This window comes from Lytechinus variegatus, chromosome 9, assembly GCF_018143015.1.
Source record: "Lytechinus variegatus isolate NC3 chromosome 9, Lvar_3.0, whole genome shotgun sequence".
NCBI classification, from domain to species: domain Eukaryota; kingdom Metazoa; phylum Echinodermata; class Echinoidea; order Temnopleuroida; family Toxopneustidae; genus Lytechinus; species Lytechinus variegatus.
In genome coordinates, this window is record NC_054748.1 from 9,538,897 (window position 1) to 9,597,077 (window position 58,181).

The 58,181-nt window shown below is 35.4% G+C and overlaps 1 protein-coding gene across 4 annotated transcripts; it reads left to right on the plus strand.

Annotated features, from left to right (window-relative positions):
* Positions 1–28,489: 28,489 nt before the first annotated feature.
* Positions 28,490–54,458, plus strand: LOC121421490 (serine/threonine-protein kinase BRSK2-like). Of its 4 annotated transcripts, none has more exons than XM_041616218.1 (14): positions 28,490–28,615; positions 29,923–30,063; positions 36,437–36,587; positions 38,541–38,609; positions 39,993–40,139; positions 42,361–42,395; positions 43,384–43,441; positions 44,911–45,023; positions 45,427–45,527; positions 46,016–46,139; positions 48,214–48,507; positions 49,596–49,725; positions 51,979–52,159; positions 53,324–54,458. In XM_041616218.1, exons 1-14 carry the CDS (start codon positions 28,524–28,526, stop codon positions 53,611–53,613), a joined length of 1,926 nt encoding a protein of 641 aa, XP_041472152.1. In that variant the 5' UTR covers positions 28,490–28,523; the 3' UTR covers positions 53,614–54,458. The 4 variants fall into 4 exon arrangements, with proteins under 4 accessions (XP_041472152.1, XP_041472154.1, XP_041472151.1 ...); XM_041616220.1 differs by having other exon boundaries at positions 48,217–48,507; XM_041616217.1 differs by having other exon boundaries at positions 28,496–28,615; positions 43,381–43,441.
* The last annotated feature ends 3,723 nt before the right edge of the window (positions 54,459–58,181 follow it).

The window sequence follows — 58,181 nt, forward strand, 5'->3', positions numbered from 1 at the left end:
CACATTTAGCAATCAGGTGCATATCCAGCATCAGATCCTACAAAGCATTTCATAGGCTAAATTGTCTGGGGATAATAGTGACTCTATTATACACGTACCTGTGCATGGGCCCATGCATTTCTTGGTCATAGATGATGCTGGATATGCTATTGGTAAAGATTGCACTGTTTTTACTCAAGTTGAATAGGAAATCAAACTGCTTTCGTCATTGCCTTGCAAGCATGCTCAAAACATTTGACAAACCACTCTCCCACAAAAAAAGTACCTCAAGAGAAAGCCCTTTGGAATTAAGTTAGAGGTTGAACATTCTGTTCCAAACATACCTGAAAAACACACACTTCTGCACATCTACAGTACATGTAGCGCAGCAATGGAGTTTTGCAATGTCTTCTACATCACTCGGCAGCATTCTGTTGATTACACCTAATTAAATCAGTCGAGAGGCCTGTATCAGGTGATAGACTTGGGGAGCATTTCAAGAAGCATTTTATGTGTGATTTTCACTTGGCAACTGTGATAAGCTACTGAAATCCTTCCATCTGATTGGCTGAGGTGAATTTGTCTTGGAAAGCCATATGAAAGAAAAGCTTCTTTTCATGAAATGCACACCCACCCATCTCAGAGAGGATTGTGGGTCGAGGCAAGGCAACAAGGTTGTTGTTTTTGCCTTAAAGCTTTTAAAGGTCTTACAGGTTGGGATCTATTAACCTACCATACATTTTGGCAATTTTATGAAGTTTTCTGCATGTCCACAGTACGAGGATGCTTTAAAAAAAGATGCAATTTTCAGATGAATATGCAAAGTTGCTTGTATTTGTCGATAATGAAAAGTGTGACAAGGTTTAGTGTTGGCACATTTTTTTTTTCAACTTCAAATGTTTTGTTTTTTCAAAATTAATATTTCTTTGAATTTTAAACCTTTTCAAATTGAAGGACCCACTGTACATTTACACTTTAAAATGAGCAATTTCATGTTCAGCATCAGGCGGTCTTTTGCTCCTCACCTAATTATATTGAGTGAGTTTGGAAAGTGCAATTTTTTTCACTTGTTGAGCACTCATGATTTAAAACATGTTGCTGATTTTCAAATAAAATAAAACCCCTTTGGACATACTGTACTATACAGGGATGCCACTTTTCTGTATTTATACGGAATTCCGGCTTTTTTCCTGCTATCCGTCTTATTTCCGTATTTCCGACTTTTCCTGTTTTTGTGTACATATTAAAAAAAAATCGGAAAGTCCTCCTTTTTTCCCCCTATCTCTCTCGATTGTGATGCATGTCGATCGACCGAGTGAGAGATATTTCCCTGAGATATTGCTTTTTATGCAGTACATAATTTATAAATGCGTGCACTGCCCACTACATTCATTGACTTATGCTTTTATCAAGGCTTTTTTATTTGAATTCTCGATATCCTTCCAAACCATAGACAAGCGCAAAGCAGCGGCACGAATCCCGATATAATAGCGACTGGTAAATACGTCTGTAAAGATGATGACGTCACCCAAGATGGCAACTTACTATTACTAACGGAAAAAATCGAGGATGACTAAGTTTGATCATTATTTGAAAGGAATTACGGTAACTGCGGTCTAAGGTACGATGTTTCTGAATTTTATATATTTTCTCGTAAGTTTGGATGTAATTATTTTTTGATAATGTAACATTTTATGTACCAAAAAACGATCTGAAAATCGGGTTTCCGCTGAATGTTAGATCTAGTAAACGTTACTGCCGCATGCTGATACGGAACCCAGCAGGGAGCTCCGGCCCGGGAAGCGGGCTGGAGCTCCTTGGGTTACGTACCCGTATCAGCTAGCCATGGCCCAGGGAGCTCCATCCCGCTTTGCGAGCCGGAGGTTCGCTGATAACGTTGTCTTTACTTATGGGCCAACAACTCTTCAGTCCATGTTTATTGGTTCGTGAGAAAACGCAGTTCAGCTGAACAACCAAAATACAGAGACTGATCAGTTTTGGTCTAGCGTTCTATGAGAAACACACAAGAACTAACTACCGTCAGTTTTTCAAATCTCGACTTGAAGGTCATCAATCACAAACAGGTAAAAAGTCATTTGGTCCTACCCCCCCAAAAAAAATATATATATTTTACCTATGTCCATCCCAAAATTTAAGTTGGACCCCCCTTAATTTTGTTTTCTTGACCACTGTCCCGGCCCACGATAAGTTTCAGTATTTTTGGAGGACACCTAGTGGCATCCCTGCTATACATGCAAGTTTTAACATGTCGAGAACAAATTTTCATTTTGATATATTACACATGTTTATAAAAGTGTTGAAATGAAAAGTTTCTTGAAAGTATTCATTTTACTCTATTATTTATTAGGTTAGTCTTGGCTTATTTATATGTACACATATTTTATTGTAAATTCTTGATTGTATTATTTGTCAAGTTAATAGAAATTAAATTCAAATTAAATCTATAATGTAGAAATTATTAATTTCTGAGCAAGACAAGTTTAAAAAGCCCATTCAAAACACAGACCATTCAATTATAGCCCTCATGATCCCAATAATTGGACACAAAAGATAGACCTGGGCCCCGTATTACAAAGAATTAAGATTAATCCGATCAATCGTAACAATGGAAATCCGTCAATGTCATAATTTTTTCGATAAAAAAATTCCACAATGTCCTTTGTATGCAAAGAGAAGTACATGTACAGTGAATTTCAAGAAAACAATGAATGTATGAATATGCATCATAGCTAGAAAATATTTTGAAGAAACATAAATTGTAGATGTTGACGTTGCTTGATGTCCATAGTTACAATTGATCGGATCAATCGTAACTCTCTGTAAGACGGGGCCCTACAATTTTCAAAGAGCTTTAAAATGTATCTTTCCCTTCCCAAGTTCTGACTATCGACAAGATCTTATGGTTATTTTAAACTGTATTCTGCTTCAAGAGCCATCAGGATGCTGATGGATGCTGACATCCTCTCTTTTTTTTTGCAAGAGGAACGCTCTGACAAAATGTTACCCCAACATTTCCGCTTCTTCCTCCCTGATTTCTCCTTGAATTTGCCTGAAAGGTTAGATTGTGCGAGTCGGTCAGAGTACTTTAGAGTGCGGTGCATGATGCCCATAAAGTATGTTCATAGATTGTGTGTACCCCTCAAGGCGAGTTCAATTGTACGTGGTAATCTCACTTGATTCTTCAAAAAGTGAGACAATAGATTGGAAGGAATTTCTCTTTTTCTTCCAATACAGAGCTTTTATAGTGAATTTAGAACAGTTATTCCTTTTGACCATGTCCTGTAGATCATGGCTTTGATGTGGTTAATAATTGAATGAGCTGCTTTGAGAGTCTTGAGATCCTTTAGTATTGAACAAAATAAGGAGATGGACTGGAACGGGAACTAGTGAGTTGGGGAAATTTTACGATTTACAAAGCAAACTTACTTCAATTCAGCTTTCAAGAGAAGGAAATGGAGGAGTATTTTCCCCTTTTAATAACCCAATGCAATTGACTATGATAAAAACCCTACATTGTACATGCCCTACATGAGCATTAGTGCTTTGGTATTAAAAAAAAGAAAGTCGAGCGGTAGATTTTCATCTAAATGTCATTTTGATTTCCATTCTAACTCGCCACAAAAGAGGTCATACCTGGGAGAAATTTCTCCTTTAATTTGCTTTTGAGCTCGCAGCGCCACTTAAAGCTGTTTGCATCTCACGCTGTAATTGAGGCAAAAATGCCTTTTAGCAGCCATCCTGTTTATGAAAATGTCCCCATGCATCAAGGAAGCGATCTGTCTTCTTGCCGCACATGCTACTGATTGTCAAGAAGTTCTTTTAAAATATTCAGAATGATGTTAGCAGATGGGCCCGATACTTCGGCCTGAAAGGCTTAAATTGATAATTTATTGGCGGAGATTCATTTTTAATTCGCATCTTAATAATAAGTGGAGGACCCGAGACTGTCATGGTTTCATGGAGCATTTACGTTCGTGTTCCATTAGACTTGAGGTGTGTTCAATGTTTAAAGGTCAAGTCCACCTCAGAAAATTGTTGATTTGAATCAATAGAAAAAATCAGACAAGCACAATCTGAAAATTTCCTCAAAAACGGATGTAAAATAAGAAAGTTATGACATTTCAAAGCTTATTTTTAACAAAATAGTTATATGAACGAGCCAGTTACATCCAAATGAGAGAGTCAATGTCACTCACTATTTCTTTTGTTTTTTATTGTTTGAATAATACATTATTTCAATTTTTACGAATTTGACGCTTACATGTAGGTCCTCCTTGCCTGAAGCACAATACGTTAAAATAATGGAATACCACGTGTTCAAGGAAGGAATGAAACTTCATTTCACATGACAATGACAAGAAAATAAAAATATTTCACATTTCATATAATAAAATGCAAAAGAAATAGTGAGTGAGTGATGTCATCAGTTCCTCATTTGCATTCCGACCGAGATGTGCATATAACTGTTTTGTGAAATGAAGCAAAACTTTAAAATGCCACAACTCTCTTATTTTACATCCGATTTTGATGAAATTTTCAGTGTTATGCTTGTTGAATTTTTCTCTTTTTATTCAAATAAAGTTTTTGTTGGGGTGGACTTGTCCTTTAAACAGCAACATGATTCATAATTTTAATATGGAAATATTTGAATATTTGTCCACTTTCATTTGAATATAGAAATCAGTGAAACGAAATAAAATACTTTGCCAGTAAATACAATTGAATACCAAGTTAGAAAAAATACGAAGTAAAATACTTAAAATTCTGGCTGAAGTATCAAATTGAATACCAGCCCTGGACTCGCTCTAAATCTAACCAGCAATTCATATCCAAGTAGGCACTTTTACAGTTCATGCATCATTTTGCTACATGTACATTGCAAGTACAAACAAGGTCATTGACACTTGCAAATGGCTGGATCATTAAAAAAAAAATATATTTTGCAGTTTTCACAAAATCTTGATAAGTTGACTCACGCAAGTCATCTTAAAATTATCCGTGCAATTCATTAGGAATTATCATATTTTGAGCGAGATCATTTACCCCATCAAAAATTACATGTAGGATAATTTTCTTTTATATACATGTATGTGTTTACTCAAGCTGGTCATCAGCTTCCCGCCAGAAGGAACTCAGGGATAATATTTTACAATTACGACCTTTTAATTTTGCTGCTATTTTCTGTTTCAATTTGACTTTACTTGAAACTTTAATTATTTTGGCATCAATTGGTTAGCCTGCAATGTACTCTTTCAAATAATCATTAAAATGACCCCCTGGTCCCTTCTTGCGGGGAGCAGACATAGTCAACTTGATGAATCCCGCAAAATATCACACTAATCATGACTTTAATTGGGTCTAATCCGTAGATTACTTTGTTGAGGATAATTTGTTGCCTCAGAAATATCAGGATGATTTGACAACACTGGCTGATGGGAATGAGCTTTTGAGTGAGAGATAATTCATGTGCAGTGAAGACCTGTGTGTGTCAGTGTGTGTCTTACACTGTAGGGACACACTGGGTGGGTGAGTGTTGGTACTGGGTGTGTGTGAGTGTGTTCCATTTGTGTGTGTCTTGGGATATGTACTCTGTTCTGTATCTCCACTGCCTGTCAATGCGCATCATGGCTTGCCCCCAAACACTTGGTGATCATGTCATCCATTCATTCAAGATGGGAAGATAGTAGAAATAGATAGTGTGTTGATGTGTGATACACTGCACTGTAGGAATCTACACTAAGTGAGTGGTGGAGTAATATGTGTGTTATGGGAGTAGTGCGATGTGGGTGGGTTATAATAGTGAAAGCTAGTGTGTGATGTGCATTGCTCTTGCTTCATACTTGCACATGGACATGACAACAAGTGGGTTAATATTAGAATACATGTTATAATTGATTCATCTAAAGACAAAAGGTTTGAGGAAAGCCTTTTAAGATATTTTCAGTGAATACATGAACTGTATATTAAAGGAATACATGAATTAAAGATAGATTTTAAAATATTGTTCCCATTTTTCTTTTGTCTGCGTGATGCTACATTGCCAAAAGTAGTGGTGTTGAAATGACACTGGTTGGAGTTTGGAGAGGACCACATCAAGAATATTACACCAAGATTAATGTCAGTCCAACACAGATTGGTATTTTCTGTATATCATCATTTAACATCATTTGATGTTGGGTAAAACTCTATGGTGTATACTAACACATCTCAGAGCACTATGTGGTGTCGTTCTTGACACTAATTCTACAGAGGATGTACTGTTATGAAGCTCTACAAAATGTATGTAAAATTATTATTGAATCATCTTGTTCACAATTTTTATCAAATACTTATTCATGATCATCAGAAATAAAATTCAGATTTTTAAGGGACTACATCGTAATCATTTCATGAAATCCACTATGTACATTAGAATGATCATTACATTTTTAAACTTTCATCATTCATATTAATTTGACACAAACAAGATTTACAAAATATGATAGATATTCAGGCTTCCATTCCATTGTGTGTCCTCTTTACACATATGTAGTATACATGTACATGTAGTTCAGTGGTTACCAAGGGCCGTTCATACGAGGCAAACAATGCTATGAAAGCCAAAAGACTACATGTATTTTCTGTTTTTATTCATGGCACTGGGGTGACAAGCTCGGTAATTTGCTTCTTGTCCTTTCAAAGATGATATTTTATTCCACAGTAATCTTTATTGATGAGATTGGGGCCCCCAATTGCTGTGAACAGGTATGAAGTATGTTAAATGAGATACTGACAAAAATAGAGGGATTTTTGATACATGTATTTCTTTCTTGTCATTGACATATTGTATGATGTACATGTTTAAGCTTAAACATGATTAGCAACATGGTACAAAACTTCAGATTCTTAAATTATCAAAGGCCAATATCGCAAATTTTCAACCTTCAAAAAGGTTCTCTGATGATCTGTATTAACATTTATTTCTCCACTATCAAACTTCAAAGGATGAGCCTGGAAATTTAACAAAAATAATTTAGCCAATTTTAAAAGAACGGATACTGATAATGCTACAAAAAGTAAAGATAATTTTGTTCTTATCATGATGACGATATATTTCAGGGTTGGCGATTTTTTTGATTTTAAAAAAAAAATCAGATTTTTTTTCTTTAAATCAGATTTTTTTTATTTAAATCAGATTTTTTATATTTTTTTAAAGTTTCTTCGAAAAAAAGGGTAATTATCCCCCCCTTACTCTTACAATGACATCAATATTGATGTTATACATTTCACCCCTAATATTGTTCTTAACCACATATTTTGTAATTAAAATCCAGTAAAAATGGACAATTAAAAATAAATTTGAGGAATCATGTATCTGAACTTAATTCTATCATACATACATGTAGGCCTATGAAGGAATATTCCATAGGGAATTCCCAGTGAGTAGAGAAAATTCCCCTCTGGGATTTTTCATTCAAATATTTAAAAAATCCAAGAGAAAACATCCCTTATCAAAACTGCCAACAAACCCTTTTCCAACTACTAGTATTCATAGATATTGTAAGAGAAATAATTCAAATCAATGATTTTTTTTTTCAATTAGTCACAGCTTTACAATAGCTAAAGAGAGACTACAACTGTATATGTTTAGGATCTTTTTTGTTTGTAAAAAGCTCTTGCTACAGATATAGATGCAAAACTCTCAGTTTTGGAGAACAATATAAGAGATAGCTTAGTCAAAGGGTGACTATATTACATTATGTTACTGTGATTTTTTACATTAATCTACAATTTTTATTCCCATATTCTCTACAAAAAAATCTGTTTGATCCATGAAGTATGAAAAAAAATCTACTTACTTTTAACTTAAAGGATAAAAACTGCAAAACTGCTTAAATTACAACATATGTATTACAAAAAGAAGTATTTTATTTTAAATGAGACACAGCTTACAACTGCCAATGATTGTAACTGAAGTACCTGCATCTTAACATTTAAATGCAGTGTTAAATGTTTATTCTGAGTTTTGCAAATCGTTGTTATAGAGCTCTTTCCATTATTACATGCAGATACAAAACTTCCATTATTTGAGGCACTGAACATAAAATGGGCTGCAGTGACTTAAAAGGTTTATAAGAGAAAGCTTTTCTCAACAGTCAAATTATGACTGTACTACATTATGTTAATGTGATTTTTATAATTATGTTATTTAAAACATCAAATGTATGATAAATGTAACAATATGAAATAAGAGGCATGTTAAATATGTTGATTACATGCAGGTATCATTTTTTATTTTACATGACAGAAGTAGTTATGTGTAGGCGAAGGATCAAAATTGGAAAACTGCCAACAAACCTTTTCTCATTGACTTTTAAATATTATATATTTTTTTTACAAACTGCTCTCTGAAAAGTCTTTGGATTATGTGAAAACTTTATGTTAAGAAAGAAATTGACTAATAATAACTGACAAAGAATGTAAAATTTCAGAAGAAAAACTCGACATAATTTACAAAAAATGAGTAGGGGAAGGCGGGGTAAGTTGAGCATAGGGGCAAGTTGAGCCACCAGCCCCAGGCCAATAATGAATGAGTCAGACATTGTGGTGGTGTCATGTATTGATGACCCATAGCATAACCCCTAAACCCACCACATTGTTTTCAACTTTGAAACAAAAAGTAGTTTTTTAGAGGGAAAATATGAATTTCAGCCAAAAAAGTAAAAAAGAGTGTGAAATAGATAAGTGCTTTATAAACACACATGTCTTTGAATATAATAAAGACATGATAACAATATTATTAGTCCAGGTATGGATCTTCATTCTTGTCATAGTCTTTTATATGATGGATGCATAATAAATGTGTGGATACAAAATTATCGCACTAAGTTCGGACTGGGGTAAGTTGAGCCAAACAGCATGGGGCAAGTTGAGCCATGGTAATTCCTATGGTAATGTATCTTAAAAAACAAACAAACCATAAAAATAGATTGAAATGCAGGCTGAAAGGAGCAAATTTACATGACTGCTCTTTTCCTTTTACAGGATGTTAGTATTTATAGAGAATTAGCAAGTGAAAAGACTTTAAACAAAAAATTGACATGCTGGTTCTCCCCCATACATTTTGTAGGGGAAGGCGGGGTAAGTTGAGCATAGGGGCAAGTTGAGCCACCAGCCCCAGGCCAATAATGAATGAGTCAGACATTGTGGTGGTGTCATGTATTGATGACCCATAGCATAACCCCTAACCCCACCACATTGTTTTCAACTTTGAAACAAAAAGTAGTTTTTTAGAGGGAAAAATATGAATTTCAGCCAAAAAAGTAAAAAAGAGTGTGAAACACATAAGTGCTTTATAAACACACACATCTTTGAATATAATAAAGACATGATAACAACATTATTAGTCCAGGTATGGATCTTCATTCTTGTCATAGTCTTTTATATAATGGATGCATAATAAATGTGTGGATACAAAATTATCGCACTAAATTCGGACTGGGGTAAGTTGAGCCAAACAGCATGGGGCAAGTTGAGCCATGGTAATTCCTATGGTAGTGTATCTTAAAAAACAAACAAACCATAAAAATCGATTGAAATGCTGGCTGAAAGGAGCAAATTTACATGACATGCTCTTTTCCTTTTAAAGGATGTTAGTATTTATAGAGAATTAGCAAGTGAAAAGACTTTAAACAAAAAATTGACATGCTGGTTCTCCCCTCATACATTTTGTACATAGTTTTTGTGGCTCAACTTACCCCAGAAGGTGGCTCAAACTTACCCCATATATGGGGCAAGTTGAGCCATTTGACATCGTTTTTTTCAAAGGTCACGATGACTTTCAGTGTGGGGATAGAAAGTTATATATATAGGGGGAAAATATTTCAGAAGAATTAAATTTCAAGGCAAGGTACTTATTTCGACAAGATTATTGATCATATCAATTCTAACATGCAAAAAGCAAAAACTGTCACAACTTACCCCGCCTTCCCCTACATAGTTTTTGTGGCTCAACTTACCCCAGAAGGTGGCTCAAACTTACCCCATATATGGGGCAAGTTGAGCCATTTGACATCGGTTTATTCAAAGGTCACGAAGGTAGAAAGTTATATATAGGTGGAAAATATTTCAGAAGAATGAAATTTCAAGGCAAGGTACTTATTTCGACAAGATTATTAATCATATCAATTCTAACATGCAAAAAGCAAAAACTGTCACAACTTACCCCGCCTTCCCCTACCTATTGACAACATACATCTGTAGTTTTTAAGGAATTACCTGATTTTATTAATTTGATTTTAATTTGTTTTAAGTAGATATGAAGACTTTGTTGATCTTTTGTTGATATTTAATTCAAAGTTTTTCAGTTGACTTGAAGAATTAAAACTGCTTTGAACAAATACTTTATCCATGATTTGTACATTTTTCAATGGAAGTGATTTAAATCAATGATTTAAAAAAAAAATCATGGTGATTTAAATCGCGATTTAAATCACGATTTAAATCAACGTGATTTAAATCCGCCAACCCTGGATTACTGACGTAATATCGAGTAACTTCATATCTTCAGAAGATATGTACATGTATGTATCCGGAGCAAACTGACCATTACTGTATAATTCATGTCATCTCTCTAGTGTTAAAATGCATCTTTTGAGATCATTAGTAAAACACTACAAAATTAGTTACTATTATTATTTTTAAAGACACAAGAGAAATTTGAGGGAACATTCTTATTTTTGTATGTTACATTCTATTACATTATGGATGTATTGACTGAATTTTAGTTTTGTTTTCTCTTCATAGAATATTCCCGCTTGGTCCCAATATGAATAATGTCTTTAATACAAGTACTTGATACAAACTCAAAGTTCAGGTACCGCACATGTATCAAATTGGATCATGATTCAACTTTGCCAAACCGCATAGTAAAGGTCAAGGCAATATTACACACCACTATCATGATCAACATGTGGGGGTGGGGGTGTTATCACATTGCACTTGTCATGCTGGTTGACCTAACTTAATCACAATCCAAGATTGCTCCATACAGACTTGCCTCATCATTGAGGGGCGTTACATACTTGTTTATATGGTACAGTGTATGTGTTTGTAGTAAACCTTACACATACAAATTTCAATTCAAGTTTTATGTCAAACATATGTTGTCTATTAAAGGTTTTATATACCTGTCATTCTGTGTCGGGATATCCATGAAAGAAAATTTATTTTGGAAAAGCGTGCAGCCATACCATTAAAAAGTATATAGCAATAATTGCATTAAATTCAATAAACTTGTGCTAAACTACAAAGGATTCTGTTCATAAACATATATGTACACATACACTAGCTGTAATTACATAATATTGTTTCCTCATAATTAACAAAATTTAAGTTCATGTATTTACAATGTAAAGCAATAATAGAAACAGCACTGACCTTAATGCATCTTAATATCATCTTCCATTTGTTTCTATTCCTGTTAATTCTGTAGAGTAAAATTATTAGAACCCTACTATGACATGACAGCTTTTTAAGGGAAAACGCCTCAAAATAATATCCCCCATTTCTATAATTACAGCCATTTTAACAATCCATACATAAAAGTGATTATAATCCAAGAGCAATCATGAATGTACCCCGATTGCCTCTCGCACTCCGTAATTATGGAGAGATAATAGACTACTTTGTGAAATGAGGAAAATGCTGTATTAGGGAAGGGCACTCATGGACTAATGCAACCAAATCTCCTGTAATACGCTAAGGAGCTTGTACCATCCTCTAAACAGGCAGACACTTGGCTGAAGTTAGCTTCTTAATTTTGGATGGATCAATTTGAGGATTCTGTAGGGATTTGCGGTAATAATCTACTGGTAAATTAGGAATTTGTGCTTTCGTATGTAACACAAAGCTGAGCTTTTTAGAAAGAGTGCAAGAGATTACCTCATGTTTCCTCACAGCCAAGGATTACATGTAATTTGAGAAAATTTATTTTAAACTTAAAGTGAATATTACCACCATGCCACAATGCTACAGATTTTTTGGAAGCTGAAATAGAAAAGTTATGGGGAAAAATGACTATACTGGAACTTAATTGTTGTTTGCTGTTCTAGAAAGAATATCATTTTGTATTGTATGCTAAGAAAAAGTGTACAGGGGCTATTTCGTTTAACCATTTTGTGATGAAATCGCCTTCATTTTTTTGTTCATGTTAATTTTCTTTATGATGTCGGATTTAAGTTTAGCAGTGTTGTTCAAAATTGATTTTCCGACGTCAACTTAATACTAGTGTATTCTAAATTTGCATAACTTTTATCTTTGATGTGTCATTTCCTTGTTGCTGTTTTATACAGTACATGTGTGCAGGTCTTATAGAGGCGTATTCATTTTTTGGAGTCTCTGTTTTTCATGTAATGTATACAGCGCATCTCAGACAAAAAAGCGAACTGTTTTCCTGATTGATACAAAATCATCAATTATGTTTTGGTATCAAATTACATATGGTAAAAATGAAATCTCTTCTTTTATTTCAAATGAATCCTTTTTATTGCATTGTTCATGTATGGGAAAATGCAGATCTCTTTGCAACTTTAATTTTGATATTAGAATATGAAACTCTTCTTGTTCATCTATGCATAAACTATTCATTTCACTAGATATTTAGAAAAAGAAGAAAATATGAATAGCATGATGATGCAAGGGAATTAACAGAAAAAAATCATGTTAATTGGAAAGAACTGAGAGTCCCTGTTTGGATGCTCAGCATACAAGTAGCTTGAATATTTACTACATGTTCTGTCAATTATTGAATTGTGACTCTTCAACATATTTGTTTGAACAGTGATAGAAACAGGCGGTGTCTTGTTTCTTGTGTTTTTTTTATTTATTGGGATTTGTAAACTCAGCATTCCAATGGGCTAATTATTGAACAATTGCAACATGCAATACAATACAATTCAATTCAATTTATCAATTCAAATTGGATCTACAAGAAAAAAGTACTAAGAACTGTTTGAAACTCACACATCCACTCACTTTCACACACACACAACTCATGTTTCAAATAAGAGCATGTACTCAATACCAAATGCTTTAATAATAAATCTTCCAATTGCTCTGAATTTGGAGTAAAGAATCTAAAAAGTATTGACCACCCTGAGCTCCTGATTTGATATGCTTATCCTATTTTTCTGTACAATTTCCTACACATCAATATGGAAAATGTCAACCCTTTCCTAAATTTGGGCAAAGTCATGCCCCTTTTCATCAGTGTGAAAAATTGGGAGAACTCCAACGAAATTGGTAATTGACAACTATAAAGTATAGTATTCAAAACAAATCAAACACAAACAGTGGTACAAAGCATAATAGAACTCAGAATGATAGGTTTGGGGACCCCAGTGAAGCACAGCTTATTGACTGGGCCCGCTATAGTCAAATGAATTTGAATTGAATAAAATGTATGATCATTTAAAGATAAATTCCAGTTTTGGTAACGATCTCAAAATGACTTTTTACAGAATCTAATATAATGACCACCCAAGTGTCTGTTTGTATGAATAAAAAATATGTGCCAAAGGATTCTGCGAGAAATTGTGTAATTGCTGAGAAATAAGTAAAATAAGCGCGGATTCGGTCACTTCCGTCGGGTCTTTATTCCAGCAATAATAATACACTGTCCCATGTGTGCCTATCTGTGTTGGGGATCTTCAGTGTGAACGTTTTCAGCGTAGATTTCAAGATTTCACAAAGTTCAGTTTATGTAACTGTACCAGATCTAGATCCTCGATGATATTCTGACAATTAAGCCTGGTTTTACAGACTTTCTCATGAAATCAGTGTTTCCTGCAACTACTGGCAATTCTCTTTAAGGAATGACATTTCAAGCTTAACACACTACTTTAAAAAATGAAAAAAATAAAAAGCTTTGATGAAAACTTGTTTCATGATCAAATTCAAATATCATTGATGAGACATACATGTGTCCATAGTAGAGAGCGTATGAAGGGACTTGTTTCTGGAAAAATATCAGCACCATTCTCTGAAAACGCAAATTTTATGCAATCTGTAAAGCAGGTCAAGGCTGTTTGTTCCATCACCATGCAGCTGAGCCCATCTTGAGATGGATTCGTTTTCATGATGTGGACAGACGAATATCTAGGCCTACTGTCAACGTTCGGGTAGAAAGGAAACGTGGTGGTACGTTCGCGGTGATAAGGCTGGGGTGCAGAATTTCATTTTTTTCTATAGTAGTAAAGAGAGTAGGTTTGAGTATACCAAACATGCGCTGGAAATATATGCCACACTAAAAATGCAAAGGCGATAAAACGTGATAGAAAAGGATTGAAAGGGCCTAGGAGTGACAGTGTTTTTCACCATAAAGATGTCATTCCTTAGCTCTTTCATAATTACCCACTTTCGACTCTTATATTTTACAAGTGATGGAAGAGAGAGAGAGGGGGAGGAGGGAAAGAGGGAGGAAGAGGGAAGGGGGAGGGAGGGAAAGAGAGGGGGAGGGAGGGAAAGAGAGGGGGAGGGAGGGGAAGAGGGAGGAGGAGGGAAGGGGGAGGGAGGGAAAGAGAGGGGAGGGAGGGAAAGAGAGGGGGAGGGAGGGAAAGAGAGGGGAGGAAGGAAAACACCGTAAACCATGGTTAATAATTGAAGCGTCCAGTATGAAATTGGTTACTAAACCAAATACCAGATCCTAATTTATCGTTGGTTTTCGCAGGGATGAACTAGGGTTTGTTTCATGAAAAATTTTGTCCGTGATGAATCTGATATTTAATAGCCAATCAGATTCAGTTATGAGTGGTAGCTTGTTCCCTTTGTCAGTGAAAATAACTTGACAAAACTTCTCAAGAAAGGCTCATAAGATTTCTCTTATTGAATTAGAGATCATAAAAATAAAGAGTGAGAGAATGAGAATGACAGGGGGTGGACACAGACTAGGGTAGGGGGTAACTATAATTTAGTTAAGGAAGGGATGGAAACATTTCTTGAAAATTACAATTATGGATAGAATGATTTAAGAAAAAATATGTGTGGGTGTGTGTGTGAATTAGGGAGAGAGAAATCAGGAGAAATAAAGAGAATGATCATATACATGTATATCAGAATTATGTTATATTGGAATAGAAAGAAAATAAGTGATATTGGGAAATATTGCTATAAATAGTGTGAGACAAAGAGAGGTGGGAAGCGAGAAAGCATAATGAAAGCTAAGAGGATAGGGACATCTTATTGATCAACCATGCAGGCACAGACAGTATGCTACAGAAATTAATGAGATCTCAAGGGGAAACTAAAATGAATTAATGTGCATATATGCATTTTAAAACTTGATAGTTTTATTCTAAATGTGTCTTAAATTGATGCATTGAGAGTCATATTAATAATATCAAGACCAGATTTGCTTGTTGGCATTTCGAGATTTCTTTTATTAGAGATTACAACTATAAATGTCTTTTGACATTTGCTTCTGACGTAAAGAAGTAATTTTACAGGATAGGTATGCAATTCTCCTGTAATGAGATTAAGATTCCTGTTGGTTTGAGTATCACTCAATTTCTGATGAATTTTCTATTAAAGCATCATTGCCAATAAATGGTTTTCCGTACAAACTGCAATATGTGAAAAAACAGCAAATCTGTTCATTGGTGTGACATCTTCAAAAGACCTATAATTGTCCCTTACTGCACTCCTCACTTCATGGAACAGCTCTTTTAGAGTGAGATTTCTATGATTATTGTGAATTTTAGCTCCTTTAGAGTGAAAATACACGGTCACTTCACAAGGAGGAAACACTTCTCTCTATAAAGGTATAGCATTCACTCAAAATAGACTGGTTTCTAATATCAGTTCTCACTCTGGGAAGAGTAGGCTAAGGGACCATTTATATTGTACATGTAACTCTTATGCATTTAGAGAATAAACTAAAGAAATACATGTTGGAACTATGTTGTGTATCTTAAGTAGATATCAAATCATTGAAAATAGACAATGAATAGTGGAGTTTGCATGTGCATTTACTCAGTTGCATGCAGAGAATGAACCTTTGAAAAGTTTGTTAGAGAAATGAGAGAGAGCGACACAAACAGGCACACACCACAATCACCCACACACAAGTTGTGTGTGTGTTTGGTGTGTTTTAGGCAAGGGAAATGTGGGGATTTTGGGGCGTGTTGGAAAAATTGTGTGAAGGGTGTGTTTGTCGGCTGTTATAGAGAAAGAGAGTGTGTGGTGGGTGTGTTTGAAAAAAAGGTAAATGAGGGTGTGGTTTAGAAATAGAATGTGGGTGTGTAAGGTTTTGTTTCAGAAAGAGAATGTGCGTTTGTACATGTACATGTGTGCTTGCATTTGAGAAAAAAAAATTAGTTTGTGTGCTTGTTTTTTAGGAGAATGTGGGTTCTGTGTGATTGCATTTGAGAAAGATTGTGTGGAGGGTGTGGGTATGTTTGTGTGTGATTTGTGGTTTGTGTTTGAGGATAATTTCGGTTCTGTATGATTGTATTGGAGATAGATTGTGTGTGAGGGTGTGGGTGTGATTTGTGTTTGAGGAAAAAATGGGTTCTGTGTGATTGCATTGGAGAAAGATTGTGTGAGGGTGTGTATGTTGGTGTGGGTGTGATTTGTGTTTGAGGAGAATTTGGTTCTGTGTGATTGCATTGGAGAAGATTGTGTGTGGGTGTGTATGTGAGTGTATTTGATTTGTGTTTGAGAAGAATGTGGGTTCTGTGTGATTGCATTGGAGAAGATTGTGTGTGAGGGTGTGTATGTGGGTGTGTGTGTGATTTGTGTTTGAGAAGAATGTGGGTTCTTTGTGATTGCATTGGAGAAGATTGTGTGTGGGTGTGTGTGTGATTTGTGATTTGTGTTTGAGGAGAAAGTGGGTTCTATGTGATTGCATAGGAGAAAGATTATGTGTGTGTGTGTTATTTCCGTTTGAGAATAGAAGTGTGAGTGTGTGAGCATGCAAGAAAAATGTCAGTGGGTGTGTGCTTGCATTGAATTTAGAAAGAAAAATGTTGATGTGTGTGCTTGTGTCTGGTATAAAAATATGTGGATAATTATGGGTGTTTGTGTATAGTGTGTTTAGAAGGGAGATGGAGAGGGGGAAAGAGAGAAGGAACAAGGGGGAGGAGAGAGAGTTTGTGTGAGAGTGAGAGAGAAAGAAGGGATAATCAAGAGAATAATATAGGAAGATGAAATGGAGATTGTATGGAGAGAAATAGAAAGATATATGAGAAAATAAGGAAGAGAGAGAGAGAGGGGGGGGGGGATAGAGAGAAAGAAGAGTGGATACATGGAGTTGATGAAATAAAGATGTGAAAAAACAATAAAAAAAAAAAAAGTTCTTTATCAAAGGTGTACATTTGTATGCATGCATCAAATATAGGGAGAAGAGGAGCCAGAATATAGAAAGAAAAATGAGCGGCAGGTCTTGGGCTCGATATTGACAGTGCTCTGTGTAGCGTCTGTTGAATCTGTACTGAAACCCAATACCTCTCAGCCAAATATGAATTCAAATGCACAGTGTGTAGTAATTCATCACAAGCCCTGTTGTCCCATGCATGCATTTCTGTGTATGTCTTTGTGTATGCCTACGCCAGACCCTAAGCGTGTGTACACAAGGAGTATGCGTCGGCCACTGGACAAAGGATGCCTTTGTAGAATAGCAATCTTCCGTGAAAGCTCACCCCCCCTCAACTCTCGGATTCTTATGCATCTAACAAGTTGTAAATTTATGCTGCCTGGGAACAAAAAGTGTCATGTTACAAGCGAGGATATATATTCCATTCTCGAATAAATGTATACATGTTCATGTACATGTTGAATTCCAACAGTATGATCCCTTTAAGCCTTACAATATATGCTGTCATTGATTGAATCGAATTCGCCTAGAATTGGAAATGTATATATTTTTTTTACATTCTTGTTTTATAATTGTGCTTTATAATGGTTTAGATGGTACTTGCATTATTATGATCATCATCGTCACCAGCTTCTCTTTAGAACTGTAACCAAACAAAAATCTTGAATTTATTGAATACAGTCGAGATAAACTTATCAAGGACCACATGATCATGCAGGTCTTTTTATCCTCTAGATTTGTATCAATTTCCTCTTTATTGCACCATTTTGATATTATTGTAATGTTCTGTTTTCTATAATGAATAATGTACTTGAATAGTAATAAAATTGTGCAGGGCTCTCTTATAAATCAGTCTGTACCTGGGAAAATAAAACAAATTAAAGATAAATACTTCAAATCCGATCTTAACAATAAGCCCATACATTACTGGTACTTCTGCAAAAGCAGTATGTGTGCTGAACTTCCTACCCTGACTAAATGAAATAAAACAGATTAATATACTTTGCATCAAAGCTAATTCTAAACCAATGAGCACATTATTTGAAACTGCACCGTTTTGGAATAACCCTTGTGCAACAGTACCGAGGGAGATTGTTGAATTCTGTTGCCAATTTGGAACCCTGCATTGATGATCGGTAGAGCGTGTATGACCACTAACCAACCGTGCACAGCCAAAGCATGTACACAGAGCAGAGTATTGGAAATGAGCTTTCAGAATTTAATGGTCCCATGATTATGCTCATGTGACCACAGAATGGCTTCGGATACAAATGGGAAGTTTGGAAGCGAATATTAAACGCAATATCAAAGATTACTTTATGCCTATATGCGGTCTGGTATATTCATGACTATCTTGCCGATTGTGCCTGTTGATAACATTAGTGGATTCATAAATATTAGATTCGATATAAAAAAAATGGTTAGATGTGGTCAAGTGAATTATTATGTCTGCAGTGCCTGCATTCTTATGACAAAGAACCGTGGCTGTATATGCAAATGGGTTTGAAGATAATCATTTATCAGAAACGATATAATTGAAAACAAAAATGATGTCGAGATATATAGCCTGCTATAACATGATGCTGCAGAGTTTGCCTGCAATTTGAAATCACAGTAGCTTTTTATTTTGCTTTTTTTTCTCATGTATTCCATTATTTTGTACCATGTATTTCCATTGTTACTATTTCATTGTTGTCGCCATTTTTGTTATTAATACAGGTACATGTAGGAAAAGGAATTACAGTAGTCTTTTGTAGTGATGATATAGATGTAAAGGCTTGATTTATACTGGAACTATACAATTGCAATATAAATATACCCCAAAGCAGACATGCATATGAAAAATATGTATGTATGTATGTAGTTATTTTCTTTGAATAGTTTCCAAATGATGTTGTTGGAAGTTTCTCTCATTTCTGTATTTTCAATTCTGTGCCATCATTATTCATCATTACCACCACCATCATCATCAGCATCATTGATCACCATTACCATAAACATCATCATCATTACCATTATCTCCATTGTTATCATGGATTATATTTGATTAAACCATCATCCTCATTACCACCACCACCACCACTATCATCACCATCATCATAATCTTAATCGTAAAAAATTGTCATCATCCCCATCATCGCCAGCATCATTATCTTCATCACCATTCTTATCATCATCCTCATCATCATCCTCATCCTTATCATCACCATTGTCATCATCATTATCATCATGAGCTGTAGCTTGTTGCAGGCATGTCGAGCTCTTAATTTTTCACATGTCATTCATCATTCAGTCATGGCATCCCCCCACCCCCTCTGTTTGACATTAAAACAGAATGGAAAGCTAAAGTAGAAAAGATTGGCGCAAGTTCCCTCCCCTCTGCGCCTTTGTGAACGCCACAGTTAGCCAATTAGCCACCACAGGTGCCCAAATACATTCAATTACACTATGGCCTGTTGTGGCGGTGCAGCCCCTTCCATTACTCATGCTGCGCACATTTCAGCCTATCCAATCAATGCTTAGTCTTGACCATTCAGGCCACTTTTCACCAAAAATTAAATTTGACCAGCTTCACTGGGCTATTAAAACCTCGTTTCTCAAATTGTAAAAATGTTGTGGAATGCTCAACGTTCAGAAAAAAGCTCAATTTTATTACCATGGCTTGAGAATCAACCTACTTTATCCTCGAGAGAGAGAGTTCTTACAAATTGCCACTGTTGCCATAATTCTGTGCAGCATTTTCTGAGCTGCCCTATAAAAAAAATAATTCAAATATTTTGATTTGCAAAATTTTAACATCCCATCCATGATGATAAGATTTATATCCCTCATTTAAATAGATTCTTTGATCAAAGTCATTTAAATTTGAATACCTGAATACATTGTGACCTTAAACCACAAGTCATGTGTATTGTTATCATGTTTGTATTATATCAACATGCAGTCCATTTAACATCTATCTGCCTCTATTAAAATGCCTCAAGGGCCATAGATGCAAACATATTGATTGTAATTTATAGAATGCACAGTGCATCAATACTTTTATTTTTTTGGTATAATTACAGAGAATCTGCTTTCTCTGTAGGTTATGTTCATAGCAAAGAATTTTCCTTAAAATGATAATCTTATGAAAATATTGATAAATGAGAATTCATTCAAATGTATTTCTCAGTTTCCCCTTTACCCCCCCCCCCTCACACACATAAAGGCCCTCTAAATATATGTATGTCTGATGTGGGAGACTAGTATTACTAGCCTTAAGCATCAATTCATGTAGATGTAGTGAAGCTCAAAGCTATACTACATCATGCATGCACGCATTATGGTCTCAAAGGGATATATCACATTGAACAAGCACATCAAGAAATATCAGATATTTACAATCAATGACTCTAGTTTGTCATAGACTTACATCTACAATTGATTGCATCTCTGTGCAACAAAGCCCCTCGATCACAAGATGTACGTGTATGTAGTTAATATGCCTGGTTTGATTAAAATCACTTTGCAATACAGTGTGCAGTATTTTATACCAGTAATACCCCTAACCAGTGTTTCTTCCAATAGTGGGCCAGTTTGTATATATGTATCTTTATATCAGTGTTAAAGGGGAACATCACGCAATTTGGAGTTGAAAATAGACATTCTTAGAAAATTGTGCTCATACATGTATGTACTCTGTGACATTTCAGAATGTGTAATATCTTGGGTAGATGTGGAGTAAGTGCTCCAAATGCTCATGGGACTCCAAGCAAACATTGCTCATAGAGTAAAAACATCAAATAAAATATACATGTATATGGTCATTAGATTATCATCATTCAAAGCTTCAAAGCATCTTGTATCCTGTTGAAAAGGCATTAAAATATTGTGATATAGGCCACTACTCTCCTTTCATCGTTGTACTGTTTGGCAAAATAATAGTTTGCAGTTTGCAGTATTCACATGAATGAACAGTAAACTTTCTGCAAGACTCTAATCACATTGTTTTAGGTATACATTTTTTGTAGTTTCTAGCATTTGTAAAGGTCAAACTTTACACATACAATGTAGAGAGTTAAAGGCGTAATTTCATGTCAGTATTAAACACTTCTGCAACTGTGCTTTCTATGAATTCTGTCTGCAACAGTGGCAATGCACCAACCTTTATCTGTTGCACTCATTCTTGAAGGGCCCTTGATCAAGAATGTATTCATTATACAGGTTAATTGGATTGAGTACAGATAAAGGAAGGAGCATTTGGATTGAGTGAGAGATTCTGAACAGATACTGCTAGAATGAGGAGGAGGAGGCGGGGGAGTCGAATGTGGAAAGCAATAAAGGAGATAGCTGGGCACTGTGGCATTTGCTTGGAAGGAACCTTGGCAAAGCCAGAGCTGTGTGTTTTCCCAGGATTTCCGTCTGCAGCCTTTCACTTGCAATCCTCACATTTCACCAAGGACAAAACATGAGGGATACAAGAAAGCTGATTTGAAAATATGCATAGTGCCTTTATAGCACGACTCTGGCAAAAACATGCGACCACAGACTCTTGACAAGGGGGATGATACCAATCTACATACTTGTGTGGGAAGTGACATTTGCTCTGGCAACAATTGCTGCGATGGAAAATCAGCATGTTAAGCCAGACATGAAACCTAGCTTCCAATACTAAAATAAATCCATTCTTTATTATTCTGAAACTAAAAACTCTATTGCATTCCAAACTCTAACCCTATGCCCATTGAGATATTAAGACTGTCAGAGCAAATGTCACAATAGCATACATTATGTACATGTATGTTGGGTGACCACTACTTTAATAATAGAGAGGTTAGACCCTTGGTCACATCGTATGGATGGTGATATACATGTAAAAAACATAAAAAAAGGTTTGCCCCAGGTTTGAAGGATCATATCTGGTTGTTGCAAGTCAGTAAAAACTTAATTACAGACACACACACGCATACGCAACTACAAGAACGAACATGATCAAATTGCAAAATGTTCATGTTACATCTCATGCCCCATGTAGATGTAGATGATGTAACAATATGCTGAAGGGTATAACTTCATGAATGTAGCCAATTATCATGGCATGGGTCAATTAATCTATTCCATTGATTATATGCTTGACATTTAAAAGGAAACATGTTGTTAGTCATGGGGTAAGGTAAATTACATACTGACCTGGGTCCAGAACCGTGTAGGCCTATTGATTGGCTCTTATTAGGCCAATTTTGCTATATCAGGAAACACCGTACTGCAGACAGTCTAAATGGAGGATATAGATGTGTCAAATAAACAGTAAATGATAGAATGGCAGAAATTATATCCCTTACTTTAATAAGATTGTTGTATTGAGAGTGTATACACAAGGAGAAAAAGAATAGTTTTACTACGAAAAACGTTTGCCGTGAAATAGTTCATTTTCCTTGCTGATGTCACGCAAAGTCCATTTTTTCCCGAGGGAAAAAGTGAAATACATGTATACGTTTTTTGACCCCCCCCCACCTCGCGAATCGCGAGCTGTGCGGCGCCATGCGAGCAGAGCGCTGCTCAACCAAACAGTCCTCTCTACTGCGTGCCACGGGAAACTTTCGGCGAGCTGCACTAACCAGGTGGGCTCGCTGAACAGACAATCCATAGGGCAAGACTTTTTTTCTCAACTTCTCAACGATTGTTCTATATCGTCTTATTAAAAATCGTTTCGCTGTAAAATGGTATGAGTGGAAGGGATATAAAACAAATATACAATAACCCATTCCCGGAATACTATTCGCACTCAGGAACATCACATAGTGTTTCTTCGATGCGAATAGTTTTAGCCAGATCCTCAAGTGTCATTGTATATTTGTATACTAGAACCCTGAGTCTTCATCTACTGAAGGACTAAATATTGACTACTACTCACTGGCAAAATATAAATTTTATTACTCTTTATTAGTTTTCGAGTCCTGGACCTGATATGATAAAACTTGATTCTAAAAATTGATTCTTTGGCTGAACGATTGATTTTGATTTATTTATTTCCACATTCCAATAACAAAAGTATGTACAAGTGTTATATTTTTTTTCTTAGCATTACAATAAGCAAATGACATAATTAAACATATGCATAAAATACATTCTAACAATTTAATTAATATTTTTTTTCCAGATAATTCTTTTGTAATTATTAAAACAAATAGCAGGAAAAAAAATATACATGATATTGACCTAATACATTTCGAAATGTGGGAAACCTCCATGTTAAGCTTAGAGCTTGAAATTGATAAAGGCCTCAAAAGGAAAGGGGAAGGAAAACCAGACAAACAGTTCAATAAGAGAGACTTATCTTTTATTGCACAAAATAATAGGAATATTACCAAAAAAAAAGATAGGGAAATAGTTATGACATATGCTGCAGTATATTCAATGCAATCTCTCTCTAATTTTTTTTGTTACAGGGCTGAATTCTCGTTTGATTTCTTTCTATAGAAAACATTTAAATGCAAAGGGAAAATGTTACTCCACTGCAGAATTAAAGTGGGACAACTAAACTGTCACAAACACAATAATATGACAGCATGCAGACAGCTGGATTAAAGTAGAAATATATTGAAAATCGTAAAATGGAGAATCATATATCACAATAAAGGAGAAAATAAGGAGAACACGATGGTGTACATCATTTATCATGGAGACCGATGAAACTCAATTAATTGATAGTTTAAAGTTCTCTCTCTGAATGCTTCAAACACGCAGAATTACGTCCGCGAAATTGGGGATTTTTTATGACGTCACTGTCTGTACGAGAGGCGTGATTGGCTCTCCCACGTGAAGCTCCACTTGCATGCAAAACCTGTTGCAAGGGTACATTTTCTCCACATTGTCACTGAATACTTCGATCCCGAAATGAAAGAAAACCCAGAATTTTATCTAGATTTGGATTTTCAAATTGATGATTTTGAGATGAAGAGAATGATGATGAAGTGAACAACACAGTGACGTAGTTGGAGGTAAATTGGGGGAATTACGCCGATGATGATGATGAAAATTCAACTTGCAACACGATCACAAGTCATGTACATGCCGATTCGCTACCAATTCATGCTGTGCTGCTGGAAGTGCTAGCTACTCCGCGCGGGTCAAATTGAATTCATGCTGAACATGAATAACCACATCACGACAGAGTCTATCATAAGAAGGAAAATAATGATATAACTGTACTTACAAACAAGTGAATAATCCGAACCTGAAGGCAAATCAACTCAGCGAATAGTAGCAGATGATATGGCATATGCACTGACGATAAACTTCATGTGGCTGGGATAGATTGTCACTCGTTCTGTTAGATGTAACTTTTATCTCATTAATTTGACAAAATTACGAAACTCGGGGAATTATTTATCTGTATAAAAATATAGTAACATCTATTATTATTTTTTGAATTACGATAAAACCTGTTTTGAAGGAAAACGTTGAGGTAAATTAAAATTAGATGTAAAAGATCATCGCGGCCATCATGCGTAGCATTATGTGATCGTAAACAAACCATTGTTTGCTCGCCTTGGCTGAGAGAGAGAGAGAATATATCTATGCACGTGTTGCACAGCTCTCAATCAGCAAGGCGAGCAAGGAAGGAATACATGCATATTTGCAATAATGACATACAAGCACTGAGATAGGGGAGAGATCAGTGCATACAAGCTACGCATGTCGGGGGATGATCTTTTAAATGTAATTTTAGTTTACCTCAACGTTTCCCTTCAAAACAGGTTTTATCGTAATACAAAAAATAATAAGAGATGTTACTATATTTTTATATATATAAATGATTCCCCGAGTTTCGTAATTTTGTCAAATTAATGAGTTACAAATTACATCTAACAGAACAAGTGACAATCTATCCCAGCCACATGAAGTTTATCGTCAGTGCATATCGTCTGCTGCTATTCGTTGAGTTGATTTGCCTTCAGGTTCGGATTATTCACTTGTTTGTAAGTACAGTTATATCATTATTTTCCTTCTTATGATAGACTCTGTCTGGATGTGGTTATTCATTTTCATGGATTTAATTTGGCCCGCGCGGTGTAGCTAGCACTTGTAGCAGCAGCTGCATGAGTTGGTAGCGAATCGGCATGTACATGACTTGTGATCGTCAGGCAAGTTGAATTTTCATCATCATCATCGGCATAGTTCCCCCAATTTACCTCCAACTACGTCACTGTGTTGTTCACTTCATCATCATTCTCTTCATCTTTAAAATCATCAATTTGAAAATCCAAATCTAGATAAAATTCTGGGTTTTCTTTCATTTCGTGATAGAAGTATTCAGTGACAGTGTGGAGAAAATGTACCCACGCAACAGGTTTTGCATGCAAGTGGAGCTTCACGTGGGAGAGCCAATCACGCCTCTCGTACAGACAGTGACGTCATCACATTCCAGTCAATTCAGAGACCGATGCGAGGCATATTTCGGAGGGGCATTTTAGCGTCTTTTTAATCGGCGATTTTCACCTTTTTGTATTATTTTTGGTATTTTTGAATGACCCACTGATGATCCCCACATCATTACCTTTCCATTGATATATAATAAGACCACATTCATAATCAATATATTTCTCCTTTAAAACGTTATGGGTCAATAAAATTCAAACAAGAAAATAGAGAATTCCTGCACGGTATCATCTTTTCAATAGAGCTTTCTACTTGATTGATTAAAGGTTTGAAATGTATTATGTGAACATTTATATTTATACTATCCAGATATAAAGAAACATATAGGTCTTTGATAAATTGGCTGATATGTTAGTAGATGTTTAGCCTGTATAGTAGGCGGAGGCTGCAGTTATTGTTTTTGGTGTTATGCTGAATGCAAGAGATACGTCTGATCTGGCGATGACTAATGCATTGTTAGCAGCCACAGCCTATACACTTCCGTCTTACTTTGGATGTTGTTTTTTATTATTGACTATGAAATGACGCCATTTTTTGGTACGAAAATTCTCATGCATAGTTAAATCGGACCAATCAGATATACGTTAGAAAGAAGAAGGTAATGCATACAAGTCATGTGACATGATGTCACTTTCTTATCCGCAATGGCGAGTATGAGTACATGCGAGAAACTTCTGCGAGAGTTTGGATTATGCTGCCAATAAACTTGGCATTCCTAGTGGAAAATTCTGAGACCTTTAAGAATCTGCTAGTCGTAGCATTATTGACGACGGGAGGGATGTGGAAAAAGCGAAATCTACCAAGCAATCCCTCTGTGTAACGATAATATCTTCGCTTTTATGATCTCACGTCATTGGCACACGACAGCAATACAGGTACCGGTACGGATCCAGGTACCACAACGTCAAACGACAAGATGAATACGTGAATATCGATTGGGCAGACAGGAGTATATAGGCAGTAGCTAATGCGTAGTCTTTGCCAGATCAGATGTATCACTTCCGTTCAGCTTAAAGATAAATTCCAGTTTTGGTAACGATCTCAAAATGACTTTTTACAGAATCTAATATAATGACCACCCAAGTGTCTGTTTGTATGAATTGAAAATATGTGCCAAAGGATTCTGGAAGAAATTGTGTAATTGCTGAGGAATAAGCAAAATAACCGCGGATTCGGTCACTTCCATCGGGTCTTTATTCCAGCAATATTAATACGCTGTCCCACGTGTGCCTATCTGTGTTGGTGATCTTCAGTGTGATCATTTTTCAGCGTAGATTTCAAGATTTCACAAAGTTCAGTTTATTTGATTGTACAAGATCTAGATCCTCGATGATATACTGACGATTAAGCCTGGTTTTACAGACTTACTCGTAAAATTAGTGTTTACTGCAACTACTGGCATTTCTCTTTAACAGCAAAGACAATAACTGCAGTCTCTGCCTAGATTATAGGCTTGTAGATGTTTTAAATTGATAAATTTTGGTAATCCACCAGTTCAGAAAAAGTTGCACCAGTGACCACCATCGGACAGGCAATTGTGGACCGCCTGCTTCAAACTCGGCCATAATATGCACCTTATATTTAAATCTAGTCCCTTTTCTGGCTATTTTGATACTCCCATGATACTAAAATATTCTTGTCTCTTTGCCCGTTTCAACGCAGTTTTATGCATCTCTTGATCATATATGCACATGCTAGACATTGATTTCAGCGTTGCATTGCTTGCCTTACTTTTACTTTGAATTATTCAATGGACTCAATTTTTTGTGAACTTATTATGATGGTGATGACCATTAATGATTGTTGCTTTCTAAATCAAATGGGTATAGTTCGTGAGTGAATTAACTTCTCAGGAGAGAAGAAGAGAGTGGCAGAGAGAGAGAAGAGGGGGGGGGGGGGGGCAAAGAACATGATGCATTTATTTTGAGTAAAAATTATCCTTCTTTTCACAAACTGGCAGATAAGTGTACTGCTCTAGATATGGTAATTCAGATATTGCTCCTGAATGTTTTCACTTAAGAAAATACACAATATCCTTTAGCACTCTGAGAAAAATTTCACATCAATTGTAAGATCTGATTTTGAATTTGGTGATTCTTTATTTAGATGTTACCCAAAGTGATCTTTACATTTGTATTTTTTACAACTTCCTATCTTTTTCTCTCCCTTTATATTCCTCCTTTTTGTATTCTTCTGTCTTTTTCTCAATAATCTATCCTTCCATTTTTTAGTTTTTCCCCCCCCCCTCTCTCCACACATTTGCTCCTCTCTTTTTCTCTCATCTGCTTTCATCTTTTGTCTTTTTGTATCCCCTCTCTCCTTTCTGTCTCATCTATCTTTACCTTCTGTCTTCTTGTATCTCCTCTCTCCTTTCTGTCTCATCTATCTTTACCTTCTGTCTTCTTGTATCCCCTCTCTCCTTTCTGTCTCATCTATCTTTACCTTCTGTCTTCTTGTATCTCCTCTCTCCTTTCTGTTTCATCTATCTTTACCTTCTGTCTTCTTGTATCTCTTCTCTCCTTTCTGTCTCATGTATCTTTACCTTCTGTCTTCTTGTATCTCCTCTCTCCTTTCTGTCTCATCTATCTTTACCTTCTGTCTTCTTGTATCTCTTCTCTCCTTTCTGTCTCATGGATCTTTACCTTCTGTCTTCTTGTATCTCCTCTCTCCTTTCTGTCTCATTGTCTTTACCTTCTGTCTTCTTCTCTCTCTCTTCATTTGTCTTTCTCTATTATTTCCTTCTATCAATCCAATGAAGGTGGAGCGAGAGATAGCAATAATGAAGTTGATTGAGCATCCGCATGTCTTGGGGCTTTATGATGTCTACGAAAATAGGAAATATCTGTGAGTATATTCTAGTCGTCATGGAAACACAATTTTAAAGTACGTTTGTAAATTCACAATGACATTTACCTCTCTATTCAGTTGTGGTGGTGGTGAGGGAGGGGGGGGGGGGTTAAGTGCTCTCTATTTTCTCCTCATATTTTTGCATGGTTATGTATCTCTGTCTTAAGAATACTGCATAATCAAATCATGTGCAATTGTGAAATCTGAAGTCTTTTGGTTTTCAGCTAAACCTGTATAAAATTGAAAGAAGTAGCCCCCCCCAAAATGTCTCTTTTAAAAAAAATACTCTTAGTTTTTGCTAGATCCATAAAAGGCATCGTATATTTTTTATACTATGACAGTATTTATTGTATTGTGATTGTGGTAGTGGTGGTAGCCATAGTATTAGAAATAATAATCGTAGCAGTAAAAGCAACAGCATGTAGTAGAAGTAGTGTAGTAGAAGTAGTAGTAGTAGTAGTAGTAGTAGTAGTAGTAGTAGTAGTAGTAGTAGTAGTAGTAATGGCAGCAGCAGCAGTAGCAATAGTATAGTATTAGTAAGAGTACTAGAAATAGTTGCACTAATATCAGCAGCAGCGGCACCAATATTATTATTATTATAATTAGTAGTATTAGTAGTAGTTGTAGTAGTAGTAGTAGTAGTAGTAGTAGTAGTAGTAATGGCAGCAGCAGCACTAATTATTTAGTAGTAGTATGAATAGTAGAAATAGTAGCAGTAATATTGGCAGCAGCAGTATTATTAGTATAATAATAATTATTATTAGCAGTAGTAGTAGTATTAGTAGTAGTAGTAATAGTAGTAGTAGTAAAGGCAGCAGCAGTAGTAATAGTATAAGAGTAGTAGAAATAGTAGCAGTAATAGTAGTGGCAGTATTATTATTATTATAATATTAATCATTATTATTATTATTAGTAGTAGTAGAAGTAGTAGTAGTAGTAGTAGTACATGTAGTAGTAGTAGTATTAGTAGTAGTATTAGCAGTAGTAGTACTAGTAGTAATAGTAGTAATATTAGCAGCAATACCAGTAGTAGTTATAGTATTAGACTAGTAGAGTGTGCTATTCTTATGATTATCAGATTAATTGATAATTTAGTTGTCATTTATTAAGAAATAGTATAGTTTAGTATGTAATGAGCATATTAAAAATACTTGTCTTTTTCCTTATTGATTGCTGTGATCTTCCTCTTTCTCATCTATCCTTCTCTTTTTCTCTATCTCTCACTCTCTCTTCCAAACTTCCCACTCACTCATTCTTTTCCATCTCATATTGACATATTCCCTCTCTGTTTCTCCACTTCATAGGTATTTAATCCTGGAGCATGTTGCCGGTGGAGAGCTTTTTGATTACTTGGTGAAGAAAGGGCGATTAACGCCAAGAGAAGCTCGACGATTCTTCAGGCAAATCATCTCGGCCATTGACTTCTGTCATAGTTACTCAATATGGTGAGAAAATAGTACTTTCTCTTTCCATCTATAGTCAGCATTCACAATAGAAGGGCCAGGGGGAGAGGTCAACTCTTGTACATATTTATTACCTGCTACCACAGAACTGCAATAAGTCAACGGGGAAAGTTATCTGTAAATAGCAAAAATAGGATATAGGTTTAAAAAAGGTGAAAATATTGAATACTATACACATCTCATGCTTGAATGAATTTCAAACATTTGTTCCGTCATTATTCCATGAAGATACAGGTGGCTAGTACACTACATTGCTTTTACATTCAGTCAAGTGTGGGTTATAGCTGGTAGGATGTACATTTTCAAGCTCAATAAAAATTTCAGAATTCATTCTATGCGACTTTATTTTATCTTGTCGGAAGGGGGGGGGTTGGGGTGACAGGCCACATATGTACCCCCCCACAAGAAAAAAGAGAATCTACTTGCCTGGGTTTTAATTTCATTAGATGATTCAAGAGTTCACAATTTGTTGCATCATAAATCATCACCTTTTCTGACTAATTTATTGTGTGCCTTGAATGTGAAGTTATGTGTGCTGATGTTCTGTTCAGCATGCTCTCGTATGTAAAGCAGATAACCGTAAGATCTGTCTAATATTCCTTCCAGATTGAGAAAGGGCGTAACGTTTACTCTCTTCAGTATGATAAAAAGTACAACAAATAATAATAATAATCTGCATTTATATAGCGCTTTACACATTGGAGCAACGTCTCTAAGTGCTTTACAGATATATTATTACCCCGATCATCTAATACTTGCATGCCCGCATACACTCCCTGGGGCGCATTCCAGCAAGAGTTCCAAGACTCAATTGCTATGCATACTACATATGCTTTTTCATCCTATCGGATACCCATTTAACACCTGGGTGGAGAGTGGCAAATTGTGGACTGACGCCTTGCCAAAGGACGCTAGACCATAGTGGGATTCGACACACGACCCTCTGATTACAAGGCGAGAGCCAGATCCGCTACACCACAGCACTTCTAAATGAAACAAAGTATATGCCTAGCATACATGCAATAAACTGTTTGACCAAAATATAAGACGTTATGCGTAATGTTGTATAAATAGTAGATTCATATATTTAAGATTTGTTGAGAGAAGGTGCACTATGTATTGCTTAGAAACAGTTCAGCATGCATTCAGTTTAATTAATACTAGCCTTTAAACATAGGCAATCATCATTATCGTTATTAATTTCGGCTTCATCATGGATGCAAGCGACAATTACATATTATACCGTCGAATCGAAGGCTACATTTCCCAAGGCAGTATGATCCATTAAAAACCGTATCTGCCGCTGGTTAGGAAGAACAACTGTCAGAGAACAGTATCAAATAGAGGTAGCAATTTGTGAGAGCATTTTATCAAAACCAAGTACTTCTGTATGATCTCAACTGCTTAAATACTGCTAGGGGATGTAAATTGATACGTTTCAGACATTCTGGTAGAAATGATTTAAGTCAAAATTAGTTCTTGACTTTATACTTTCATACCCAATGTTTCATAAAGCTTGCTATGATAACATGAAATAGCAATGCAAAGCTAAGGAAATAATTGAACTTGATTGGCTTTTAAGCAATTTTTGTTTAATCGTGCATTTGTTATTCTTACTAGTCTTTATCAAAAGACCCTGAAGTATGAAAGTTATCTTTTTTGAGATTTTTAACAATTAAGAAAGAAAAAAGAAACATGAAATAAGAAAATTACTAATAGTGTTCAATAGATGAATTTCTACTGTGTTGTGCTAAAAGATCAATTCAATTCAAGAATACCAAGGATAATGATCAGAATTTTGTTATAGCACTAAGAATTTTTTAACCTCAAATTCATCTATGAAACTTCTAAAAATAAAATAAATCTCTCAGATCTTCTACAGTTTATACCAGGGCTTTTGTTTCATAACTATACGATGTATGTTTCACTTTTACTTTCCTGAAAATATGTTTATTTATTTATTTTTTGGCTCAAGCAAACCACTATGTAATATATGTGGGTTTTAATATTGTATCTGATGCATCATGTGACTTATTTTTTGAAAGTCACGTTCACAAACTGATTATGATGTCGATATAATAAGACCTTGGAATAAACATGCAAGCAATAATTTGCTGTGTAAAAGCTAATTTTTGCTTTTAGAAGACCAATTTATTATTTTGCGATTTACAGAGAACCTTCCCTGGTGAGTTATTGTTAGTTTTGGGGGACCTGGTCACGAAATCTGTAAATTGCCAATTCGTCTACTGCCAACTCATTCACTTGCCACATGGTCTACTTTCATTTAGTCTAATGCCATTCTGTCCATCAACATTTCGTCTAACAACCATTTGTTCCAATCATCACTTCTTCTAATTACTGTTTCGTCTATGACCATTTCATCTCATAACCAGTTGGTCTAATATCCATTTTATTTTCTTCAGTTTGCACAATTAACAAAATAGTCCAATTAGATCGAATGGTATATTGACTAAATGGCTGTCAGATCAACTGGTTATTAGATTAGAATGGTGGATGGCTGAATTGGAAATTAGACCATAGTGATAGGGGACAAACTGACGGAAGACTAAATGATAATACGCAAGTTGGCAATTGGACGAATTGACATTAGACGAATCGGAAATAAACCAAACATACATCCCAAATTTCTGATGAATTCTTGGCCAATTGGCCATCATAATTTGTACCACATTATTAATTCATTTAATTGCACCATGACCAGTGAAAGAGGACAGAAGTTTATTGTGGGGCCCCCACTTTGCAATTGACCTACATGTATATACTTGGGGTCAATCCTTCTCGAAATTCCGAAAATCATACACCGCCTACTGGAACAGAACAATCATTGAAAAAAGCAAACAAGAATTTTATAATCCCGAAATCAAGAGATTGACAGTATTGTGATACAAGACATTTGAAGTCAAAACACTACAGTTTCCAAAAGGACGAGAGAAATTATTTCACAGCAAAGAATTAGCCCATAATCCCCCAACAAGGATCGGAAATTCAATCCTGTCTTCGAACAGGACTCCCAGGGACTTATAGGAAGTCATTCAGGAAATCAAGCTCTGCTTGGTTTGAACACACGCAGTATTCCTCTACATTTTCCTCTGTGAGGAAATTATAGACTGTTATTTCATTTTTTTATTAATATTATGATCTTGGATTTCCAAGCAATTATTCAAGATAGCTCTTTTTGTGTTTTTGTAAAGTGGAAGAAAATCTCTAAAGTAATAATGAAAGATGTTTTTCTAAAATACATCAAAATTGGTGTATGTTGTAATGTATTGGAATTGCCAAAAATATGATAAATTAATAAAATTCTGTCAAGAGATGCATGCACTATACACAGAAAGGCATGGGACTACAGATTTGGACTTTGTTAAAAATAAAACCATTCTACATATAGACTGTGTTGTACGGTGTCATGATTGGAAAATTATTACTTTTAGAACATGAATCATTGGATTGAATATCCAGAAAATATATGACTATGAAGTATTTCTGCTTTTGGCATTTTGTTATCACAGGTTGTTTGAACCACTTGTCAGAGCCTCTTTTTATTAGTACTACCCAATATTGTCCAATGAATTTTAATATCAGTGGCATATCAATATCGTTTTTTTTTCTCTCTGGCATGCTTAATCATGCAAAGTTTATGCTTTAGGCATTGTAATATGACCAAGGCTTTGACAAAGTGAATGACCCTTATTTATTATTAGGTGCAATTTTTGGAGGTATATGTAATGAGTGGCAGGAGGGCAACAGCTCATTGACCTATCATCATCTTGCTTTAATATTTTGTGCTGCATGCATCAGAAGTATTTAATCACAATAATTATGATGATACTAATAGTAATGATAATTATATTGATGATGAGGATTAATGATGATAATAGTGATGATAATGATGACGATGATGATAAGGAGGAGGATGATGATGGTGATGATGGTGATGATGATGGTGGTGATGATGATGATGTTGATGATGATGATGATGATGGTGATGATGGTGATGATGATGGTGATGATGATGATGGTGATGATGATGGTGATGATGATGATGATGATGATGGTGATGATGATGATGATGGTGATGATGATGATGAAAAAAAAAAAAACTTGAATGTTTTCTTACAGATAAATGGTGCTATACAAATGCTCTTCATCATCATCATCAAATAAAATAATCATAAGATAGAAACACATAATGATTTCCAGTATATGCCTGATTTAATATATTCATTTATTTGCAGTTTTATTCATACAGGGTAGCATTGTCAATTTCAAAACTGCTTTCCACAATGGCACTGTCTGCTTAACATACAATTTGTTAGAATTAATATAATTGAATCAGTAATATATACATAATTAGGGGAGACCGGGGATAGTTGGAACATGGGGTAAGTTGAAACATTGTTATTTTCTTTAAAGCCTGTAAAATAAATTTATGCAATACTGCCCCCCGGAGGGGCCACTTACGTTGACGAGTGGATACCATGCGCGACCAAAAAACACGTAAAAAGGATGTCTTTTTCACGATAGGGCACGTTACGTACGTAACGTGATAAGGGTGTCAAAAACACAAAAATAATGAAAAAAGGGTATCTATTTCGCTAGGAAAATTACGTGTTTAGGGTTTAATTTGCGGGGATGATAAAACAAAATTAAAATGTTTTATAAAGGATGTCGTTTTTGCCCCAACACTTCGTGTTTAGAGTCCGATTTGCGCGAGGTGTAGAAGGTGGCGTCGTACTAAACCAAATAAGGTAAAGCAGACGACCGAAGGACCCGTAACAATAAAACATTCCTGTACTTGTTTAGGGGTTCATTTCAGGGAATATTTGACAAGAGTATTGTTTTTTTTCCAATACTTGTTAAGGGTAGGGTTTCACACGCCAATACTTGTTAAGGGGTTCATTTTCAGAATATGGATATTACGTGTTTAGTGCTTTTCGAGACCCCTTGGTCGCGCATGGTATCCACTCGTGAATGGAAGTGCCCCCCCCCGGTACTGCCCTCAATTCATTGCAATAATAATTCAACACTTGTATTATTGATAGCAATAAACAGTGTTAAATTATTATTGCAATAAATTGAGGGCAGTATTGCATAAATTTATTTTACAGGCGTTAAAGAAAATTACAATGTTTCAACTTACCCCATGTTCCAACTAACTCCGGTCTCCCCTACATATTCACATACATATCTATAAACCCTGTTATTCAACATAACTCCATAGTCACTTTATACAGAAACTTCATATGATTCTTATGAGAAAGTTTCTATGGGACTGTCTTTTCCCAATTTAGTTGGTTTTCCCATTGTGGTCCCCTCAGGCTTAGTCACACACAAAGGAACAATGTGTTCAAACCGTTCATGTTTCAGTGTGTAAACATTCAAGGGAGCTCGGGTATCAGTTGTTTGGAAAAATTGCATTTACAATACTATTTGTCTTGTGTTGCCTTTGATAATGCTCACCTTCATTTCTCTGGGACATGGTTGTAAAAATAATGGTAATTTGCTTGTGATAGAAAATATTTCTTGTGAGGTCATTTATAAAAACACACATTAAGAAAAAAAAATCAAGATAATGAGGGAAAGGGGGAAAAGAGAATGGGAAGTGAGAATACAGGTGATTCACAAAGTGGCAATGATGATGATGATGATGATGATGATGACGACGAGAGCGGTGTTGGCTCAGTCGGTAACGCGTCTGCCCGTCGAACCAAAGATCGTGGGTTCGAGTCCACCCTGGGCGGATGACTGAAGCCAGTGCGTTGTGTGTAAACGTCTCTCCCATGTTTCATAGATGCAGGCTATGTTACAATGGAAAACACTCCGTCCCTTGGATAGGACGTTAAATGGAGGCCCCGTGTAGAGGAGAGTCACCACCTTTGCACATTAAGAACCCACTGCACTATTCGTATAAGAGTAGGGGGTAACCCCGGTGTAGTGGTCCACCTGCATTCCCCCCAATCAGTTATATCGGGAGGAGAGACCTGCGGGTCATAGTGATTCAGTTCGCTTTTCGCCTCCCAGGCACAGGTGACGCCAAACAAATAATAATAATAATAATGATGATGAGGAGGAGGAGGATGGTGATGATGATGGTGATGATGATGATCATGATGGTGATGATGGCGATGATGGTGGTGATGAAGATGATGATGATGATGACAATGGCGATGGTGAAGATAGTGTTCTCATCTGTATACCTTTAAGATGTTGGTGGTCAAACTGGCTGTGTCATAGTGGCTTTAATAGTCTTCTATTTCTTCACCATTTAGAAGTCCAAATTTTAGATATTTGTATAATCTGATTGATGAAAATATTGATTTTTTTGTCCTTGAAGTCACCGGGATCTGAAACCGGAGAATCTTCTTCTAGATGATAAGAATAACATCAGAGTGGCAGACTTTGGGATGGCATCACTACAACTAGACCAATCACTCCTGGAAACAAGCTGCGGATCTCCTCATTATGCATGCCCGGAAGTTATAAGAGTAGGTATCACTAAGAGGTGATGATGAAGTTTATTATGATGATGATCATGCTGTTGTTGTTGGGGGTGGTGGTGGCAGTGATGATGGTGATGATGATTGTGAAAGTAATGATTGTGGTGATGATGATGGTGGGTGGTGGTGTTGATGATATTTGTGAAAGTTATGTTATGATGATGATGATGAAGATGATGATGAAGATGATGATGGTGGGGGTGGTGGTGATGGTGGTGATGGTGAAAATGATGATGATGCTGCTGCTGATGATGATATTTGTGTTGATGGTGATGAATGATATTGGTGGTCTTGGTGATGATGACAATGATTGTTATGGTGGTAATATTGTTATTGTGTTGATGATATTGGTGGTGATGGAGGTGATATTTGTGATGTTATGATGATGATGATGGTGATGACGATGATGATGATGATAATGATGGTGATGATGATGATGATGAAGATGATGATGATAGGAAGATAGTGATGATGGTAATAACATTGATGATATTGGTGATAGGAGTATACTTATAGTTTCCGCCCTCACTTCTCACTTTATGTCTCTTAGTTTTTACCGACTTTTTACCGACTGATCTCAAAACGTTTTATTTACGCCTTTTCTCAACTTTATCCTTATTATGCCTACCGATCCCCACCCATTTATTTCTTCTCATTCTATCATCCATTCACCCTGTATGATACATGCCTAAAAACTAGCGTTGCACACTCGTATCCTCATTTCATTGCCCTCAGGTTAGGCACTCTTACATATCTTTCTCTTAATTTACTGTAATTTTTGTCATTCTTCCCTGCTCTCTCATTCCCAGGTGCCAGTCTGCACTGAGACCTAATACACAATCTGTCATTTAAAAAATTGGCAATCAATATTTCTAATTACTTTAGCTGCTCAGCTTACATGCCTACATCATTTTTATCAAGGATAGCATCACTGATTGCATTTATTCCACATGGCCTAGTCATACTGATACATGTACATGTACACACACACACACACACTCACCACACGAGGAATAAATACACTCTCAAATACTGATGCCCTTAATACAAATTCCACATTACACACACACACGAGCTTACCCGCCCACACACACACACACACACACTCCTCTCTTACTCATTGCCACACTTTCAGAGAACCATAACCCCATGAATACGCACCAACACACCCACACACATACACCTAGACCCATCCATACTAACGGACAATTTCTCTCTCATGCACACACACACACAACCTTCCCCTCTCACACCCACCCATCCATTCCTATCCTCCCACCCTCTCACACACATCTTTACACACCCTGCACATATCATTCACTTTTTCACCCTCCCACACACACCGACACACACTCCCACGCAATATCAGCCCCTCAGAGAACCTATTAAATGTGCACGCCCATTCTACACACACACACACAAGCACCAAAAACCACCCCTTCTCATATACCCTCACTCAGACCACCCATACACTCCCTCCCTAAAACTCACACCCTTTCACCCTCCACCAACATGCACCCACCATTTCCTACACACCCACACACACATCCAACTCCTCCCACACCCCTTACACACCCTTAATACCATTATACATGTACCTGTATACATCCTCACACACACATGCTATGTGTTTATCCTTGCCCCATATCATATTATCTTTTTATCAATGACAAATCATAAGCTAGTACTATTATGCCTGTAAGGTATTAAAAGAATTGAATTTGATTTGCAATGAGGATGTGATTTTAATCTATGTTTCTTTTTTGTTTATAATAACAAATTTTAATGAAATGGCCATATTGATTGTTTATACATGTATATTTTTGGGGTAAAAAGATGTAAATTATTTTGAATAGTAACTTTGGAGACACTTGTTCTTCAGAAAAAATAATTGCATTAACAACCATTTTTGTTGTTGTATTTTCTCTTTATTTTTACAAGGGAGAGAAATATGATGGCAGGAAAGCTGATGTTTGGAGTGCAGGTGTTATTCTTTATGCTCTTTTAGTGGTAAGTTTGAAGTATTTATATTCACTTTAATCTAAAGCATACATCTCAGATAGTCCCAAGACTCCATTTTCATTACCATCCTTAAACTTGTTTATTGGAAACTAGATTAATGTGTAATGAGAATGCTTGATGAAGTAGTCTTGGAAGCAATCTTCTAAATTGGTTAGGAAAAACATCTCGCGATGTAGTTTTCAAGATCGCTTTGCCCCATTATACTGGTTTCAGCACCAGTGAGGACACAACCGTTTTTCGGGAAGCGATCTTCGCACATTTTGAGCATGCTACTCCACACACTGTGTGTATGATGGTGGGCCCCAAGTCTGCGCACCTAACAATTTGAGTTCAGATTTAACATGATTTTTTTCTTATTACACAAAATCTTTGAGTTGATAATGTTCCTTATATCATTAAGAGTAAGTGTACCAAATTTCTCATTAAAAAATAAAAGAAAATATAGGATTTTCTTGAAAAAACTGCGGGCAGTCATTTTCAGATTGAAAAAAACAATGGTACCCCATGTCTGCGCACTCATTCACTTTGCACACGTTTCGGGGATTTTGATGACAAAGGCTGCATTTATGAGGCTGTCACATGAAATGCCCTGAATTCATTATTTTTCCACCATTTTGAGTCGGATTTTTTAATGAATACCTGCCTATGTATTGCATTTGTAAAGTTCGTGCTCGTTGCGTATCTTCTTTAATTAGAATCGCGCAGATACGCGGGTGCGCAGACTTGGGAGACCGCGCAGACTTGGGGGAACTGACCATACATGTCTACACTGTTGTTTCAAATTTCAAGTGCTTATGAAAAACATTTTTGGGTAATAACAAAGCGATCTCCCAATCTCATTTCCTCAACCGGTTTCCAGTAAACTAGTTTTAGAAAGTTTAATTAGAATCAGGTCTGATACATGGGCTGAATCAATTTGTTCTATCAATTTGTACTTCTTTTTTTTCATTACACTAGGTCTAACATTCTCTTAGTCTAGTCCTTAAATGTAGTTTACTGCTGTGTTGGTTTAATACCAACTTTGTCTCCTTTTTTTATAATCAAAGTTTGGTTCACAATCAGTTCATCTGACATTTTAGAATAAGTTGTGTTAGATAATGCGGATACTAGATAAAATGGGTATCATTTAAACATGAAGTTAGACAAAATGGCAATCAGAGTAAATTGTAAGAGATGAAATGGTTTTAGATGAAGTAGGATCAACACTATGAAATGAGAACAATTTAAAGTATACAGAGTCGGTGAAAACCAACGGGCAAGTTACGAGTTTCAAGATGAATAAATTTCTGTTCATACAATATTGTAAAGAGAGTGGATATAAAATTTACAAATTGTTTTTTTCTTGTGTATCTTCTCTTTTCATTCTTAAAGGGGGCTTTACCGTTCGACGATGACAATCTTAGGAACCTGTTAGAGAAGGTCAAGCGAGGGGTCTTTCACATTCCACATTTTGTTCCGCCAGATTGTCAGAACCTGTTGAGAGGCATGGTAGAAGTGAATGCTGATAAGAGATTAACAGTGAGTGTGAATGGACCTTTGAGTTTTACTCCCCTTGTTGGTTTGGAAAATTCTCATTACCAAGATCAATGTATAGGGGTCTTAGAGGGCATGTCAGGAAGAATGCTTGTACACAAGACTGATAAATAGTCTGATCAGGCAAAGGTGATTGAGTACTGGCTTTCTGATATTGTTTTAAAATTATGATTGGATTAAAATCAACAATGCGTGAGACTGGTCACAATCTACAGCTGTTTTTCTTACATTTGTTTTGAAATTATGAAGGAATTATACTGAAAAAGTGATCCCCTTTCCCCATTTGAGGTAACCTGTAGCAATTTTCCCCTTATTTTGAGCTTCAATAAAAGCCTAAAAACCAATCAGCGTTTTATTGAATGCTGTGTATGAATGGATTCCATATAGTTCATATAGGGGCAGTGGCATAATAAAGCAAAAGTATTATCATGGTAGGCATGGTGGATAGGGAAATATTTTTTTTTTTAATTAGCAGCTATAAAAAAATGACCTTTTTCATACATAATCTAATTTTGTTATAGATATTGTCATGATATTTTGAAGATGATATCATACCATATTCCTTTTCTTTCATCTTTTCCTTTTTTTCTTCGCCATGAAAATGTTTTATCTATACACCAGTGTATAAGGTTTCCCTTCTTAAAAATCTACATTAAACTACATGATGATGGGAAACATAATGTTTGTGATGAGATTGTGTTTTCACAGATAATTCAGTTACCTGGCCTATATCATGACCATCAAATGTTCATGAATTATGTATGATACAATACAGTTGGCATATTAAAGTAGAACAGAGGCTGAATTTGCGTCATGGCTAGAATATCTGATAAGATGAAAAAAAAATGTATTCCCTTGAAATGTCAGTTCTACTTTTGCATATTGTCTAGAAGTTTCCATTTTTGAGACTATAGAAAATGATGAGGGGATCAATATTAATAGTAATAATAATATTACTTCTCTTATATAGCGCATAATAAACTGAAAGATTCTCTATGCGCTTTACAATAAAAGAAACAAAAACACATATAATACAAACAAAGAAATATACCTGTGAATTACTTAAAACTTACCGTTGTTACCAATAAAGTGATTACCAACACTACTCCTAGCTATGAGTTTCGGAGAAGATGGGTTTTGATAGCATATGTGATCTGCCATTCTGAAACAAAATCTTGGTTAGAATTGATTTTGTGAATTTTATTGAGCTTAAAATGAACATTCTCAAGCTTTTTTAATGGTTTATAACTTAAAAAAAGAAAACATCATTAATTCAGACCAGTACTTGATTGAATATTCTGTGAAAGCTTCAATAAATATGGAGAAAACTAGGTTTGAAGTTGTGGATTCCCACAAGCATAACTTTACAACTTCAAATTGTGACGGTATGAAGAAGAAAAAGAAGAATTTTTACAATTTATAGAGAACCTTTCCTTGAGACAAGTTTGTTATTTTTGGAGTGGCTGGTTACATACATTGTCAAGAAGGGTGTAGTGGTTTCACTGTACACCATGTTTTATTGAAACAAATACAAATCTTCTTCTTCGCCATGGAAAACTTTACTAGTTACGTCATATTGTCAAAAAGTTTCCTTTTTCAAGACTACTTTGAAAATGACATGGGGATCAACAGATTAGATGGTTTATATAAGGAAAGGAAATAGTGAAAATTGAATACCCGTATGTCTAAAAAAGACGGGCCCCTGGTTACTTTTTATGCGCAAAATAATCCTATCATACCAGCTTCTTTGTAAGTCCTGGGAGGTGTTTCACAAAGATTTGAGTATGACTTAAAGTTGCACCTAAATGCCTAGTTGCGTGCAGTATTTTAAAAAATGGCCACTTTGGTAAGATCTTGCCAAGAGGACACGCACTACTGCATATCAATCTATGATATTGTGCAATCCATTTCATTTCTTCATAGTAAGAGATATGATTAAAATAATCATTTTCTGACCTTAAGATTGAGTTGAATACCAACTCTGGGAGCATTTCATCAATGGCAAGGGTCAGGGGTTCTTTCAAATTTTTCTATTAGCCAATCACAGGCAAGGATTTCAATAGCTTGTAACAGTTGAAATTCACTGACAATATATTTTATGAAATATTTCCCTGGAGAGCAGCCCTATAAAGATGGAATGTGAAATGTAATTGTGTGAGAATATGCAGATTTAAATTTGAAATCTTTCTCTTTTCCCACTTTCTAGCTATCCCAAATCCAGAGACATCCTTGGTATGTTTTGTAAGTATCAAAATAGCTTGTTTTAGCGTGAAATACACTACATGATCTGACTATGATATTGTTTAATTAAGAAATTGCATTTTGCATTGTGCAAGTTCCCAAAAGTAAAATTATTTTGTTCAAGTTCAGCATAATGCTATGAATGCTAAAATCATCAAATTGCTTTGCAGTTATAGCCTTACTTCGACAGTAAAGTCAAAATCACCTTCGGGTCGAAGCCATTGATGACATTAATATCCAGAATTTATTTTGCCTCGTTCCTGCAGAGGTACATGTACTCAATCAAGATTCGAATTTTGATTTTAGTGCTCATTTCACAATTTACATGTAGAACTTTGAACGTTAAGAATTCATACTGTATGTTAGGAAGTACATATCAAGTGCATTATGATTTCCTTGAAAATCGATTGTATCATAACATTTTGTGTAGTGTGTGTCAGGCTTTAGTAACAGCATGTCGTGTGAAAGACAGATTGGTTTGCTCTCAATACATCAGATGATTTTACATATGGTGTTGGTCTTAGAAGCATAATGTATATTGACTGCCTTTGGACCCTTTTTTCACAAAACCTACTATTAAAATTGTGCAACAACATGTTATATCTTAGAAAAAAACAAAGCATGCAGTTATGGTATTCAGTTTTGTTGACAAGCTGGACGTTGGTTAAAATTTATGTGAGAGGAGCCTGTTTCAGCCTCAAAACTTGAATGCGTATTATGGGTATTTGAATTTATCATTAAATGTTAGGAAACTGCAGAAAAAAGAAGATTTTATTTAAAATTATAGGAATTTATTTCCATTACCAAAATAGAAATGTTATTAATATGATTTTTTTCTTTCTTAACTCTGAATCTTTCTTTCTTTGTTTTGCTTTATTTCCCTATATTTCTCATCGCTCTATCTCTCTCTTGCTTTCTTTCTCCTTTCCAACCTTCTCTCCATCATTCCTTTTCATCCGTTCTCTCTTTCATGTATATGATAAAGCAGAGGAACCAGAAACGAAAACCAACCAGAATCGGATATTCCAAAGAAACACCATATCAAAGTAAGTCTTTCACTTGACATCTAGGAATCGATTAAAGGGGTGGTCCAGGCTGAAAATATTTATATCTTAATACACAGAGTAGAATTCACTGAGCAAAACGCCGAAAATTTCATCACAATCGGATAACAATTGATCAAGTTATTGAAGTTTAAAGTTTAGCAATATTTTGTGAAAACAGTCGTCATGAATATTCATTAGGTTAGCTGATGATCTCCACTTTCCGTTATCTTATGTTATAACAAAAAAACATATTTTTTTCATTATTTCATACTTGGGTGAATGATATGTCTCCCTTGAAATAAGTTGCAGCAATGAATATCTATTGCACTAAATCAGTTGTCAATCCAATTTTTCTAGTTCTTGGAGGAAAAAATTTGATAAACCTAATTTCATATAATAAAATACAACAGAAGAACAAGTGGAGACGTGACATCATCAGCCCACCTAATGAATATTCATGACGACTGTTTTTACAAAATAACTTTGCTATTTGTTGTCCGATTTTGACGAAATTTTTGGCATTTTGCTCAGTGCATTCTACTCTATTTATTAAGCTATAAATACTTTCAGCCTGGACCACCCCTTTAATAGTCATCTGCTCAATTTCCTTTTCATTGGATTGTGTTGGTTAAAATTTTTGGAGTTATATAATTCATATTTTCTTCATTTGATATTATTTTTCTGTGATACTAACATCCAGATTTATGTGGCAAAGTTCTAGCTATGGACAAATTGGATGTGTCCATTGGCTAATAGGTCCTCTTGATGTCTAAATTAGGAGCAAAAAGCAAGAAAGTGTACTTATATGTTGGGATAAAGATATTAACATGACCAGGTTAATTGAAAAGACTTTTTGTCATTTCGCCATGTCTTACCTCTGGACAATGCTCTTCAAATTCAATGCAGTTACCAACAAATGTACAGGCCGTCAACACTCAACAAAGACATTAGTCTGTTATAAACCAGAAGGAGAAGAAGATGAAAAATTTGGCAAAGAAGAGAAAGTAAAGAAGGAAAAGAAGAAAACGAATAAAGTAGAAAGGAGAGAAGATAAATTTATTTATTTATTCGTTTCTGCATGTAATGACAATGTACATAGTGTGATCAACATAAAATTGAATACTTTAAATTCAACATAAAAAGAAATATAGTTATGATCATTTACATAACTGATTATCCCAAGGTTGCAGACATGCAGTGGTATGACAATATAAACAGATGCTTGAGCTGTTGTCACACCATTGGATATATGAAATACATACATAAATATAAAAGAATATTTAAAAGTCAAAACTAACAATTACACAAAGAAAAATAACCAAACAAATTATTATGTGCCACAACTATTTACAAATATTTACAAGGAGTGTGTGAGGCGTAACAAAATTGAAATTATATCAATCTTTAAAGAAGAGGCATAACCTGTAGGTCTGTCTTATCAATATCTTTCATCCTATTTTTTTCCTTAGATACCTCCAATTTTGGGTGATGAAGATGTTGACCCTGATGTAATAGGCAGTATGACATCTTTAGGGTGCTTCAAAGATAGACCAAAACTTCTACGCAATCTTTTATCGCCACAGTAAGTTCAGAACTTATACTCCAATTAAAGTCATGATGATGATAATAACAATCGTTATCACATTTATGTTAATATTTAACATTGTAATGTTGGTGATAATACTGGTAGATATTTATTTGGTTATACATGTGGTGCATTATCTGTGCAATTTGTAGAAATTTGATGGGATTTTGACTTTTCTTCCTCTTTTTTATAAAACAAATAATGCATGGGATAAAATGTGTGTTTTCATGGCAGTGTAGACATTTTGGGTATTCACATTGATGTGCAAACGCACCCAGGGTAATGTAAGAACTTTGTACTTGTAGCTCCATTGTAAATACCCTTGAGTGTGCTGCATTGCCACTGACTCTCTCTCTCCTGTGGATTATTTGTTTTATTAATGAGTCTTTTATTCATGCAGTCACAACTCAGAGAAGGTGATCTACTCATTATTGCTGGATAGGAAACAAAGGAAGCCCAGCTTTGAAGATGAGTTAGAATACAGAACCAGATCAGATTCAGGTAGGTAACACTACAGTCCTTCTCAAAATAAATCATACATTTTTTAAATGGCTCTCAAATATAATGTAAAGTTAATTGATTTTTTTGTAGATGCATTGTAGATCTATCCCAGCACAAGGGATATAATGGCAATATCGAATTCCACATGAGAGATTTAATTCTTTTACCAACATTTGTGCTTGCTTTGAAGTTTTTTATAATCTTCTCTTCTTTTTATCATTTCATATTAGGAAAGTATGCCTATTCCGTTTTATGTTAAAAAATTCCCATAGGAATTTCATCATACGAATTTGAAGTTCCATGTAAGATCTCATTAGGCGGGGAATGTTTAAGAATGTAGCATATTTTAGCCAACTTTTCTGACAAGTGTTGCAAAGTTTTAAAATGCGGGTACCGTAGTCTAGTGGTTACTACTCTACAGAAGGTCCCAGTTACCCGCAATGATTTTTTATTTTCATTTGATTTTCATTCATTACGTATATATGTAGCTGATCCGCCTAGGAAGAGAGTAGACTCATATCACAGAAGAAGATCAGAAAGGAAATCTTTTGATATGACGAGAGATGGGTCCATGTCACCGGCCAGGAGAGCAATGTCACATCACAACTCAGGGTGAGCTTCTATTACTTTTTTATTTATTCAGTAATCGATTCATTTATTTATTTATTTTATTTCATTTATTCAATTCATTTATATATTTGATAATAATACATGTGAGTTATAAAATGCCAAATTCACTCTGTAGAATGCTCAAGTGCATAAAAGAATTTAAGAAAAAATAAAGGTTTTAAGAACATTTGTTATTTATTCATTCATTAATTATATTTTTATTTGAACCATTTATTATTTGATTGATACATATATTTATTTATTTGTTTATTTATATATTTATTTATTTAGTATTTATTTTTTGTTGGTCATTTATTTGTATATTTATTTATTTATTCATCTATTCATTTGCTTAACAATTGTTTATTTATTTATATATCTTTATATCTACCTGAATATCTATCTATCTATTCATTTATCCATCTATTTGTTTGGATATTTAACTATTGTTGAATATGAACCAAGGAAACGCTTATTAAAGGTCAAGTCCACCTCAGAAAAATGTTGATATGAATCAAAAGAGAAAAATCAGACAAGCACAATTTCAGCAAAATCGGATGTAAAATAAGAAAGTTATGACATTTCAAACTTTCGCTTATTTTCAACAAAATAGTTGTATGAACGAGCCAGTTATGAGAGAGTTGATGATTTCACTCACTCACTATTTCTTTTGTTTTTTATTGTTTGAATTATACAATATTTCAATTTTTACGAATTTGACGATTAGGACCTCCTTGCCTGAAGCACAAAATGTTAAAATAATGGAATTCCACGTGTTCAGGGAGGAATGAAACTTCATTTCACATGACAATGACGAGAAAATAAAAATATTTCATATAATAAAATACAAAAGAAATAGTGAGTGAGTGATGTCAACAACTCTCTCATTTGGATGTAACTGGCTCGTTCATATAACTATTTTGTTGAAAATAAGCGAAACTTTAAAATGCCATAACTTTCTTATTTTACATCCGATTTTGATGAAATTTTCAGTGTTATGCTTGTTGAATTTTTCTCTTTTTATTCAAATCAAGTTATTGTTGGGGTGGACTTGTCCTTTAAAGACTTGAGTTTGAACCACCAGACCATGATGTTTCCATCTACTGGGGAGTGCTTCATGAAACAAATAATCCGTGATTTCACTGACTACTGTTATAAGCTACTGAAATCCTTGCATCTGATTGGTTCAGAGCAAATCAGTCAGTGGAAATTATTGACAAAATGTTTCATGAAACACTTCATGAAAGAAATAGTGATTATGACTGAAAACTGTTACTGAAAGGTACTGAAATCCTTGATTCTGATTGGCTCAGATCAATTAGTCCGTGAAGATCATGGATTTTTTGCTTCATGAAGCACTCCCCAGAATATTCTATAATTAGTAGATAATTATTGACATGCTAGGTAAAGAGGTCCTGGGGTGACAGATCCTTTTATGTTGCTGGTCGCCGTTTGTGGAAATCACTCCCATTGGATATTAAGTCTTGCCAGTCAAGAGAGCTATTCCACAACAAAGTGAAGACTTACCTCATGAAGGAAGCACTTCCTTAATTGTTGTTGGATTAGGCCTACTTTTTATTTTGACTACTAACTTTAACTGATTGTGTCTTTTCTTTCTTGTCAATTTTTTAATTTCTATGTATTTATTAAATCGATTTTCTGTATTATAAAAGTGTTTAATTATGCGCCTTGAGTGTCATCGACAGATCGATAGACAGATATGTGCGCTATACAAATATTCAATTGATATCATTATTATTTCTATTCAATTCAATTTCTGCTAGTTCACAATTATCCAATTGCAATTATCTATGCATCAAGGATTATAGTAACCTTTGCAATTATTAATGAATTCACATTTTGATTATACTATCTGATATTTCTATTTAACAATATTTGCAATTATTAATTATTATTCATTTCAATGATATGTATTAATTTATATGTAAATGCATCACAATTCGGCTTGGCCGCCATGATGTATGAGTTTTATCAAATAAACCATCTATCTATCTTTCTGTCTGTCTGTCTGTCTATTGTAATATTATAAAGAATCAATTTGATATTCCATCTCCAGTAGATCAAGAAGCGTGACCAGTAGCCCTCTAGCGTCCCCCACCCACAGTCCTAGGCAGGTCTGCAGGCAGCATTCTGGTAGCAGCCTGGTGTCGACAGGATCCAGCACCACGCCTCCAGCCAGCCCGACTGCGACCTCACTGCAAGGTCAACAGCAGCAGGGCCAGTCGACACCCTGGAGGGCGCGACTGAACAGCCTCAAGAACACCATCCTAGGATCGCCGAGGTTCCATCGACGCAAGATGCAGCCGGCGGAACCGGATGAACTCTCACTCACACCGGATAACTCACCAGAGTAAGAAGATGTTGTTTCTTTTTGTAGCATTTGATGGTTTAACCAGTGTTGAGTGCAAGCGAAGGCCATGTCAAAGGCCAGACTATGGCCATGGACTAATTGCCTGAGGCCTAGATTAAACATCCAAGAACTTCAAACGTCCAAGACCAAGGGTTAACGTCATAAATTGAGCATTTCTTGTCGACACTCTACACCTATTCAGTTAACAATAATATCAATAAAATTCAGTCCCTGTATAGTGCATGTCATGCACTGTTTAACTTCTCTAGAAGCTGTTCCAATTAGATTTGGAAATCATTATCCTGCATATATGCAAGCAAGCCTTTTACAGTGCACAAGCATTTCAAGGAATAAATCCTGCCAGATACCCATTTGCCTCATCTGGGATGAGTGGAGGACAATGTGGATCAATTTCTCACTTAAAGAAAATTATGCCGTGGCTGCGATTGGAACTCAGATCCTTTGCCTCAAAGTCAGGATGCTATTCCTCCAGGCCACAACGCCACACTATTGTGTTGATCTCATCCATACTCTAATTGTACTCTGTGCATTCTGTATACACCAAAATTTGTTTTGTCGCTCTATGAATCATTGCTTTCACATGATTTTGAAAAGCAACAAAACCTGGAAATAATCTAGCAATCTTAGTTTCATTTTTCACAGGAAAGGAGTAAAACATGTTCTGGATAGACTATTTTGCTCTTCTGAACCAATCTTGTTTCCTGGAAAAAAATTGTCATTACTGACATTTCCAGTTAAAGCTATCATGTAATATATATGTAGAACTGATTCTGTAGATCTTTCAATGAATGTATTTAGGAACACAATTATTTACTCCATTGCAAAACATTCTCATGAAACCCCATTCAGGTCAGTATATTAAATTGTCTGTAAATATGGTCTGAGGGTGCAACAGTTTAAAATATATGAACAGGTCAAATTTTGACTATTCTATTACATGTGGGCAGTCTAGGGAAATTGTATGGTCCAAATCTGTCTGAATGATTAGTGAAATCTATTGCATGGCTCAATATAAAAGATACATAGTGCATCCTTGCCTTGTACTTATCTTTCCTTTTCCTTAACAGAATGTCCAAGAAGTCTTGGTTTAGTAGCTTTATGGGAGCAGAAAGGGTCGTGGATGAGGAGCTGTCGATAGCTGTTCGAGATAAATCCATCAGTTCAATCAAGGCCGAATTAGTTCAAGCGTTTCTTACAGTAAGTAAACTTTGCAATCATTTTTAATGCAAGAAATTAATTGCATCATTAATCCATTGGAAACTAACCCATGTATCTGTGGGCTGGAGTCTATGGAAAGCATGTGTTATAGCAAAATCATTGGCCTGAATTTACAAAGATGGTTTTTAAAACCTTCGGATGAACCCATGGTTTATGCAGATTTCCTGTATAAATTATGCTTATTTACCACGACTATTAAAAAATGTCCAATGTTGATGCGCGCGCACTTTTGTCAGTGCGCCAAATTGATGCTTGTTGCTGTGGTTATCCATGCTATTTAATTCATGAGTCCACTGATTTGAATTATAAGTCCACTGTTCAAACAGTTGACTCATGAATAAAATACATGTAGTGTGAGTAACCATGGCAACAGGCGTCAATTTGGCGCACTGTGACAAAAGACGGCATCGCCATTGGACATTTTCTAATATACGCTGTAAATAAGCGTAATTTATACAGAAAATCTACATAAACCGTGTAGTCAACCGATGGTTTTCAAAACCACCTTTGGGAATTCGGGCCATTCAGTCTCCGTGGGGTTAAAAGGGAATTCAATGCATTTAGCTTTGTAAAACCACAATCTATTCATTTGAGGCAAAATAGATACAATTTTAATTATTTTTTTAGTAAATTCTAGCAATTTACTAATGATGCGTTCATTTTGATTGCATTAATAAGGGAATCTAATGCTTCACTATCTGTGTGGGACATATTTGTAAATTAAATCAATGCCAGATAAGTAAAAAAAAAAATTCAATTTGCAGGCAAGATAGTGAATATGTTAATAAGTAAATTTGATGCAATAAAAACTATGGGAGACAAAACCATTCAATCAAGACGGCAAAAGTCCAAGAAACTTACAATTTGAATGCTGCATTCATCTGATTGCGAGAAAATGATTGCATCAAGAAGGGATCTAAATGCATGAAATGCCTAGAGAGCCAAATCCATTGGCACAATGATTACCATCATTTATAACATTTTGTTGTATTCACTTTGAATGCAAGTGAGTGATCTCATTTATAAGGGAATACAAATTATTATACAAAAATCTGTAAGTTCAGTCAAGGCAGAATAAGTACAAGAATTTCTAGAAAGTAAATGCTGCAGTCACTTTCATTGCAAAAATGTTATATTGCATTAATAAGGCAATTGTGTACAAATTTCAATAATTTTTCACAGTCACTGTAGTGTCTAATAATGATAACGATATGCAACGTTTATATCTCGCTTACTAGTAATACAAATGTTTCCAAGCGCTGAATACTATTAACCCGGCTTTAGCATGGCTACCCTGATTGGGCGCTCAAGCATTCAAGCAATATTTACCGGATATCCATTTACTACACCTGGTTGAAGAGTGGCAAATGCAGATTAACGCCTTGCTAAAGGACTCAAGTGCTGTGGGTTGGATTTGAACCCCAGACCCACTGAGCCACAACACCTCTGTGTGCGCTGTGTTTTGTTTTGATTGCCAGAAATGATTGCAGAAAATAAGATTATTCATTATTATCAATCACTGAGAGAGAGAAGTCCATTCAATCTTGTAATCATGAAGTATGTACATGACATCAAAATGTCAAGTGATGTCATGTACAGCTTTGATTAAAGGGGAAGTTCACCCTGAAGAAAACTTTGTTGTAAAAATAGCAGAAAAATAGTAAAAATTATTGGTGAAGGTTTGAGGAAAATCCGTTAAAGAGTAAGAAAGTTATTAGAGTTTAAAATTCTGGATTTGTGACGTCATAAACGAGCAGCTGCCCCATGTGTTATGTAATATAAAATGTATGAAATTCAAATTTTGTATGGTTCCTGATGACTTAATTTTATTTTATTTTCATGATCGGGTGTGAAAAGATTTGTCTATTGATATACAAAAGTTACAGTGAAAACCATTTTCAATTTTCTGAGAAAATGACATTTCATTGATTTTTTACCATTCGCTATGTAGGAATGCTGCTCGCATATGACGTCACAAATCAAATAATTGAAATTCTAATAACTTTTTAATTATTTGATGAATTTTTCTCAAACCTTCGGCAATATTTTTTATTATTTTTTCTGCTATTTTTACAATAAACTTTTTGTCAGGGTGAACTTCCCCTTTAACTCATTAATAATGATAAATAGTCCAGAGACTAATCCGCTGGGCCACAACACTCCCCATTATATGCTTCCATGTGATTTCATTGATTAATATCTTATCCACTGATTTGTTTTCACCGATAATAGATTCCAGATATGAGCCACAGCGTGCATTCCACCACCTCCTTCAAAGCTGAGTTCAAGAGAGCTGGAAGCGGTGCCGTCTTTGCCAAACCCATCAAGTTCCAGGTCGAGATCTTGACCCCTGACGGGAGCGAGGCCGCCAAGGACAACATGGTTCATATTCTACACTTCCTTCTCATCTCAGGTAAAGGTCAAAGGTCAAATACATGTAGCAGTGACATTGATGATGATGATTGCGGTGGTGGCGGTGGTGATGGTGGTGGTGATGATGATGATGATAATGATGATGATGATGATAATAATGATAATGATGATTGTGGTGAGGGTGGTTGTGGTGATAATGATTGTGGTGGTGGTGATGATGATGATGGTGATGATGATGATGATGATGATGATGATGATGATAAAGATGATGATGATGATGATGATGATAATGAAGATAATGATTGTGGTGGTGGTGATGATGGTGATAATGATGATGATGATGATAATGATGATGATAATGATGATGATGATGATGGTGATGATGATGATGATGATGATAATGATGATGGTGATAATGATGATGATGATGATGATGGTGATGATGATGATGGTGATAATGATGATGATGATTGTGATGATGATGATAATGATGATTATGGTGAGGGTGGTTGTGGTGGTGGTGATGATGATGATGAAGATAATAATTTTGGTGGTGGTGGTGATGATGGTGATGATGATGATGATGATGATAAAGATGATGATGTTGATGATGATGATGATAATGAAGATAATGATTGTGGTGGTGGTGATGATGGTGATAATGATGATGATGATGATAATGATGATGATAATGATGATGATGATGATGATGATGATGATGATGGTGATGATGATGATGATGATGATGATGGTGATGATGATGGTGATGATGATGATGGTGATGATGATGATGATGATGATGATGATGATGATGGTGATGATGATGATGATGATGGTGATGATGATGATGATGGTGATGATGATGATGATGATGATGGTGATGATGATGATGATGATGATGGTGATGATGATGATGATGATGGGGATGATGATGATGAAGATGAGAGAAAGAACCACTACACACCGGTGATTCATGTCATATCACAGGCCTTCATATCACCATTAGTCTAGAGTAGCTGTTTTAAAAAAACCAGGGTAAAAGTATGCAGCACTTCAAAACATTGTATTAAGTGCTCCATATTATTAAATGATGCATGTGATTGCTATTATTATTATTATTGTTATAGACCAGATTGATTTGGTAAGGGATGGTACTTAAAGCATTTTCTTTTTTTAACATAATGTTGATTTTTCTTTCGTCTAGGTCCAATCAGGAGATTCCGTCGGCTGGTTGAACTCATCCAAACCCGTCTGTCATCCTCCCGCGTCAACTCAACCGAATCGCTTCCCGGCCCCATCCGGTCATCTTCGACGGGGAGCTCTTCCTCAACGAGTGTCGACTACGCCGTCTCACCCCGCCCCGTCAATCCCTCCTTCAGCGAAGACGACGGCGATGAGGTTTTTTCAGACGGCCGGTCGGTCTCTAGAGAAGGTCTGATGGCCGACGCTGCCAAGGATCGTGCCTGTAGTCAAGTATCAAATAGCATTTGCTGATGCAGCCCCACATACTTGTTTTTGTGTCTGCTGTTAATTTTTTTATCATGATAGTATGTGTTGCTTTCATTTCTCCTTTTTTGATATAGTATGTGATTTTTATACTATTGCTGTAGCATATGTTGTTGCCAAAAAAAGTATTTTGTTTGGATGGCCAAACATCATTTATTTGGAAAGTGTAAAGGGAATGCTTCATTTCTTTTCATTAGACATTGCAATCTTGCGTATATATTTTTCATTGCATTTCTGCCACCAGCAAACTGCCATGTTCATAGAGTGTAAAAGAATTCCGACAGCAAATGGAATGAATCATGACGGATACAATGCTTGAATATAATAGAAACCAACAGTCTTAGAGGTAACTTTTTTGGACAAAAGATTTCTACTTTTTCAACATATTTCAAGCCAAAAGCATCACCTTTGTAGTGTACAAATAGTCCCATTAGTAATCCTTTCCCAGTATTTTATCTGTTCTAGTTGAAATTCCCATTGATATTCCAGAATCAATAAAGTATGCAGAAGTCATAGACTTGACAGAAATACTAAGAATTTTTTTAATTTCTTGAAGATTAGTCCACTATCTGGCAAAAACTATATGGTATACCTTAAGGCGACCGCACCCCGTACGATTGGTCCGTGACCCAATTTCAGAATAAAATGTTGTAGAATTTGATGCTAACATTGAGAATTGGAATATCTTACTGTCTAATGTTCTAAATAACTGTACGAATACCTATCTTGAAATCTGTGACTATGCTATCATCCTTAGAATGAAAGGGAATTTAATATGTAGTCGTAATGACGTCATAGCAGTTGTATGATTGGCTACAATTTGAAACTAATTTGGCCTTCACTCCAAAATAAAGGCTTGCAATCTTTTAAAACGGTTATATTAGTATTCTTTAAATTAATTTAAACCTCAAAATAATATGTTCCATTTACATTTTCAGAAAATGAGCAAAATGTGATTTGTACCAAAATCAGATCACGAACAGTCTCAAGGTGTGCAGTGGCCTTGAGACATCATACACATTTATGAATGGAACCTCTTTATATAATAACAATAATATAGGGTATTTATATTGTGCAAATATCCACCTTGTTAGGTGCTAGAGGTGCTCCTAATACACTGGCCAAGCTAGTGTACTGATTACTTTGCTCATTGCTTTTTGAGAAAATACCCAATGCTGGTACCTATTTGCCTCACCTAGATTGCGTACAGCATACTGTGGATCCATTTCTTGCTGAAGGAAATTATGCTATGGCTGGGATTTGAACTCCTGACCCTCAGTTTGAAAGGCTTGAGTCTTAACCACCAGATCACAACTACGTATGCAAATTACATTTGTTACTGAGCATACAGTTGCATTTCAATAAGTCATATTTATCCAGATAATGTTACCTAAAGAATATTGGGTATTTCCGTTTTGCATTATAATGTTCATTTGTTTGCAGGATAAAATTGAATTCCATGTTTTCTCTCTTTTCAAAGAATGGACCAAATAACAAACCATTCTCAATATTGCTACATATTAAAGTATGATATTATATTGCTGCATATAATGCGTTGTTGTTTTGTGAGGGTCTTTTACTAAACTACTAAAGTACTAAAGAAAATGTTGATGCTATGTCATTTCCATTTATTATAAAATGGTCTTCTGTTAATTGATAGCATTATTTTGTAAACAAAAAAGGGATATTATGTAATGGGTTTCTTACTTTAATCTGGTGATCTCTTTACAAAGTCTTAAGGAATGACAGGATTAAGCACTCAACAGGTTTACTGATAATGCTCATTAAATATGAAAAGTAATAGGCATTGATAATTGATACATTGTTTTTTTTTTTTTTTCAAAAAGAGTCATAATCAAATGAACAATCCAATCTAATTTAACTCCTTCTATACAGTGTGTCCCAGAAAAAACTGAAACCAATCAATATTGACTGGTTAATCATAAATTTGATCAAAAGATAATATAATGGAAATGCAAGCACAGTTTTAAAGAAAGAGAACTTATTCCTTTGCATTTTTTTTAATTGAGGTATTAAATAAGAGAGCAGATATGAAACTTTTTATAGATGTAATTCTCTTTTTGAAATTCAGATACCATCCTTGACTTTTTACTATCCTTTCTTCAAATTATTTTTCTGTCAGTCATGGCTGAACAAGGACTATTCTAATCTATAGCAGGTGGAAAAGGGGATTCTAAGCTTTAAATTGAAAGGTTATTTGTCTATTGTATTTGTGATTAAGTTATGATAAACCATCATTAATTTTTTTTCTGGAACGCACTGTATGGTATTGGTACTCTTGCGGACACAGACAACATTATTTATTTATTCCCATGTTCTCAACGGCTGTACATAAAAGTCTGAGGTACAAGGTTAAATTTCAGTTTCATGAATGCTAAAAGTGTCTGGGATTTTTAACTGTGCAATACCTTACATTGTATATATAACACAGGGTTTACGCATGAAATATTGCCCATCGACTGTTCTATGCTTATTGATTTGTGTTTGCTTATTTTGTGTGCAATTGTTATTTACCTCTTCAGGACTTGGTTGAAATAATGCTGTCCATTTTTTTTATGTTATGCAATATAGAATGTTCAAAAAACCTTTGTTAATATTACTACATATGATTTTTTTTGCAGGGTCTGAGTTATGAATAATTATGCATCTGCAAAGTACATGCATCCACCCTAAGGTTTCGTTACGCAAAGTCTGTCCGGTCTTTTAGTTTTCTGCTGCCGCATTCGTACAATTCATATTGTTTTGTGTGTGTTAAATTGGGAAGATTGGTACTGAGCAAAATTCCCACTGAGCATTTCTTACTGGGGCATTAAATCATACCCCACTGTGACATACATGTATACACTGAAATTGGAGCGTTGAAGTTGCTGAAAGGGAGATCTCCCCACAAGACATGACTCAGACATTTGTTAGGTTCATATCTCCCACCGTTACCATGTTGTGTTCGCCCCATTTCTTGCCTATTTTTTTTTTTTCTTTTGATGCCTACTATCCACAATTACTTTCACTGTATTAGGGGCCCTGCGCCAAGTTCATAATAATGATAGTAATAATAATATCAACATGCTTATTTAGCACATATCACTGCCAAATGCGTCCCTATCTGCTTAATTGGATATTATTACCCTGGCTTTAGCCCCACAGCCTCTTACAGCGCGGTGGCATTTCAACGAGTAAATTCCTGCTAGGTACCCATTTACCTCACCTGGGTCGAGTGCAGCACTATGTGGATAAATTTCTTGCTGAAGGAAATTACGCCATGGCTGGGATTCAAACCCACGACACTCTTTTTCAAAGTCCGAAGACTAATCCACTGGGCCACAACGCTCCACAATATATTCTAGCAGGTATACCGAAGCGTTTTGACATGTACTCATCAGAGTGAAACATGCATGAATTGATAGAGCAGTAGAACAATACAATATATAATTCATATGTCTTCATATTGGAAAGGGACCCAGCCTATGTTTTGGAAACAGGAAGGTGCAATCAGTTCAGACAAGAGTCCATGCATCTGGGGCCCGTTGCAGAAAGAGTTAGATTTTTAGATTTAGATTTGATAGCATTTATTCCATTTATCATAAAAACAAAACATTCATCATGAAAACAAAACGAAGTTGTGTTTAAACGCAAGCCAAAAAATCAATCGCAAGTCCCAAATGCGTGCTTTAGATTGGCTAAAAATCAAGTTACGCCTAATTATTTGAGTTGCGATTGATTGCAACTCTTTCTGCAACGGGCCCCAGTACACATTGATGTTAAAGAAACCTTAAAATAACAAACACTGTACACAGACTTCTACAGTCTAGATATTGTGTTTGCTGGCTTTCTTTGGTTGAGTTAGATTGGACTAATCGCAACTTCAATAGTTATTATTGATAGGATCGATGGCAACTCTTTTTGAGAGTGGGTCAAGACCTTATGCAAGTTTCACGTTTCGTAATCCAATATTTTTTTTTTTGCATTTTTATTTGGTGATACATGGAAGTTCTGTTTGCCCCCATTATATACTGAAATAAAAGCTTTCATCATCTGACTTTTGTCATCCTAAAATAATCATCATTATTGAAATATTCATCTTTTATGTGCAATTTTTGTTTCTTCTGACAATACCCTTTTTGTTATAATCTAAGCTTACCTCTGTTGTATATTTCTGTTGTAGATTTCCATATTTGTTTCTTGAATATTAAGAAATGTTCAGGATGGTAAAGTGACCCACCGTTATTTTTAAAAAATTATTAAAATTGATGTGTATGATTTACTGAAACAGTGCATATTACTTTAGAATGCAAACAGCTCTCCCTATCTAACGTTTACAAACCTGCTGACAAAAGAATATCTTACAAAGTTGCACTGTTAGTTTTTAAGTGTATGCATAAAATGGCACCTGAATACCTTTATAGTTTACTTAGATACCCACACCGGCCACATTATAGACTTCGTTCTTGTGAAGACACTACAATTTTACAAATTCCTAGAGTTGTTTCAAAAGGGGGGGAAGCTAGTTTTGATTTTTGCGGTCCCAAAATATGGAA

Coding starts and splice junctions, on each gene's coding strand:
- LOC121421490 (XM_041616217.1), top strand. CDS start 28,524: ATGAAGGTGGAGCGAGAGATAGCAATAATGAAGTTGATTGAGCATCCG. Junction 36,588..38,540: donor CATGCCCGGAAGTTATAAGA/GTAGGTATCACT, acceptor TATTTTTACAAG/GGAGAGAAATATGATGGCAG. Junction 52,160..53,323: donor ACACTTCCTTCTCATCTCAG/GTAAAGGTCAAA, acceptor TCTTTCGTCTAG/GTCCAATCAGGAGATTCCGT.